We start from the raw sequence: 72,089 nt of genomic DNA, 5'->3' as shown, positions 1-72,089 counted from the left end.
ATAACCACCCATATGTTAAATTATACAAACCCCGTTTCCATATGAGTTGGGAAATTGTATTAAATGTAAATATAAACGGAATACAATGATTTGCAAATCATTTTCAACTCATATTCAGTTGAATATGCTACAAAGACAACATATTTGATGTTCAAACTGATAAAAAATGTTTGTATGCAAATAATCATTAACTTTAGAATGTGATGCCAGCAACACGTGACGAAGAAGTTGGGAAAAGTGGCCATAAATACTGATAAAGTTGAGGAATGCTCATCAAACACTTATTTGGATCATCCCACAGGTGTGCAGGCTAATTGGGAACAAGTGGGTGCCATGATTGTGTATAAAAGCAGCTTCCATGAAATGCTAAGTAATTCACAAACAATGATGGGGCGAGGGTCACCAATTTGTAAGCAAATTGTCGAACAGTTTTAGAACAACATTTCTCAACGAGCAATTGCAAGGAATTTAGGGATTTTACCATCAACGGTGCATAAAATCGTCAAAAAGTTCAAAGAATCTGGAGAAATCACTGCACGTAAGCGATGATATTACGGACCGTTGATCCCTCAGGCGGTACTGCATCAAAAACCGACATCAGTGTGTAAAGGACATCACCACATGGGCTCAGGAACACTTCATAAAACCACTGTCAGTAACTAGAGTTGGTCGCTACATCTGTAAGTGCAAGTTAAAACTCTGCTTTGCAAAACGAAAGTCATTTATCAACAACACCTAGGAAGCCGCCGGCTTCGCTGGGCCCGAGCTCATCTGAGATGGACTGATGCAAAGTGGAAAAGTGTTCTGTGGTCTGACGAGTCCACATTTCAAATTATATTTGGAAACTGTGGATGTGGTGTCCTCCGGAACAAAGAGGAAAATAACCATCCGGATTGTTATAGGCGCAAAGTTCAAAAGCCAGCATCAGTGATAGTATGGGGGTGTATTAGTGCCCAAGACATGGGTAACTTACACATCTGTGAAGGCGCCATTTATGCTGAATGGTCCCTTCAAGTTTTGGAACAACATATGTTGTCATCCAAGCAACGTTATCATGGACGCCCCTGCTTATTTCAGCAAAACAATACTACTTTGGCACGTGTTGCAGCCATGAAATTCTAAGTTAATTTTAATTTCCAAAAAAAATAAAGTTTATGAGTTTGAACATCAAATATCTTGTCTTTGTGGTGCATTCGATTGAATATGGGTTGAAAAGGATTTGCAAATCATTGTGTTCCGTTCATATTTACATCTAACACAATTTCCCTACTCATATGGAAACGGGGTTTGTATAGGGATTGTTTTTTTTCTATATGTAAAACACTTCCTTGTACTCTACATAACATGTAATGGGGGTTATTTGGTCAAAACATTGCATGGAACATTTTAAAGACCATCTCAAAGTTTTTTTCTGACCGTCTCTTCAGGATGCGCCTATTTGTGGGCGGTCTTATTTGCGTTCCTCCACTTCGACAGTGCTGTAGTTTTTAACGTTTCCACAGCGAGGATACTGACGGATACAAGTTTCAACTATTCGCTAATTTTGTATAACAAATGGCAACAGCAGAGGATGAATGACATGTACAAGCCAGCCTGCCCCACAACAAGACGATAGAAAAAAAAAAGGCGCTTTCAGAGCGGACTCGCGCACAAAACTACAAATTTTCACCATATACGGATTATCTGCTGGCGTCACACATGGGGAAAAACATCACACCAAAACAATCTGTTTGGAGGAAGTATGAAGGAAGGCAAGGATGTTTTATAAAAATCTCTGCCATTCCTCCATGGTTTGATTTCACATTTTTTTTGGACTTATGGAGATCCTTTCATGACCTATCACTACATAACCTTTTAAGGGTTCTGTTTAGTACACATTTTCTTTCAGGGACGAGCGGTAGAAAATGGATGGATGGATGGAAGATGGGCAGCACGGTGGCGTAGGGCTTCCTGCACTTGCCTCACAATACGAAGGTCCTGAGTTCAATCCCAGGCACGGGATCTTTCCGTGTGGAGTTTGTATGTTCTACCTGTGACTGCGGGGGTTCCTTCCGGCTTCCTCCCACTTCCAAAGACATGCACCTGGGGATAGGTTGATTGGCAACACTAAATGGTTCCTAGTGTGTGAATGTGAGTGTGAATGTTGTCTGTCTATCTGTGTTGGCCCTGTGATGAGGTGGCGACTTGTCCAGGGTGTACCCCGCCTTCCGCCCGAATGCAGCTGAGATAGGCTCCAGCACCCCCCACAACTCCGAAAGGGACAAGCGGTAGAAAATGGATGGATGGATGGAAGATGGGCGTAGACAGCTGTTTTGTGGACTAAAAGTCAAATGTCAAAGAAATCAATATAATGACTTGGTAAAGGCTATGTTATTTGTAGACCGTATTTTCCGGCCTATAAGGCGCACTTAAAAATCTTTTTTTTTTCTCAAAACTCGACAGTGCACCTTACAGCTCAGTGCGCTTAATGTACGCAATAATTCTGATTTTTCTTACCGACCTCAAAGCAATTTTATTAGGTACATGGTGTAATGATAAGTGTGACCAGTAGATGGCAGTCAAACATAAGAGCTGCGCGTAGACTTCACTATGATAGCAATATGACTCAAGTAAAAAACACCAACATGTTATATGTTCCATTGAAAATATAGAACTTTACACACGGGGCTCAAAAATCTATCAAAATGTTTTTATACGACTTTGGTACGCTATGAAGCCGCACCGCTTGATGTCCTTCAACATACAAGTATTATTATGGTGTGTGCATAAGGTAAGACATATTATCTGGCATGTTGTTTCACAATACTATGCAAAAGCATTTTTTCTTACCTTCTGGTACATGCTGATCTGTAATTGGGATCTGCATATGTCCTGAAAAATTGCGCAGTTCCGTAGTCAATAAGCTTCTTCTTTTTCTCTATCTACTTGTTATGGGACATTCATCCTCCACTGTTGCTATTTCTAATATAAAGTAGTGTGAAGTTCTTACTTTTATCTGTCAGTAAAATCGCCATGAAAGCGCTAAAATATACCGATGTAGTGAGTTTATATCATTCACCCAAGGAACTGTCACGGCGCGGATTCGAACCCAGGCTTCTTCCACAGCAGATTCCCACACTCCTTCTGGCAGCATACCGGTACACGCCCCCGCATGCGTCGATCACACCACACCCACGCTTCGTCGCAGCTGCAGGCTGCCTGTCATCAGAGCACCTGGCAGCACTCAAAGGAACAGCATAAAATCCAGTCACTCCTTGGATCCTGCGCTGGAACGTTGTTAACTCTCGTATTAAGCATTTACGTCTCTGACTTCCCTCTCGTTGTCCTTGCCTCTTTTGTCTTGTGCCCTTTTTGGCTCGTTGACTTGTCCCTGGTCCTCCTTGCAGTTGCCTCCCTCGATCCTCGATCACTCGCCTGGACTCGGACCTTGTTTTTTTTCCGCCTGCCCTCCACCTCCTTCCTGTCCCCGGATCTCCCTTGTGCCTACCCCTCCTTGACCAGACGAAGGTTTCATTTATGACGCATGTACAACATCCTCCTATTTTATTCACATGGTTAACTTTACACTTAATCCTGCAACCAACACTTAGAGTAGCATACACACCCCACACAATCATCAAAGGTTACAATAAACCTGGTAACTTCAAGTCTTTCGTGGTGTCGTCTCCTTTCAGTCCTCATGAACATAACAGGAACTTTAGTTATTAGAGAGTTCCGGTCGAACAATTTTTCATGGGACATATTTCCGGTGTTGTTTCCGGATGAGGAGATGCTGCTACGTTATTGATTGAAGTAAAGTCTGAATGTCATTAAAACAGTTAGCTCCATCTTTTGACACTTCTTCCACTATACCGTCCTTGCACGCTACACCGCTAGAAAAAAGATGACGGTGAGAAGACGCTGCCAAAGGTGAGCCACGTAAATAAGACCGCCCACAAAACGGCGCATCCGGAAGCGACTGTCAGAAAGCAGCTTGAAGATGATGTGTAAAACATCATCCATGCAACACTTTGACCAAAGAATCCGCATTACATGTTATGTAGACCAGTGGTCCCCAACCTTTTTGTAGCTGCGGACCGGTCCACGCTTGATATGTTGTCCCGCGGCCCGGTGTGTGTGTGTATTACTAATTTTTTTCAGAAAAAAAATAATAATAATATGACTCCTTTAATGTGCCCTATAATCCAGTGCACCTTATATATGAAAAAAGATTTAAAAAATAGACCATCTGCACTGCGCCTTATAGTCCGGTGAGCCCTATGGTCTGGAAAATACAGATTTTAGAAGCATTGAATGACGAATACCTACAATCCCTCAGTTTTGGTAGTTAATACAGAGTGGCATTTTGGTCCTATTATCACCATCCCAATGGATGTTTCCAGGTGTCTCAATTAAAAATATAAGAATAGATTTGACAGTTTTCTGGAAATGTATTTTATAATTTTATTACATGAGATGTACACTGCATCCAATCTTCAAGTGTAATATAATGTTTCACCTTCCAGGGGTGTTGGATTGATTCCAGCCTCAGAGGTGCTTGAGAACAGAAGTACTCGAGTTGACGGGAGAAGAGTTAGCAAAATAGCTCAAAAGATTTATCGGCGTGGCTCGGTGGTAGAGCGGCCATGCCAGCTTCTTGATGGTTCCTGATTAGATCCCCAGCTTCTGCCATCTTAGTCACGTACGTTGTGTCCTTGAGCAAGACACATCCCCCTTGCTCCTGATGGGTCGTGGTTAGGGTCTTGCATCACAGCTCCCGTCATCAGTGTGTGAATGTGTGTGTGAATGGGTGAATGTGGAAATAGTTTCAAAGCGCTTTAAGGTCCTTGATGATAGAAAAGCGCTATACTAGTATAACCCATTCACCATTCATGAAACTCTCAGAAAATGTCCAAAATATCATAAGGATTTTTTTGCGCCTGATCTGGATCATTTCTACGACATTTACGCTTCTGTGTATGTGTATCGCACAGAAACAAAGAGAGTGGAGACAGAAAAGAGTGTTCACTCCTTTTACTTTCATTCCGCTATATATATCTTAAAAGATTGCAGGTGGATTTTTATCTACCTCTCAATAAATGTCCAAAACAGGATAATTTTACATTTTGGCAATAATAAAATTTTACATTTTGCCAATGGTCCTACTTCAACAAAGCGGTTGAGTGACAAGAGGTCTCACTCGGGAACTTAAAAAATTATGGGTGATTTCCATCTGCCTCTCCGGATATGTCAGGAATAGGATAAGGAACAAGTTATTACATTTTGGAGATGATCAGGATCCTCATGTAGATTCAGAACTTTACTATTGGCAGAGTTATGTGCTTTTCTAATTGTAATTAGGTTGTTAAATTACTCTCTATGAAATCATGTCATGAATTGCACGGCTCAAATTGCACTGGAACTGAAACCAAATGGTTCCTTATGCATCAGTGTGTTCGATTTCCTTTTCTACGGTTATCATTACGCTTTCATCACAAGTACCCTCGGTTGTGGAAATGGTTATATTTCTCTCAGACATAAGTTACATGGAGAAATATCACGTTTGCACAATGCAAAATGTCCGAAGCACAGCTTACTTGAGCTTGCCTCTTTTGGAAGTTTGTCCATCTCCTGTGTTTAATGCTACCCTTTTATAGTGGGGAGAAAAAAAATAGATGATGTGCAACAATTATTATATCAGGGGTCACCAGGTATCCCATAAGGACCAGATGAGTAGCCCGTTGGCCTGTTCTAAAAATATCTGAAATAGCAGCACTTACATTTTGAATTTTATTTATTTACTAGCAAGCTGGTCTCGCTTTGCTCGACATTTTTATTTCTAAGAGAGACAAAACTCAAATAGAATTTGAAAATCCAAGAAAATATTTTAGAGACTTAGTCTTCACTTGTTTAAATAAATGCATTACTTTTTTTACTTTGCTTCTTATAACTTTCAGAAAGAACATTTTAGAGAATAAATACAACCTTAAAAATTATTTTAGGATTTTTAAAGACATATACCTTTTTACCTTTTAAATTCATTCCTCTTCTTTCCTGAAAATTTAAATCAATGTTCAAGTATTTTTTTTTATTGTAAAGAATAATAATTACATTTTAATTTAATTCTTCATTTTAGCTTCTGTTTTTTTCGACGAAGAATATTTGTGAAATATTTCTTTAAACTTATTATGATTAAAATTAAAAAAAAATTATTCTGGCGAATCTAGAAAATCTGTAGAATCAAATTTAAATCTTATTTCAAAGTGAATTTTAACCTATTTAAAACATGTCATCAAAATTCTAAAATTAATCTTAATCAGGAAAAATTACAAATGATGTTCCATAAATTATTTTTTAAATTTTTTCAAAAAGATTTGAATTAGTTACTTTTTCTCTTAATTTTTTTCGGTTGAATTTTGAATTTTAAAGTGTCAAAATTGAAAATAAACTATGTTTAAAATTGCTTCCATCCATTTTCTACCGCTTATTGTCTTTTGGGGTCGCGGGGGGCGCTGGCGCCTATCTCAGCTACAATCGGGCGGGAGGCGGGGTACACCCTGGACAAGTCGCCACCTCATCGCAGGGCCAACACAGATAGACAGACAACATTTACACTCACATTCAAACACTAGGGCCAATTTAGTGTTGCCAATCAACCTATCCCCAGGTGCATGTTTTTGGAAGTGGGAGGAAGCCGGAGTACCAGGAGGGAACCCACGCATTCACGGGGAGAACATGCAAACTCCACACAGAAAGATCCCGAGCCTGCATGCAAACTCCACACAGAAAGATCCCGAGCCTGGATTTGAACCCAGGACTGCAGGAATTTCGTATTGTGAGGCAGACGCACTAACCCCTCTGCCACCGTGAAGCCCAAAATTTAATTTTCTTTTTTTTTTTTGTCTTTTCTCCTCTTTTAAACCGTTCAATTAAGTGTTTTTTTTCATCATTTGTTCTCTGCAAAAAACCTGTAAAAGGAAAAAAAATGTACGACGGAATGACGGACAGAAATACCCTTTCTTTTTTTATAAATATAGATTTATTTATTAAAGGTAAATTGAGCAAATTTGGTTATTTCTGGCAATTTATTTGAGTGTGTATCAAACTGGTAGCCCTTCGCATTAATCAGTACCCAAGAAGTAGCTTTTGGTTTCAAAAAGGTTGGTGACCCCTGACTTATATAGTCTATGTGGCGGTGTCACAAAATAACCCAAAGAAAAAGCAAAACTAACTTGTGGATCTTGACTTCCATGGCAGCACTGTATCACTTTTTTTCTGTAAGCAGTTCATTTTATAATTCTACATGCATCCAAAAAGCTCCAACTATCCACCAAATACTGTTACTTGAACCTGCTGCATGTTTGAATAGCGAGAATTTACATTTTTAGATGAGAACAAAATCAAACAATCAGTCGTTACTCGAGCCCGAAGACCTCTTTGCTACTGCATTATCACATTATGGACTATTGATGCGCCTGCCAATGAGGAAATTGCAGTCTTTGTCGGTCGTGTGATGGATTTCTGTCTGATTGCCGGACATGAAAAATGTACAATCCAGAGTGAAATGCCCTTGCTCTTTGATTGCCAGCCTCTTACAATAGGCAGCTAATACTTTACAAAGGCTGTTTTGGATACACCAGAGGAATTTTTTTCCCCCCCTTGAGCTCTAAGTGGGACCCATGTTTGTGGATCACTGTCTCGTGTATTTGTTGTGGGGGACATGACACTGACAGCTTCCACTCACTTCAAATGACAACGAAAAAAGAAGTTAAAATAAACCATTAGGGAAAGGGCTTGTGAAATCAATCAAAAATGGTTTGTTGAGAAGAAACAACACATCTACTGTATTTATGCTCTTGTTTTGGTGACAAAATGTCCTGATAAAAATGCTTATATAGTTGCTTCCGTATGACAGGAGCATTGGGCTGTTTTTAAGGACCTATTGCAAAATTGCCGGTCCCATCACAGAGAGGATCTTTGACTATCAATTTACGAGAAGAGCGAGACAGACATATTGTACGTGACAAGACCGTGCTGCTGTTTTTAAGGACCTTCAAAAAAAAAAAAAAAGCTTCTCTATATGAAAGTAGCACTGGACTGGTTTTAAGACATACTGCAGTATGATTGTAAATACAGCAGAGCTTTTCAGTCGGAGGATAGTTACAGTGTTTTTGCAGCAGGTCCTGAAAAAAAGCAGAATACTCTTGTCACAGATGATTTTTGACTATTTTTTTATTTTTTATTTTAACTTGTCAAAGATTTCATGTGCTGCGGGACTGCTCTGCTTTTTTCAATGACCTACTGCGAAAACACTAAACAAAGAACATGTATATGACAGGAGCACTTTGCTGTTTTTAATAACAACTTCATTATTATTTGTTAAAGATCCTCTATTTGACAGGAGCACTGTGTTGTCTGTTCCTAAGGACCTACTGTGGTACAACTTTGAATACATTTAAAAGGAGCTTTTTTTTGGTCAGAAAATAGTTGACTGTTATTGCTGTAGGTTCTGGAAAAAAGCAGAACACTCCTGTCATAGAGAGGATCTTTGAGATATATGGACAAAACCCAGAAACAGTGAAGTTTGCATGTTGTGTAATTCATAAAAAAAAACAGAATACAATGGTTTGCAAATCCTTTTCAACTTATATTTAATTCAATGGACTGCAAATACAAGATATTTAATGTTTGAACTGAGAAACTTTTTTTTTTCAAATAATCATTAACTTAAAATTTAATGGCAGAAGTACTGTTAGGTTCAACAGTGGTGGAAGGAGACAACACCACGAAGAAGATCAGGTTTACAGGTTAATTGCAACCTTTGAAGAGTGTGTGGGATGTGCATGCTACTCTGTGTTTGGTGCAGGACGATGTGTAAATTTAACCGTGTGAATGTTTCCAAGGGTCAATGTGAGTTTGTGTTGGATGGATCCTTCGTCAGTCCAGAGGGGCGAGGCAAAGAGGGTGTCCGTGGGCAAGCGAGCGGTCGGGGGCAGGAGAGAAGCAACGAGGTCCGTGTCCAAGCAAGGGTCGAGAATCGGGGAAAGCAGTCCAAAGTCCGAAGGGAGGTAGAGATACACAACTCGAGCACACAGAACAGGGAGGGTACTGTTGGAAGCACAAAGGAAATGAGACGCGGGAAACAAGGAGGACAGGAAGAGCAAGTACACGAGAGGGAAGCCAGAGACGGAATGCTTGCTACGAAGAGGTAAAGACATTCCGGCAGAGGCTCCAAGGGTCAACTGGTCTTTATGCTGTTGTCTTGATTAGTCCCAGTGCCGATTACAGATTGCCTGCAGCTTCGTTGTTGCGTGGGCGTGAAGCGCCCAGCGCGAGCAGGACCGTGTCCTGACATGCTGCCAGCCTTAAAATTGGAAGAACTGGCTGCAGATGAAAAGCAGGTTCGAGACCGCGCTGTGACAAATACATTGCAAAAAAGTTGGCACAGGGGCATTGCTACCACTCTGTTAAATGGCCTTTCCTTTTAACAACACTCAGTAAACATTTGGGAACTGAGGAGACACATTTTTAAAGCTTTTACAGGTGGAATTATTTTCCATTCTTGCTTAATGTACAGCTTAAGTTATTCAACAGTCCGGGGTCTCCGTTGTCGTATTTGATACTTCATAATGTGCCACACATTTTCAATAGGAGACAGGTCTGGACAGGTCTGGACTACAGGCAGGCCTGCACTCTTTTACCACGAAGACACAATGGTGTAACACATGCAGAATGTGGCTTAGCATTTTCTTGCTGAAATAAGCAGGGGCGTCCATGAAAAAGACGTTGCTCAGATGACAACATATGTTGCTCCAATACCTGTATGGACCTTTCAGTATTAATGGTGCCTTCACAGATATGTAAGTTAACCATGCCTTGGGCACTAATGCACCCCCATACCATCACAGATGCTGGCTTTTGAACTTTGCGCCTATAACAATCAGGATGGCTCTTTTTCTGTTCGGTACAGAGGACACAACGTCCACAGTTTCCCCAAAAAAATTGAAATGTGGACTCGTCAGACCACTGAACCCTTTTCCACTTTGCATCAGTCCATCTTAGATGAGCTAGGGCCTCGCGAAGTCGGCGGCGTTTCTGGGTGTTGTTGACAAATGGCTTTGGCTTTGCATAGTAGAATTTTAACTTGTACTTACAGATGTAGCGACGAACTGGCAGTGGTTTTCTGAAGTGTACCTGAACCCATGTGGTGATATCCTTTACACACTGATGTCACTTTTTGATGAAGTACCGCCTGAGAAATCGACGGTCACGGGCATTCACCGTTTGCATTTTGGCCTTGCCGCTTACGTGCAGTGATTTCTTCAGATTCTCTGAACCTTTTGATGATATTACGTATACGTAGATGGTGAAATCCTTAAATTCCTTGCAAAAGCTTGTTGATTAATGCTGTTCTTAAACTGTTTGACAATTTGCTCAAACATTTGTTCACAAAGTGGTGACCCTCGCCCCATCCTTGTTTGTGAATGGCTGAGCATTTCATGGAAGCTGCTTTTATACCAAACCATGGCACCCACCTGTTCCCAATTAGCCTGATCACCTGTGGGATGTTCCAAGTAAGTGTTTGATGAGCATTCCTCCACTTTATCTGTCTTTTTTGGCCACTTGTGCCAGCTTTTTTGAAAAAGGCTGTAGGCATCAAATTCCAAATGAGCTAATATTTGCAAAAACTAACAAAGTTTACCAGGTCGAATGTCTTTGCAGTAGATTTAATTGAATATAGGTTGAAAAGGATTTGCAAATCATTGTATTCTGTTTTTATTTACGATTTACACAATGTGCCAATTTTACTGGTTTTGAGTTGATATATGTATATATATATATATATATATATATATATATATATATATATATATATATATATATATATATATATATACATTTATATTGACTAGTCAAAGATCTTGTATGTCGCAGTAGTGCTTTGCTGTTTTAAGTAGCCTACTGCAGGGATTCTCAAACTTTGGTATGTGCACCACTAGTGGCGTGTGGGCATCATCTAGTGGTACAGCAAAGAATCAATAAAACTAAATAATCAAAGACAGTGTACCTATTCAAACTGTGTGCACTGTTACAGTGGCCCAAAAAAATATACACTTCTTAAATAAAACATCTGCTTTGTTGTTAATTAATACTCAGGTTTATTGTATTTTAATGTTGATTATAATGGTGGTGCTTGGTAAAAAGAAGTTTGAGAACCACTGACCTACTACAAAAACAGTAATCAAAGACCTATACTTCTGAAATACCAGCTAAAGGTAATTTATGTGACAGAAGTCCCATGCTGTTTTTAAGGTGTTTGTGCAAACATACTAATTAAAGATCCTATATGTGACAGAAACACTATGCTTTTCTTAAGGACCTACTGCATTGATACTTTAAAAGCTGTAAAGCTCTTCCTTTGGAGGATCTTTGACTAGTAACTTCTTAGTAGGAAAACTGGAAAGAAGTAGAACACTTTGTCACGCTTCGCGGCGCACTTGCTGCGCGGAGTTGCCACTTCGTGGATGCACACAGGACCAGTCAGCAGGATTGCAGGTAGGAACAAGTTTTAATATAATAAAACAAAAGAACACTGGTGCAAAAAGGGGAAAAACAAAGCGCGTGCCAATGCACGGAAAGCTAATGCCAAAACGTAGCAGGAAACAGAAAACATTAAACGACGTCACACAGCACGTGAAGCTAAGGCGGAACTTAGCACAAAATAATCTATGATACCAAATACAAACCGTGACGTGTTGCGAAAAGCAAACAATGGACCGAGGACGAACTAAGGAATCAGGTGGGCTTAAATACACAAATAATTATTAGAAACAGGTGTGTGACAGGAGCCCGTGAGGAGGAACATAATACGTTGCCATGGTGACTAACACAAACAAGGAATTGCTCAAACAAGGATCGGCAGAGTCCAGAAACAAAACATGAACAAAGACATAAAAAGGGCAAAACCATGAACGATCTGAGTCACGGATCGTGACACACTTCTGTCATATAGAGGATCTTTGACGGTCATTTTTTGCAAAATCTGATCAAAGATTGTATATGTGATGAAAGCACTTTTGCTGTTTTTAAGGACCTTTTTTCAAAAACACTTATTAAAGATCCCGTATCTAACAGGAGTACTAAGCTGTAAATACTGTAAGGACCTATTGCAGTACAAATTTAAAAACAGCAAAGCTCTTCCATTAGAGCAGGGGTAGGGAACCTATGGCTTTAGAGCCGGATGTGGCTCTTTTGATGACTGCATCTGGCTCTCAGATAAATCTTAGCTGACATTACTTAACATAATAAGTAATGAATACTTCAGCTTGTAATCACAGTGTTAAAAATAACATTCAAAATACAAAAAATGTTAATGCATTTTAATCCATCCATCCGTTTTCTACCGCACTTGTTCAACAAGTATTTTATTAATTATTGGTTAGCTTAAAAATAACAATGTTATTAAAAGATGGGGGATTTAATATACTCTAAAAATGTTGGTCTTACTCATAAATGTACGTATTTAGTTGTATTCAGTGTTAAAAATAAATAAATTATATGGCTCTCATAGAAATACATTTTAAAATATTTGGCTTTCATGGTTCTCTCAGCCAAAAAGGTTCCCGACCCCTGCGTTAGAGGATCTTTGACTAATGTTTGCACTAAGTCCTGGAAAGAAGCAGAACAAGCCTGTCTTGGAGGGGAAAATTTTATTCAGATCATCTAAATGTGCCAGGAGGGTTCTGCTGATTTTTTAGACGTAATACAAAAAAGTCAAAGATCTTCTAAAAAACAGGAGTGCTCTGATGTGTTTGTTGCCAAACTATTATTTGTGCCTACATTTCAATTTTCCTGAGGTAACCAATAAAAGACTATCCATCTATCTATCTATCTATCTATCTATCTATCTATCTATCTATCTATCTATCTATCTATCTATCTATCTATCTATCTATCTATCTATCTATCTATCTATCTATCTATCTATCTATCTATCTATCTATCTATTTTAAACCAAACCGGCTAAATTTGGCCCATCTGAATAAGGTTTTGCATATTTTGACTTTACATGTGGGGGCGCTGGCGCCTATCTCAGCTACAATCGGGCGTAAGGCGGGGTACACCCTGGACAAGTCGACACCTCATCGCGCCAGCGCCCCCCGCGACCCCAAAAGGGAATAAGCGGTAGAAAATGGATGGATGGATGGACTTTACATGCACATGTATAGGTGGTCATTGTGTATAGTTAGAATAATACCTTTCTCATATTTTCCAAGCTTGTATTTTGTGTCTTACTGTATGTGACAGTGCAGGTGTAGTTAATGAAGTGCCCTATACCAGTGGTTCTAAAATGGGGGTACGCGTACCCCTGGGGGTACTTGAAGGTATGCCAAGGGGTACGTGAGATTTTTCAAAAATATAAAAAAAATAGCAACAATTCAGAAATCCTTTATAAATATATTTATTGAATAATACGTCAACAAAATATGAATGTAAGTTCATAAACTGTGAAAACAAATGCAACAATGAAATTATAAGTGTTGACGCTACATTTGTGTGGACATGTTCCATAAATATTGAGGTTAAAGATTTTTTTTTTTGTGAATAAATGTTTAAATGGTCCCTAGTGTGTGAATGTGAGTGTGAATGGTGTCTGTCTATTTGTGTTGGCCCTGCGATGATGTGGCGACTTGTCCAGGGTGTACCTCCCTTCCGCCCGATCGTAGCTGAGATAGGAACCAGCGCCCCCCGCTACCCCCAAAGGGGAATAAGCGGTAGGAAATGGATGGATGGATGTATAGAATTAAGTTCATGAATCCAGATGGATCTCTATTACAATCCCCAAAGAGGGCACTTTAAGTTGATGATTACTTCTATGTGTAGAAATTTTTATTTATAATTGAATCACTTGTTTATTTTTCAACACATTTTTTGTTATTTTTATACCTTTTTTTCCAAATAGTTCAAGAAAGACCACTACAAATGAGCAATATTTAGCACTGTTATACAATTTAATAAATCAGAAACTGATGACATAGTGCTGTATTTTACATCTTTATCTCTTTTTTTCAACCAAAAATGCTTTGCTCTGATTAGGAGGTACTTGAATTAAAAAAATGTTCACAGGGGGTACATCACTGAAAAAAGGTTGAGAACCACTGCCCTATACCGATGGAGCATATGGAAGACCCCTCATGTGTCATGACTAGCAACCAGCATGAAGGTAAACACAGGTCCGTCATATGTTTCCTCATGCAGCTTAATGCCTATCAAGGTGAGTATTCATGGCCCGTCATGACTGCATCATCTCTTATTGTACAAACCACAGCCATCTGCCATACATTTAGTGTTATTGACCAAGGTCCATAGGCTGTCATTTAAAATAGCAGAGACACTGCAGGGTCCCTAATATTCTTCAGATTGAAGGTGCTATGAAAACATTGGACAAGTAAAAAGGTAAGCGTTTCTCTGATGCAGATGGAGCGCTCTCAAATCATTCAGCACCTCCCTCCGAACCCCACCTTCCCCATCTCAATTGTGTCTCTCGCCTCTGGCAAATGGGAATCATTTGTTTGTGTGAACTTCCCATAACCTGCAGCGCGCCAGACACTTATCATTCAGAGTGGTGGGGCTCCTTCGTTATAATACCTCATCTCTTCTTCCCCCCTTTCCTTTACCACCCTTTAATATGTATTGTTTTCTCTTTTTCTTTTCTTATAACTGATGCCTACTTTCATTGAAAACGAAACCCAGAAAATGTTTGATAGAGCCCATAAGGTCCTTTATCTCTCCTCTTGGCGCTCCAGTGGAAGATACTGTAGTTGCTGTTAAAAATAACCCATAGAGCCCATAGAGGGCGCCTATCCCATACACATATCCCGACCTGATGATTTTTCTTTTTGCCCCTCGTCCTTGAGGCGCCCCCGTATAGAATGCCACCCTGGCTCACCCGTGTGGGCCATAACTGAAAAACTGCCACTGCCACTAACTGTAGCATCCCGGAGTGAAAAGATGATCTCTCAAACTGATGGTTTACAATCTTTATTAACCTTTGTTTATGTGAACACACTGAAAAAGCAACAGGATTAAAAAAAATACACAATCAGTAACTCTTAAAGGGTAACATTATCACCAGACCTATGTAAGCATCAATATATACCTTGATGGTGCAGAAAAAAGACCATATATTTTTTTAACTCTAAATGGGTGAATTTTAGCGAATTATACGCCTTTCTGTTTATGGCTCTTTTGGCGATGACGTCAGAACGTGACGCCACCGAGGTAATACAGCCGCCATTTTCATTTTCAACACAGCTCTGTTATTTTCCGTTTTTTCGACTATTTTTTGGAACCTTGGAGACATCATGCCTCGTCGGTGTGTTGTCGGAGAGTGTAACAACACTAACAGGGAGGGATTCAAGTTGCACCGAAGATGCGAAAGAGGCAAGAAATCTGCCGCCGGACCCCCATTGAATGTGCCGGAGTGTCTGCACAAATTTACCGGCGATGACAGATATGGCACAGAGATGTCTGGATAACCTGCAGATGCATTTGCAACGATAAAGTCAACGAAATCACAAACGTGAGTTTTTTTTTATGTTGTTGACTTAAGTGCTAATCAGGCATATTTGGTCGCGGCGTGACTGCCAGCTAATTGATGCTAACATGCTACGCTAATCGATGCTAACATGCTATTTACCGGCGGTGCTAAAGCAGACATGGCACAAAGATGTATGGATAACCTGCAGATGCATTTGCAACTATATTACGTTTCCTTCCACTCACATTTAATGCAAAAAAAAAAACACTTACCAATCGAAGGATTTAAGTTGCTCCAGTGTCACAAGATGCGAAAGTCCTGATCGTTTGGTCGGCACATTTTACCGGCGATGCTAACGCAGCTATTCGGCCATGCTATGGCTATGAATAGCGTCATTAGCTATTCGCTCAATAGCTTCAGTTTCTTCTTCAATACTTTCAGACTCCAACCATTCGTTTCAAAACATGCGTAATCTGTTGAATCGCTTAAACCGCTGAAATCTGAATCCGAGCTAATGTCGTTGTATCTTGCTGTGCTATTTGCCATTGTTTGTTTACATTGGCAGCACTGTATGACGTCACAGGAAAATGAACAGTGGCTTTGAGAGAGCGAAAATAAGGCACTTCAAAGCTTTTTTTAGGGATATTCTGGGACCGGTAAAATTTTGAAAAAAACTTCAAAAAATACAATAAGCCACTTGGAACCAATTTTTATTGTTTTAACCCTTTTAAAATGATGATAATGTTCCCCTTTAAAGGGGAACTGCACATTGTTCATGTGTTTTTTACAGAATTGTAAAATGCAGCTAATGGCACTGTTGTAGCCTTGAAAGATTTCTGAAACAATTTCAAACCCTCCATCGTTTTATATACACAATGCAAGTGTATATATATATATATATATATATATATATATATATATATATATATATATATATATATATATGCAGTATATACAGTGTTTCCCCCAGAATATTTGTTAGTCAAGGTGGTGTCTCCTCAAAACGGGGAAGGGGCTGGGTGGGTGTAAGGAACAATGTAATGTGGCCTGTGGCCACCATCACGTCTCCATCTCATCGCTGCCTGGGGGGGCAATAGACTACAGAGTGTGGTGAAGTAGGCCGGCTTTGTAGCATGGGGAAACCTACAATATACGATATATATGTCGATATTTTGTCCGTAAAGTAAAAACAAAACACACAACAGTCCTAGTTACCTGAGATACAAAGTATGACATTATTTTGACTTAGTAAATATTGACTTACTAAGACAAAATAATGACTAAGTCAAATTACTGACTTACTGTAAATAAGCGTTTGCAATAAGCATTTGAAAAAAAGAGTTAAAAGTGGGGCCACATGCTGACATATGCTCAATTCAACATGCTTAATTTATTACAGCATTTGGGAAGCCTGTAGTTGATTTTTATTATTATGTAAATGTTACATTTTTATCAACATGTGATAGCAGGGACCCTGCCATTCAGAACTAGGCTGCTATATTACTAATGATTAATGTAACTATTGCTCAAAAAATAGTACAAAAGCAATAGGAGAGACTATTTATCCCTGAACAACATGGAGTTCATGTTTGGTTACATGCTCTGCGTGTAACTGTCATGTCTGTGTGATTATGTTTTGTTTTAGTCATGTTCGGTTTTGTTTTTGGACTCTTTGTGCACTTTTGTTTGTTTTGTCACCATAGCAACCCATTAGTTTTCACCTTGTCCCCATGTCACGCACCTGTTTTCACTAATCACCACAATATTATTTAAGCCACAGTTGCAAGGTAGTCAGCCTGGCAAAATCACCATCTATCACCATCGATAACCCTTCTACAAACCCATGATTCCATGCCTCTTGTCTCGGTCACAGTAAGTGTTTTAGTTATTCATGCCATAGTGCAAGTAGTTGTTTGTTTTTATAGCCAAGTTTTGTACCTCCATTGTGAGCGCTTTTTGTTTATCCCTTTTTTTGAATTATAATTAGAATATGTCTTTACCTTCACGCCATCTCCGCTCCAATCACTTTGCACCTCGGGAAAACAATCCATGCCCAAGTCCAAGTCGTGACAGTAACCCAGGGGTCTCAAACATGCAGCCCGCGGGCCAATTGCGGCCCGTGAGACGTTATTATGCGGCCCGCACTTCGATATGACAAGTTGTTAAGCCACAAAGCGCTGCGGGAAACACACATATATATATATATACATATATATATGTATATATATATATATATATATATATATATATATATATATATATATATATATATATATATATATATATATATATATATATATATATATATATATATATATATATATATATATATATATATATATATGTATATGTATATGTATGGGCAGCACGGTGGAGAAGGGGTTAGTGCGTCTGCCTCGCAATACTAAGGTCCTGGGTTCAAGCCTGGGATCAGGATCTTTCTGTGTGGAGTTTGCATGTCCTCCCCGTGACTGCATGGGTTCCCTCCGGATACTCCAGCTTCCTCCCACCTCCAAAGACATGCACCTGAGGATAGGTTGATTGGCAACACTAAATGGTCCCTAGTGTGTGTATCTATATGCGTTGGCCCTGCGATGAGGTGGCAACTTTTCCAGGGTGTATAACGCCTTCCGTCCGATTGTAGCGGAGATAGGCACCAGCGCCCCCCGCGACCCCAAAGGGAATAAGCGGTAGAACATGGATGAATATATATTTATATATATATCCATCCATCCATTTTCTACCGCTTATTCCCTTTCGGGGTCGCGGGGGCGCTGGCGCCTATCTCAGCTACAATCGGGCGGAAGGCGGGGTACACCCTGGACAAGTCGCCACCTCATCGCAGGGCCATTTATATATATATGCATATATATATATATTTAACTTCACCAGTTTTAGATTACTTTTATTCAAAATCGCTGAATTTTCACATTTGTCTCTTAAATACTGAGAAGAGACTTGCGGTGAGTCAGCAGCCAGTTGAGCCTCACCATGGATTGCGCAATGACTCTGCTAAATGCTGGCTGCTGTGCAGTGAGACCGTATTGCTATATGAATTATATTATACATTTCCATAGTTTAGTTAGCTTAGGTATATAATGTACAGTGTGTTTTGTAAACAACTGTATGTGTGTAACGTTTTTCTTGTGCTGGGCAATCATAAAACGGCTGCGAAGACGCACTGTGTGAGGCACCTGTTTTCCCGCCTCCTGGTGGTAGAGGGCGCTAGTGATCCCAGAGATCATTCTTGTGAATACTAGGATGCAGAAGAAGTGACAACAAGCTACAGTTAGCAAGTCAAGTGCAGCGGCAGCGATCGTTTATTGTTTCCTCTTTTAACATGGATGATTACATATCTAAAATAAAACAGTTTTTTAAACTGGACTTCGAATCGAAGCAGGAGGTAATAAGTAAAGGAGAACCAACGCCAAAGCTAACAGGTTTGCTTCAGACTGTGATCTCCATTAAGATAGAGAGACTTTTAAAACCAAGTTATTGATGCTTTTGTTCAGAAGGAGCGGCGCATGGACTTCATCTATAAGTGAAGGTAAGACCATAATAACGTTTTTTTTATTAAATGTGCTTTTTTGTGTCCTACAGTTTGTATGTGTAAAGAAGGCCGGGATGGGCTTTTAAACATAACCTGTTAACTGCTGCCAATCAAATGGTGAATAAGATACCATTTGATTGGTATCTTATTCACCAGAATTAGACTGTCTTTGTATTAATTCCAATGTTAACTTTACAGTACAGATAAGATCAACATTTTGTTGCATTAGCTTATTGTAGTGCATAATAAAAGAGCAAAAAGATGCAGATATAAATACATAGATTTACCGTACGGATAAATATATTGCACCTTTGCATATGCATCCATGTTTACGGATGTATATTATATTGTCTTTATATTCTAGCGAGTTAATCCTTTTTTTGGGGGTGAATTGAGGGGATTACTATGATGCGTTCAAGACTCTTATGGCCTGAGGGAAAAAGCTGTTTTCAGAACCTGGAGGTTTTGCTACGGAGGCTGCTGAACCTCTTTCCGGAGTCCAGCAGTGAACACAGTCCTTGATGGGGGTGGGAGTAGTCGCTTCAGATTTTCTGAGCCCTGGTCAGGCAGCGGCTTTTTGTGATTTCCCGGATAGAAGGAAGAGGAGTCCTGATGATCTTAGATCTTAGTTGCAGCAACTATTAACCTTCCGTAAGGATTGTGATTCATACTTCACCTAAACAGGATTTTGTGAGCGCCCTGTCGGTCGGCATCTCAACCAGACTGGAAATATTACAGTGTTTGTTTTATTAATGTTTGTTATGGTTAGTTTGTATGTTTAGCACCTTGTAATGCTGTGGATGCTAGTGTCACAATAAAGCTGCATCCATCACCCCGCTTCTAAAACTTATTGCTATTTCTCTGTGTTTGGGCTCAAAAATAAAGGGTCCTGGATCATAATTTTTCCCAAAGTAATCATTGTTAGCTCTCACAAAGTCTGCTTGATTAGCATCGTTGTAGATGGGGAAGAGATCTGCGGTTACTCGTTACGCCTCGCGATCACGTGACTGGCTTCTTCATTAACTCTCAAAATTACTTGGGAATCTATTTTGATGATATCTATTTATTCACAAACTTTGGAAGTCTTTCGGTGTCATAAATCAGCTAAGATAATAGCTTTAAAATAGAGCCAACTTGTTTTTGCACTATTTTGGTACTTTAAAATCCCGTTTTAACCACGTGAATACGTAAACTACCTCTATAGCAGCTACTGTATAGTGACCTTAAGCCATAGTAGGCCTTAAGTCATAATGAATATACCATATTTTCCAGACTATAAGGCGCACTTAAAATCATTTTTTTTCTCAAAACTCGACCGTGCGCCTTATAACCCGGTGCGCCTAATGTAAGGAAAAAATTTGGTTGAGCTTACCCACATTGAAGCTGTTTTATTTGGTACATGGTGTAATGATAAGTGTGACCAGTAGATGGCACTCACACATAAGAAATAAGTGTAGGCTGCACTATAATGGCAATATGTTTCAAGTAAACAACACAAACATTTTGAATGTTCCATTGAAAATATAGAACATTACACAGGGTGCTCAAAAATGTATCAAAATGTTTAAGAACGACTTCGGTAAGCTATGAAGATGCACCGCTTGAAGGATTGTCAGCTCATTAAACATACAAGTATTATTAAGGTGTGTGTATAAGGTAAGACATATTATCTGGCGCTTTTTTTCGGAATATTATGCAAAAGCAACTTTTCTTACCTCCTGGTACCGGCTGATCTGTATTTGGGATCTGTAGAAGTCCTGAAAAATTCCTGCTCTGTTATTGATTAAAGTAAAGTCTGAATGTCATTAAAACAGTTAGCTCCATCTTTTGACACTTTTTCCACTCCCATCCGTGCACGATTCACCGCTACAACAAAGATGATGGGGAAAAGACGCTGCCGAAGGTGAGCCACGTAAATAAGACCGCCCACAAAACGACGCATCCGGAAGCGACTGTCAGAAAGCGGCTTGAAGATGATCTGTAAAACATCATCTATGCAACATTTTGACCAAAGAACCAACATTACATGTTATGTAGACTACAAGGAAGTGTTTCCCATTTAAAAACAAATTATAATAATATGACTCCTTTAATGCGCTATATAATCTAATATTAATATTAATATAATATTAGACCCGCTCGACATCCATTGCTTTCGGTCCCCTAGAGGGGGGGGGTTGCCCACATCTGAGGTCCTCTCCAAGGTTTCTCATAGTCAGCATTGTCACTGGCGTCCCACTGAATGTGAATTCTCCCTGCCCCCTGGGTGTGAGTTTTCCTTGCCCTTTTGTGGGTTCTTCCGAGGATGTTGTAGTCGTAATGATTTGTGCAGTCCTTTGAGACATTTGTGATTTGGGGCTATATAAATAAACATTGATTGATTGATTGATTGAATCTGGTGCGGGCTTCACGGTGGGAGAGGGGTTAGTGCGTCTGCCTCACAATACGAAGGTCCTGCAGTCCTGGGTTCAATCCCAGGCTCGGGATCTTTCTGTGTGGAGTTTGCATGTTCTTCCCATGAATGCGTGGGTTCCCTCCGGGTACTCCCGCTTCCTCCCACTTCCAAAGACATGCACCTGGGGATAGGTTGATTGGCAACACTAAATGGTCCCTAGTGTGTGAATGTGAGTGTGAATGTTGTCTGTCTATCTGTGTTGGCCCTGCGATGAGGTGGCGACTTGTCCATGGTGTAGCCCGCCTACCGCCAGATTGTAGCTGAGACAGGCGCCAGCGCCCCCCATGACCCCAAAAAGGGAATAAGCGGTAGAAAATGGATGGATGGATGGATGGATAATCTGGTGCACCTAAAATGTGAAAAAAGATTAAAAAAAGACCATTCATCGGCAGTGCGCCTTATTATCCGGTGCACTCTATGGACCGGAAAATACGGTAACTATTTTGTATTTTGACACTGTTGATTTCCCCTGGAGATGGTCAGAGACATTCTGCCTGCTTAGAGGAAGTTGCTCTTTGTCTTGCCCAATGTGTTCTTTCTGTAGTGAGATTCATGTTTGCCATAAAGTAGAGAGCCACAAAATTTGAGCCTGTTGGCCACAAATATTGTCATTGAGAGGGTAAAAGTACAGCAACCGAGGTGTCTATTGGTATCGTTCGAGCAGCCAGGCCACACGTTTGGGTAGTGTCGATACCAAGGTGGGTATCAGGGGGCGGCATGGCGTAGTGGGTAGAGCGGTCGTGCCAGAAACCTGAGGGTTGCAGGTTCGCTTCCTGCCTATTGACATCCAAATCGCTGCCATTGTGTCCTTGGGCAGGAAACTTCACCCTTACCCCCGGTGCTGCTCACACTGGTGAATGAATGAATGATTGGTGGTGCTCTGAGGGGCCGTAAGCGCAAACTGGCAGCCACGCTTCTGTCAGTCTACCCCAGGGCAGCTGTGGCTACAGATGTAGCTTACCACCACCAGGTGTGAATGAATGATGGGTTCCAACTTCTCTGTGAGCGCTTTGAATATCTAACAATAGAAAAGCGCAATATAAATCTAATCCATCATTATTATTATTATTATTATTATCAGTACAGTACGTAAATGATTATGATGGATCGATATATTCCTTCTTGCAAAGGTCATTTTTGTGAATGTTTACAAACTCAGGGAACAATTCCCTGGGCAAATGACAACTTCAAGAGCAAAAACCAAAGGATTTTGAGATTGTTTTTGCTTGTGTTCGGTTATTGTGTACTACTGACTCTGTTCGGATCAAACGTTTGTATGTCATGAAAGAGAATGAGGAACCACTTTGAATTTTTGTTGTGGACATTGTTCATTTAGATCTTCTCCTCCTCCTTTGCCGAAAGGTAAAAGGCCAAATCTAGGTCCAATACCTGCAGTAAAAGTGTCCTAGCTCACTCTTGCATTGGTTTCTGTAAGAATGAAGGCTCATTCTTCTCAATTCTCCCTCGCATAATCCCATGCAGTGTTCTTTATGCCCCCTGTCTCCAATCTCCTTCCACATGTAATCTCGGGGTGCACAGGACTGTTTTCATTACCACACATCCTATCGTCCACCCTGTCATGTCCTCTGTCTCCTATTATATATATATATAGATATATATATATATCTATATATATATATAGAGAGATATATATATATATACACACACACATATATATACACACACACACGTGCCTTTTATTCTAACAAGTCTGCAGAAAGCCAGCAGCAGTCCACCCCCTTTTTCATTTCCCTAATGTTCCCCTGCCATACGCACCTTTCCTGACCCCTAATTTCATTTCCCTAACCTGCTCGCCATCATCATCATGATGTACAGCACACTCCCCCCCACGCTCCCTTTTTTTTTGTCCAATATGAATGTGAATATTTGTAGGAATAATATGAAAAGAAAGTGAAAAAAATAAAAAAAATAGCCATTGAGGTGAACCTTGCTTGCTTTAATCCCTCATTTATGTGACGCCGGCTTTGGAAATGAAGCTGTCACTGTATTTTACTTCCTTTCAGCCAGGAGCTGGTATATATAATCAAAAACCACACACACATCCAGGAGAGGTGGAAATTCATTCCGGAGTTAGAAGCAGGAGGCTCACCTTGTCTCCTACAGAGGGAAATCACGGGATATGTTGGAGACAGAGAGGAATTATGGGTAAATGCACCAGTGGAGGAATGATGGGCTATACAATCTCTGACTCTAATCTGAGATCGCTGACACGTGCCATTCATTTCACACCAATATTCCCCTGCAGGAGCGTGGGGCACGTTTTTTTTTTGTACTCATATTGAAACTGTTATTGCTAATTCATGGAAGACAAAACGTTGACGCCTCAGTCTACCAATATGATCACAAATACAGTTTATATGACGACATTTGAATATGATGCAGAATTTAAGTGTTATAGGTTTATCTCTACCTTTTCTTCAAACATGTTTAGGTTATTCATATTTTAGTTTAGTAGCCATGAAGACAGATAACTAGAGCATTGCATTGATGACATCTATGTAAAGAGAGGCTTTACATCACGTGGTGCATAGACTTGTACTGCCATCTAGTGGTCAGACAGGGAACACTCAATGTCAAAGGCAGGAATACACATTCAATACACATTTGCAAACTACAACTATTAGGCTACTTCTAATACAACAGTAACAATAACTCTAAACACAACATACTGCATACTATTCAAAACGAAAAGTAAATAAGATTAACTGAAGGAAAATAAAGTATGTTCCCCCAATTGTTCACTTAATGTCAAGGGCAGGAATACACATTCAATAGACAAGTGGTTTTCAACCTTGTTTCAGTGATGTACCACCTGTGAACATTTTTTTAATTCAAGTACCCCCTAATCAGAGGAAAACATTTTTGGTTGGAAAAAAAGAGATAAAGAAGTAAAATACAGCACTATGTCATCAGTTTCTGATTTATTAAATTGTATAACAGTGTAAAATATTGCTCATTTGTAGTGGTCTTTCTTGAACTATTCTAAAAAAAGATATAAAAAAGAGTAAAAACTTGTTAAAAGAATAAACAAGTGATTAAATTATAAATAAAGATTTCTACACATAGAAGTAATCTTCAACTTAAAGTGCCCTCTTTGGGGATTGTAGTAGAGATCCATCTGCATTCATGAACTTAATTCTAAACTTTTCTTCACAAAAAAAATACATCTTTAACATCAATATTTATGGAACATGTCCACAAAAAATTTAGCTGTCAACACTGAATATTGCATTGTTGCATTTCTTTTCACAGTTTATGAACTTACATTCATATTTTGTTGAAGTATTATTCAATAAATATATTTATAAAGGATTTTTGAATTGTTGCTATTTTTCAATTGATTGATTGATTGATTGAAACTTTTATTAGTAGATTGCATAGTACAGTACATATTCCGTACAATTGACCACTAAATGGTAACACCCTAATAAGTTCTTCAACTTGTTTAAGTCGGAGTCCACGTTAATCAATTCATGGTACAAATATATACTATCAGCATAATACAGTCATCACACAAGTTAATCATCATAGTATATACATTGAATTATTTACATTATTTACAATCCAGGAGGTGGGATGAGGAGCTTTGGTTGATATCAGTACTTCAGTCATCAACAAATAAATACATTTATAAAGAATTTTTGAATTGTTGCTATATTTAGAATATTTTTTGAAAAATCTCACGTACCCCTTGGCATACCCTCAAGTACCCCCAGGGGTACGCGTACCCCCATTTGAGAACCACTGCAATAGACAATTGAAAACTACAACTATTAGGCTACTTCTAATACAACTGTAACAATAACTCTAAACAGGACATACTGCATACTATTAAAACGAAAAATAAACAAGATTAACTGAAGGAAAAGAAAGTATTTTCCCCCAATTTTTTTATTTATTTAAATTCTCAACAATATGCCTACACATTGTTCTAAAATAGGGGTACCCACACTTTTTATGCATGCGAGCTACTTTTTAAATGGGATCTACCTCATTCATATATATAAGTTATATTTATTTATTTATGAAAGAGATGTTTTTGTTAACAAGTTAAAGGTGTTTAATGATAATACAAGCATGTTGAACACATAGTTTCCTTTCTTTCATGAAGACGAGAATATAAATTGGTGTATTACCTGATTCTGATGACTTGAATGTAGGGCTGGGCGATGCATTGATATACTCGATATATTGTGGGTTTGTCTCTGTGCGATATAGAAAATGACAATATCGTGATTTTCGAGTTTACGTTCTCACACATTTGCTTTGAGCTGCGGGCATTACACTACAGGCTCTTCTCGCTTTTTCTTGTGTCTCATTCTCACAGACAGCAAGTGCACGTTCTTACACACGTCACATACTGTCACGTCATACGTCACATACGTATACGCTTTCACGGAGCAGAGAGGTAGCAGCATGGTAACATTAGCTGTGATGCTAACAGAGCCGTGCGAGTGATTATACGAGAGAAAGAAGGTGCAAAAGAAGGAAGAATTAATTCCCAAGAAAAACAGCAGTTTGGCGGTGGTTTGGCAAAAGCGTTGCTATAAAAAGTAGTATTACTGCTAATATGTAGCATCATTTAAAAAGTGAAGAGTGGTTACTCCGCATGTCAACATCTCTGTTCGGTGCCACACGGCCACACCTTCAAAATGCCAATCAACACCGTATGAAAAAAAATAGTCAACAACAGAATTTAATAACATCCGTAGTAACCTACCACACAGTGAAGGATGAATACTATTTGATTTCCTATTATGCAGCTAATCTTTATTTGACACTTAAAATGTCTCTGACATTTCTGTTTGGAAATGACACAAATGTTTGTGCCACTGCTTAATAACTGTTTAATAAATAAAGTTTTGGTCAATTGACTTAGTTATTTCTTTGTCTGCATGAAAGTTTAAAATGAGCATATATTAATGCAGTATGAAGAAGAATGTTTTAATGCAGACACATAGAATCATCATACTGCTGTGATTATATGCATCAAGTGTTAATTCAAGGCTAAGGCAAAATATCGAGATATATATCGTGTAATCCGACGTGTCCTAAAAATATCGAGATAATAAAAAAAGGCCATATTGCCCAGCCCTACTTGCTTGGATTGGAATCAGACGGTAGTGATGATAACATCCGCATTTTCAAATGCAGGAGAAAAAAAAAGTCCTCCTTCCTGTCCAATACCACATTGAAGTGGTTGTTTTTTGGCATCTTAGTTGTCCAGCTTCCATACTCGTTTGTAAATACTTTACAATAAATACTCTGTGTCTTGCGAGCTTGTGCACGCTAGCTTTTGGAGACTCTTATTTTGTTAGGGCAGGCAGGATGAAGCAGCGCTTTTATTGTGAATACAGGAACTGTGCAGTCAGTCTTTAGGCTTTTGACAGGAGGTACGGCTCAGTTCAGTTCATCCATCCATCAATTTTCTACCATTTATTCCCTTTGGGGTTGCAGGGGGCACTGGTGCCTATCCCAGCTACAATCGGGCGGAAGGCGGTGTACACCCTGGACAAGTCGCCACCTTATCACAGGTAGACAGACAGACAGCATTCACACTCACATTCACACACTAGGGCCAGTTTATTTGGAACATACATACTTACAATGTAATGCATCACATGTTTGCAGTTGTTTCATTAGTTGAAATAAAAAGTGTTTCTCGCCTCCCTTACAATCTTTTTTTCCCTTCACACTGAGCTGGCAGCATGTTCCCCGGGTGCCGTGAATGTCAATCAAGTGACGAAAGTGACGTCAAAAGTGAAGATTTGTGATCGCTAATTTTTAGGTCTATTTTTTTATTGCCTGGCTGGCGGTGGACTGACACAACCTCCGCGATCGACCAGTAGCTCGCGATCGACGTAATGGTCACCCCTGTTCTAAATAGGGACATCCGCTCCAGATGCAACATGATGCCATGATAAAAAATCTGAATCATTATGCAACATACTGCACGGCTTTTGGACCATTAACTTGTAACAACAAATAAATAAACAGCAAAAGTTAAAAAAGATAGATCCTCATATTATCAAAGCTCCCACCAGCCCGTTGTTATATTTATTTGAATTATTATTAAAGTGCCCACACAATGTTCTTAATTGTGTCACTCACAAGACAACCGGATGCAACAAAATGTTATGATCAAAGTCATTATTATATTATACCGTCATTTTAAATTCATATTGTGATAAAATATCTTGACTGGAAAAGTCAATAGACTGGTTTGGTCAGATAGTTAATGTATTAATTATTGTTATTATTATTATCTTTTTTCTTTCTTCTTTTTTTGTTAAGGGGCAAGCGGTGGGAAATGGATGGATGGATTGAGGGAGAAGCGGTAGAAAATAGATGGATGGATTATTTTAATTCATTTTCATTTTAGATTTCTAGTTCATGTAAGCTTCTCGCAATGGATGTGTGCAGGAGTGTGTGTGTGTGGGGGCGGGGGGGGTATTGTTTTGTTTGGTTGTATTTGCTTTGTCTTTTGTGTTTTGTTTTTCCTCTATTTGTTATTTTTTGGCTGGTGTTATTTTTGGAAAATAATTAATAAAAAAATAAATAAATAAATACAAATAATAACATCACAATACAAAAGTCTGAGTAGTCCTGGGTTCAATCCTGGGCCCAGGATCTTTCTGTGGGGAGTTTGCATGTTCTCCCCGTGACTGCGTGGGTTCCTTCCAGGTACTCCTGCTTCCTCCCACTTCCAAAGACATGCACCTGGGGATAGGTTGATTGGCAACACTAAATGGTCCTTAGTGTGTGAATGTGAGTGTGAATGTTGTCTGTCTATCTGTGTTGGCCCTGTGATGAGGTGGCGACTTGCAGCTGGGATAGGCTCCAGCAACCCCCGCAACCCGAAGACGGACAAGCGGTAGAAAATGGATGGATGGATATAATAATAAATTTGGATTATTATATATCTATATTATTTATTCCATCCATCCATCCATCATTTTCTACCGCATTTTATAAAAATAATGAACAAATAATTTTAAAAAGTGCCATTTGGCAAATCCTAACCATCCGTGATGCAGTGCACATCTACATATGGTGAACAACCTCAATAATCTTCATAAATACATAATTTTATACTTAAGTTTTACCTAATGAGGTGGCCAGTGTGTCTTTTCTGTTGGCAAAGAGTAAAAAATTTGACATTTAAAGGCCTACTGAAACCCACTACTACCCACCAAGAAGTCTGATAGTTTATATATCAATGATGAAATATTAACATTGCAACACGTGCCAATACGGCCTTTTTAGTTTACTAAATTGCAATTTTAAATTTCCCGCGAGTTTCTTGTTGAAAACGTCGCGGAATGATGCGGGTGACGTCACGGACTGTCAGGAAATATTAGCGCTGCACCACTAGCGGCTAAAAGTCGTCTGCTTTAATCGCAAAATTACACAGTATTTTGGACATCTGTGTTGCTGAATCTTTTGCAATTTGTTCATTTAATAATGGAGACTATAAAGAACAATGTTGTTGGTGGAAAGCGGTGGATTGCAGCTGTCTTTAGCACCGAGACACAGCCGGTGTTTCTTTGTTTGTTGTGAAGCAGAGCGGTCAAGCGAACATGTTTTCTCTACGTCAACCAGCATGTTTATGGATGAGGAAATTGTGATGTATACATATCTTACCGGAGACATCAGTGGATTATTCGTCGTCCTGCAGCAGCTGTCAAAAAAGGCAGCTGTGAGCTTGGCTCTTCGGCTTCTCTCTGAGACACTGCGTGTTCACCGCAGCCATCTGACCTCGAGGTATGTCTTTACAATCTTTACAATCTCACTAAAACACTATTAAAACAATAAGCAGATAAGGGATCTTCCAAAATTATCCTAGTAAATGTGTGTAATTACATCTGAAACGCTCACACTGCCGCCGCCCAGAGCCGTCATTTTTTTTTTTCTAGTCCTTCACTATCAATATCCTAATTCACAAATCTTTCATCCTCGCTCAAATTAATAGGGAAATTTTTGCTTCCTCTGTCCGAATTGCTCTTACTGGTGGTGGCTCACATTATAAACAATTTGAATATGTGTGGAGCCCTGCAACTCGTGACGTCACGCGCACATACTTCCGGTAAAGGTAGGGCTTTTCTATTAGCGACCAAAAGTTGCAAACTTTATCGTCCATGTTCTCTACTAAATCCTTTCAGCAAAAATATGGCAATATCGCGAAATGATCAAGTATGACACATAGAATGGACCTGCTATTCCTGTTTGAATAAGAAAATCTCATTTCAGTAGGCCTTTAAATGCAAATATAATTTCAGGCCCTCTTGGGCAACACTTTTACCGGTAAGTTGAGTACTACTGTATTGCATACAGGTTGCAAAAATGTTTATTTCAGCACATTTTATGCATTAATTAGGTCAAAAATGCTATACTCCTATCCATCCTAAACAGTATCCTTCACACCCCTACCTTTGCTCAGGTGGAGCTGCCATATCACGGTGGTGTGTAACGGTGCGGCGTCAGGTGTGTGTGTGTGTTGTTGTGTGTGGAAGAGGCTCTCAGATGAGATATGTGACTGGCATGCTAACACCCAGTTTTATCTGAGGCAAAAGAGAGCGACGAGGCCCCCATGCCTCCACACTATGTGCCTTTGATTAAAGTTCCTCTGGGTACACACTCTTCCAAAATCACACCGTGTGCACTTATAAATAAATTGCAGGCGGCAGCATGCACACATACAGTATATACACATGCACACCTCCTCCCATTGTGGTTTGCTGTTGTTTTGACCCAAGCCATGCGGCGTGTCCATTATGGACTTGATAGGAGGATTTGGCCAATGTTGATTCTCGACAGCCATAAATAACCTGAGTGCTTTTGTCTGAGTCACACAACAATATACAGACAATGAAATCTCTCGGTGTTATCCCACAGCGCCTTGAACACACTCCAACAATGTGATTCTGTGTAGCTGGCGCTACGAACGCGTATTTAAAAGTACTTCTCGTCCAGTGCGACTCATTTTCGGTTTCACATTATGGTTCTCACAAATAAATGATTAAAGAAATTGGTAGATGTTTTTTTTTTTTAGTTTCTTTATGAACAACATGATCCAGGAGTGAGGTTTCAATAACCTGAGAATAAACTGTACACCCCTGGTTGATGGAAGTGTGTTAGGGAATGATGACTTTCTTGTACAAACATACCAAAAATATATTTTTATCAATGTCGTATTTTTTCCCAATGAAAAATTATACAATTGGAAAAAAATATAGCATAAAAACATTGTGTCATTGAACTACCTAACATATTGAAAAAGGTGACATTTTCCTGGAAAATAAGATACATTTTCCAGTGGGGAAAAAAGTTAAGATTTTCTTTGAATAAAAGTGAACATTTTGGGGGTGGGGAGAAGGACATTTTACTGGGAAAAAAGCGGACATTTTCCTGGGGAAGAAAGGAAACATTTCCCCACGAAAGAAAAGATTTTCCCCAGAAAGAAAGTGGGCAATTTTCCTGGAAAAGGTAGACATTTTCCCTGGGAGAGAAAAGGAACATTGAGATATATATGTATGTATATATATATATATATATATATATATATATATATATATATATATATATATATATTTATATATATATATAAATATATATATATATATATATATATATATATATATATATATATATATATATATATATATATATATATATATATATATATATATATATATATATATATATATATATATATATATATATATATATATATATATATATATATATATTAGGGCTGGGCAACGATTAAAAATTGTAATCGAAGTTAATCGCACTATTTCTCCGATTAATCGCGATTAACTGCATTGTATACACAAAGCCCAATAATGAATTCAAAAGTAGTGTGTAGTGCACCTTTATTGGAATATTCTCCCACATGAACAAAAGCGCCAAAACATTTGTTGTGCAAACACAATTTAAATCAGTCCTTGTTAAACGGTAGCAGTTAAATAGCATATTTTATGAAAATCAACTTAAAAAATGTAAATACAAACATTTAAGCTTATTGCCACTGCCAGGGTATTTAAGTTATCCTGTTTGTTATGGAAAATAAATATAATCTACATACAAATCTCTGAGCCACACTCATAACATCTGAACAGGCAATTTCTGAGGTAACAGCAGAATTTTTTTTTTTATCAGGGATCTTATGTTTAAAAAACTTATATTATAGGTAGTGGGCTGTTTTAGGGAATTTTTGATCAACTTATCTGTAGTAGCAATATTAATAATGTTGTTTTTATTCTGCATAGTGCACTTAAAATAATTATGACCATATCTAGGAATTGATATGATGGGAATTTTCCAATTGTTTGCTTGGTGCTTTGATAAATTGAACGCATATGCATGGTACTATATTGTGATGTTATGAGCCAGGGAAAAAAAGAACTACCCTACCCAGCATGCAACAGGAGTGACGAGCATGTGCGGTAGCCCGGTATAGGTTGTGTCGCCATGACGGCATCTTGTATGTTGTGATATGCACGCTCTGAAAGCAAACGTTAAGAACTCAGCCAACACTCCTCGTCTGCATTATTCATAAATAGACAGACAACACATATACTCCGCTGCTTCACAGGCCGCTGGATGTAGCCGGCAAAGTATTCCCATGCTAGCTAGCCGGTCTAGCAAGCACGCGTCATTCAGTCCAAAACGGCCCGATCTATCCACACCCAGAATTGTCTGGCGGTCGTAAGTGATACCGGAGTGACCACGCTGTAAGCCAGCCATGAAATTTGCAGAATTGTCCGGTATTTTTGCCAAATGTTCCATCTTTACCAAGAGCCCCTCGACGCCGAAACCCATACGGGCGACGCCATCTTGTTAATAAAAGGCGTTAACAAAATAAAAGATTGTAAACAACATACGCAAATGTGCGATAAAATAATTGTCGGCGTTAATAGATTGATGAGTTAACTCGTAATTAACGCATTAATTTGCCCACCCCTAATATATATATATATATATATCGATATATATCGATATATAGATATATATATATATATATTTATATATATATATTTATATCTATATATCGATATATATCGATATATATATATATATATATATATATATATATATATATATATATATATATATATATATATATATATATATATATATATATATATATATATATATATTTATGAATTAGTACTTTAAAAAAAAAAAAAAAGTTTTTACCAGGAAAAAATGTCCCCTTTCTCTCCCAGGAAAAATGTCTACTTTTTCTAGGAAAATTGCCCACTTTCATTCTGGGGAAAACTTTTTCTACTGTGGGGAAATGTTCCCTTTCTTTCCCAGGAAAATGTCCGCTTTTTTCCCAGGAAAATGTTCATCAAATACCTAATGAAGCATAGGGTCAAATACAATAACTGTATCAAAACTGAAACTTTACAAAATACATACATTTTTCTTTGTATTGAGACTGTCAGGAAAGTATTATTGAACATGTTTATGATATTTAATTAATAGGAATGGGAATTTTACAAGAAGTCGGTCGCGATAAGATTCATATTCTTGTGGTGGTTCGAATCGATTTAATACAATTCTCGATTCAAACCGATTCTTGCAGTAAATCATTCGGTATAGAAATTGATTAAACCCTTTTCACATCAGGTTATGGCCTAAAATGTATTTTTTTAATTGTAATCCAAAAATTTTAATAATTATTCGCATTTGTTTTTTTTAAATAAGGGACATTTTCCAGGAAAATAGAGGGAAGTTTGTTCCAACAAATTTTTTTATTGACCAAAAAATCAATGGGTACTAATTAGTGCATACAGTATACTATATATATACAATTCATCAAACACTTTATCAAGCACAGGATCAAATACAATAGCTGTATCAAAACTTAAACTTAACAAGTTATGTAAATGTTATGCCAGATTGACACTGTCAGGGAGGTATTTGTTAAACATATTCGTGATATTTAAATAACTCTTACAACAAGCTTCGATTCAAACCGATTCTTGCACTATATTATTTGGTATAAAAAATTATAAAAACTTTTAAGAACAAGTTACAGGTCACAATAACTCTATGCACGCAGAGATGGCCTAAAAAAAATATTTAAAAAATGTACTCTTCAAGATAGGCTCCCTGAAAGGGACAATCAGTAGAAAATGGATAGGTGGATGGAAAAGATAAAAAAATGTATTGTTTTGTTTTAAATTATGAATCGATTCAAAATTGGAATTAATAGGATTTTTTTACACTGAATTTATGTAACTTAGTTCATTGCGTTTTCATTATTTTTGCATCAAATCATGCTGACAATTTTATTGAATAAATGTTTGTCCAGAAATTGTGTTTAAAAGTGTGATTTTGTAAAATACAGTGTTTTAAATTTCAGTGCAAAAAGATTAAGTGAAAAAAAATACGTTTCTTAAAACTCAGGATATATTTCCTGTAATCAGTGTCTCGGAGCCCGCCAATGAGGTGTCAAGCTTGTGATCACGTGACATGGGTCTTCCTCAGGCATACAGTCATCTTGTACATTTAATTTCTATAAAATCAAATTGTTCAACTATTTTTTCTTCTATGAAATGTCAGAATAATTTGATGTAAAAAAAAAATGTACAAAAATACAGTTCAGAAAAAAATGTATTTTTAAACTCAGAGGACTCATAATTGATATAAATGACATAAATTCCATCCATCCATCCATCCATCTTCTTCCGCTTATCCGAGGTCGGGTCGCGGGGGCAGCAGCCTAAGCAGGGAAGCCCAGACTTCCCTCTCCCCAGCCACTTCGTGTAGCTCTTCCCGGGGGATCCCGAGGCGTTCCCAGGCCAGCCGGGAGACATAGTCTTCCCAACGTGTCCTGGGTCTTCCCCGTGGCCTCCTACCGGTTGGACGTGCCCTAAACACCTCCCTCGGGAGGCGTTCGGGTGGCATCCTGACCAGATGCCCGAACCACCTCATCTGGCTCCTCCCGATGTGGAGGAGCAGCGGATTTACTTTGAGTTCCTCCCGGATGACAGAGCTTCTCACCCTATCTCTAAGGGAGTGCCCCGCCACACGGCGGAGGAAACTCATTTTGGCCGCTTGTACCCGTGATCTTATCCTTTCGGTCATGACCCAAAGCTCATGACCATAGGTGAGGATGGGAACGTAGATCGACCGGTAAATTGAAAGCTTTGCCTTCCGGCTCAGCTCCTTCTTCACCACAACAGATCGGTACAACGTCCGCATTACTGAAGACGCCGCACCGATCCGCCTGTCGATCTTACGATCCACTCTTCCCCCACTCGTGAACAAGACTCCTAGGTACTTGAACTCCTCCACTTGGGGCAGGGTCTCCTCCCCAACCCGGAGATGGCACTCCACCCTTTTCCGGGAGAGAACCATGGACTCGGATTTGGAGGTGCTGATTCTCATTCCGGCCGCTTCACACTCGGCTGCGAACCGATCCAGTGAGAGCTGAAGTTCCCGGCCAGATGAAGCCAACAGGACCACATCGTCTGCAAAAAGCAGAGACCCAATCCCGCGGCCACCAAACCGGAACCCCTCAATGCCTTGACTGCGCCTAGAAATTCTGTCCATGAAAGTTATGAACAGAATCGGTGACAAAGGGCAACCTTGGCGGAGTCCAACCCTCACTGGAAACGTGTCCGACTTACTGCCAGCAATGCGGACCAAGCTCTGACACTGATCGTACAGGGATCGGACTGCCATAATAAGACAGTCCGATACCCCATACTCTCTGAGCACTCCCCACAGGACTTCCCGAGGGACACGGTCGAATGCCTTCTCCAAGTCTACAAAACACATGTAGACTGGTTGGGCAAACTCCCATGCACCCTCAAGAACCCTGCCGAGAGTATAGAGCTGGTCCACAGTTCCACGACCAGGACGAAAACCACACTGTTCCTCCTGAATCCGAGGTTCGACTATCCGGCGTAGTCTCCTCTCCAGTACACCTGAATAAACCTTACCGGGAAGGCTGAGGAGTGTGATCCCACGATAGTTGGAACACACCCTCCGGTCACCCTTCTTAAAGAGAGGGACCACCACCCCGGTCTGCCAATCCAGAGGTACCGCCCACGATGTCCACGCGATGCTGCAGAGTCTTGCCAACCAAGACAGCCCCACAGCATCCAGAGCCTTAAGGAACTCCGGGCGGATCTCATCCACCCCCGGGGCTTTGCCACCGAGGAGCTTTTTAACTACCTCAGCAACCTCAGCCCCAGAAATAGGAGAGTCCACCACAGATTCCCCAGGCACTGCTTCCTCATAGGAAGACGTGTTGGTGGGATTGAGGAGGTCTTCAAAGTATTCCTTCCACCTATCCACAACATCCGCAGTTGAGGTCAGCAGAACACCATCCGCACCATACACGGTGTTGACAGTGCACTGCTTCCCCTTCCTGAGGCGGCAGATGGTGGTCCAGAATCGCTTCGAAGCCATCCGGAAGTCATTTTCCATGGCTTCCCCAAACTCTTCCCATGTCCAAGTTTTTGCCTCTGTGACCGCCGAAGCTGCACACCGCTTGGCCTGTCGGTACCTGTCCACTGCCTCTGGAGTCCTATGAGCCAAAAGAACCCGGTAGGACTCCTTCTTCAGCTTGACGGCATCCCTCACCGCTGGTGTCCACCAGCGGGTTCTAGGATTACCGCCACGACAAGCACCAACTACCTTGCGGCCACAGCTCCGATCTGCCGCCTCGACAATAGAGGTGCGGAACATGGTCCACTCGGACTCAATGTCCAGCACCTCCCCCGTGACATGTTCAAAGTTCCTCCGGAGGTGGGAATCGAAACTTTCTCTGACAGGAGACTCTGCCAGACGTTCCCAGCAAACCCTCACAATGCGTTTGGGCCTGCCAGGTCTGTCCGGCATCCTCCCCCACCATCGCAGCCAACTCACCACCAGGTGGTGATCGGTAGAAAGCTCCGCCCCTCTCTTTACCCGAGTGTCCAAAACATGAGGCCGCAAATCCGATGACACAACTACAAAGTCGATCATGGAACTGCGGCCTAGGGTGTCCTGGTGCCAAGTGCACATATGGACACCCTTATGTTTGAACATGGTGTTTGTTATGGACAAACTGTGACGAGCACAGAAGTCCAATAACAAAACACCACTCGGGTTCAGATCCGGGCGACCATTCTTCCCAATCACGCCTCTCCATAATGACATAAATTCATTGTTTAAAAAAAAAAAAGAAATATGTTTTGGAAATAAAGACACAAATTAACTTTCATACAAAGGCTGTTGCTTCTGGGGAAATATAAAATATCACGAACATGCAAGGTTAATTTAAAAACAAATTTCCCTATTTAAAATTCGAAGAAATTGGACTTACGTCTATTTACTTCACGCCCTGTAACCCTCATACTATGTACAAATACCTTTTAAAATATTAACATTTATTATCAGCATTTAACATCAGACTATTTTACACTGTGGCTATTTACATACTGTATTAAATTATAACTTTCATATACAAAAAAAACACCCCGTAATACATTTCCTAATAAGCAGTAACCTTTGAGTCTGAATTCAACTGCAGGCTGTACTAAATTGCAGTCTAACTTTATGTCAAGTTGTCTTACATTTATGATTGAGATGATGTACTAAAGTATAGGACACAGATCCTGGATCAGTGGTCTGCCTGTGCTGAGGGTGAAGGACTGGTTGGAGGACAACTAGGCTGAGGAAAGTGTTTGTACATCTCTGGTGCTTGACCCTGAGGAGGTGAAGGGATGGGAGTGTCTGGAGAGGCTGCAGAGGGAGAAGAACACTGCTGTGTTTCTTTCAAAACAACTTTTACATCTTTAACATTGTGTGTGCGTGTGTGTGTGTGTGTGTGTGTGTGTGTGTGTGTGTGTGTGTGTGTGTGTGTGAGAGAGAGTTTTGATCCGATGTTGCAACTCTCTTCTCCCATCTTGTGCTGGATCTATTTTTTTCATCCTTCTAGCTATAGTGGACAGGGGGGCCCTCACAACCTACTGACCAAAAGTAGACCCACACAAAGTCTCCAGTCCAAAGGCAAAACCTAGTAACTCACTTCTAGCTGATTTTGAGAAAACAAAAGAAAACCAATCTATCTTGATGCTGTCTTACAAAGATCTACAAAGTCATCAAACGTATAGATGTTTTCTTGAGCTTTCATTTTCTTGCCGATTGAGCCATGGATTGAATCTGCTCTCATGAACGTGTGCCCTTTCTCCAGATATTTTATCACAATCTCGGGTGGGCCCCATTCTGCGTTTGCACATTGGGCAAGAGCCGTGCACAGCGTCCAGTTTTTATTTTGACCCCCACAGTTATTTGCCCAAAGGAGTATGCAAGGGGAAAAATCAAGAACAATACATTTAATGAAGGTGCTTGCAACATCCTGGGCCAATCTTCCAAATATCCCCTCGTGCCATAATATCACATAATCAGGTTGACCGTCGGCACCCATTCGTGCAAATGTCTCATTAAAGACAATAAGGCGACTGACAAAGAAGCTCCAATTGGTCCCTTGAGATGCAAGGTTTTTCTGTTGTATCTACGCGGTTATGTGGTAGTTGCTAGGGCCTGCCATGCGCGTAACAGCTTACTTACGGAATAAAATACAATATCGCATACACTAATGTAAAACATATCACCTAGGAACTCCAAAATTATTATCAGCTCAGTTTTGACCAAAATTGAGTTACTGCGTTTTGCCTTTGGATGGGAGAAGTAGGCAAGACATGTGTGTGTGTGTGTGTGTGTGTGTGTGTGTGCGCGTGTGTGTGTGTGTTTTCTTACATATCTGTGGCATGTGTGTTATAGGCATGGTGCTGATGAGTAGTGTGTGTCCAGTGGCCGGGTCCTGGGTCAGCTGGCTGTGTGCTGGATGGTGCAAATGCGTGGGTTCGGATGTCAAGCCTGCACACAAAAGTCAGTTTGCATGAATATAAGCATGAGACATGTGAGTCCTGATTTTCTCATTTCTTAATATTGGCTGTACAATGGGGGTAATTGGAACTGTCAAATTATATTTATTATTGTAGCTTGCAATGTTGCAGAGCTGTTTATAATGCCTTGAATACTTCATTTAGCAAAGTAAAAGGATCACAATACTTGAAACACCAGTTGTAAAATTGATTTGGATATATTCAATATGTTTACGAACAAAACAACACATATTTTATCATTTTTTTAAAAGGCGACTTGTTTTTTTATTGTCTTTTTAATTATGTTTTTAATTATTTGAAAATATTTTTAGAATTCAAATTGAAATCTAAATATTTTATATTTCATTTTAGTTATTTTCTTTAACTCTCAAGTGATATATTTTAGCATAGCCTTTAAAAAATAAAAAATAAACCTATTTCATTAAATTATTCAATCCACAAATTGTATATGCATTTACATTTTCTTTGAGTGAGCTATTGATATTGGACTGTGCAGGTGTAATTAGTAATGTGGCCACTAGACTATTGGACACATTGTATTGTATTATTATGTATTTTTTTATTTTTTGGTTTTTTAACGTAGCGACTTGTCCAGGGTGTACACCGCCTTCCGCCCGATTGTAGCTGAGATAGGCAACAGCGCCCCCCGCGACTCCAATAGGGAATTAGTGGTAGAAAATGGATGGATGGATTAAACACATTTTAGACTGTTTTTTAAGGTAAATTTGTATTGTCGTTTTGTATTATATTTGTAATTATCTATAACATATTTTAGTACTGGAATCTAAATATATTCTTTTTTATTCTAGCTTGTTTCCATAATTCTCAAGGGAAATATTTTAGCATATACTTAAAGATGTTTTTTATCTATTAAATATTTAATTAAATATTTCGATTTATTTAAATATATTGACCTTTTCTTGTGTGAGCAGGCATACTTAATAACGTGTCCAAATAACTATGGGACACAGTCAACAGTTGTGTAGTAAATTTGATCAGGGTGTATTCAATTTATTTTCTAAGATTGAAATATTACATAAATCCATTTTCCATTTGATGTAGGGCATTTCTAGTTTAATCATCAAGTGATACATTTTATTTGCTGAATCAATTTAAAATATGTTTACTTTTGTTGAGTGAGCTATTGACATTAGATTGTGCAGGTGTTGCCTAATAAAGTGTCCACTGCACGATGCTAGACAATAAACATGATCTCATTGTGAAGCAAAGTTTATTTGGATGTATTCAATACTTTTGCTGAAAAAAACAACAACACATACTGTACTTTCTTTTTAATTTTAAAGGCAACTCATTTGTTTTCATTTTATTCTCTTTTTGTATTGTTGTTGATATATTTAACAATATTTTTAATATTTACATTTGTTTTATATTTAATTGTAACTTTAATCATAGTTTCGCTCCTTATTTCTGAAGTGATACATTTCAGCATACTTGACTATTTTTTTTTAAAGAAATAATTTCATGAAATAATTGTATTTATTTATTTTCTTTTTGCCTGATGGAGCTATTGACATGAGATTGTGCAAGTGTTCCTAATAAAGTAAGGCTAACCCGTTAATTGTATTCTATAGTGTTTTTGTTTTTCATTTTGGTAAAATATTGTTAGTATTCAAATGGAAATATAAATATTTTATATTTCATTCCAGTTTTGTTCATAATTCACAAGTGAGCTATTGATTATAGATTGTGCAGGTGTAACCCCCAAAAAACACTTTAAAATAATATGTAGTATTTAGTTAGTACGGGGCTTCACGGTGGCAGAGGGGTTAGTGCGTCTGCCTCACAATACAAAGGTCCTGCAGTCCTGGGTTCAAATCCAGGCTCGGGATCTTTCTGTGTGGAGTTTGCATGTTCTCCCCGTGAATGCGTGGGTTCCCTCCGGGTACTCCGGCTTCCTCCCACTTCCAAAGACATGCACCTGGGGATAGGTTGATTGGCAACACTAAATGGGCCCTAGTGTGTGAATGTGAGTGTGAATGTTGTCTGTCTATTTGTGTTGGCTCTGTGATGAGGTGGCGACTTGTCCAGGGTGTACCCCGCCTTCCGCCCGATTATAGCTGAGATAGGCGCCAGCGCCCCCCGCGACCCCGAAAGGGAATATGCGGTAGAAAATGGATGGATTTAGTTAGTACTTGAACTGAAATTCTAATCTATATTCAAACCTAAAATTTAACCATGAAATACCTTTTTTTTCTTATAAAAAAAAAATACTATTGTCACATTTTCTTTACTCTAATCACCTTTATTGACACTAGCTATGTGTACATGGACAACATTTATTTAATCTAATCTTTGAAATTAAGATGTTACTGTGCACATGGACCCTGAAAATTTCCCCTGATTATCATGTGCATTTTCATGCATCACACCTTAAATCGGAGTACTTTACTTAGACATGCGCAGAACCTAACAAACGGAAAACTGCGTTATTATGTGTGCCATGGCACCATCTTTTGGACGAGTTTGATCACTGCAAGTGCTGAAAGACTTCCGCTGTTACCAGACATGGCTTTATGCATTTTTGCCTGTCCAACGATTTTACAGTATTTATTTAAATTGTTTTCCTTCTGCTCACTAGTTTTGTTTTACCTCCCTTTCTGAAATGGAGCTGTTCTGTACGGGGGTGTCACTAGGTTTGAAGAACCCTCAGGAGGTTCTGGTGAACATTTTTGCACTAGCAAGGTATTTTCGCTCAGAACTTTTTGACACTGTTAAAGAATTTCAGAACAGTGAAAACGTCGAAATGATTCAAAGTAGAAGTGTAAGAAAGATTTAGTTATCTTTAGCAAACTTGAGATGGCCCAAACACATAAGGACAGTGTTGTTGCATAGAAAAGCTAGCAGGCAACTTGCAAACAGGGAAATGTTGCACAGATGAAAGCAGTGTAAACTAACTACAACAGTACTGCAGAGTTGACCTAAAACAGAAGAGGCTCTGGTTGAATGGAACTTTCTTGCCTGGAAAACAGGGGCTCTATGTCCACCCAAAGATATGTTGTCCATGCACAACCTATTTTGATTCAGAATTGTTTCACTTACAAGATTTTTTGTTGTTATTGTACTAGAATTACACAGCAAATCTTACAGAAATTGAAATGATTGAAAAGCAATATTGTTAGTTTCCTGTTATTACTGTAATGATAATTTAAGACATTTAGACCACAGATCTCAAATTCGAGGTCCACAGGCCACACCTGGCCAGTATGGATGGGTGGTATGGACTATCACCATAGAACTCCACCGTTTTGATTATGAGTCTGTCAGTGTATTCAGTCTTCAGAGTCCCCAAGACATTACTCTAAAACAGGCCTGGGCAATTATTTTGACTTGGGGGCCAAAATTTGAGAAAAAAATTTGTCTGGGGGCCAGTATATCTGATTTTTAGGAAGACTAATACAAAACCTCTCGATAATGTCTGATTGAATGCTAAAAATGTTTTGACGGACCCCCTTAAAAAACGGAGCGGAATTTATTTATTTTTTTACTGAATGAGACACCCAGAATGTACAGAATGTGGCATTTACAATGTTATCTATGAACGATAACGCCCTGAATATTGACAACATAGGGTCTTCTATCCATCCATTTTCTACCGCTTATTCCCATTTGGGATCGTGGGGGGCGCTGGCGCCTATCTCGGCTACAATCGGGCAGAAGGCGGGGTACAACCTGGACAAGTCGCCACCTCATCGCAGGGCCAACACAGATAGACAGACAACATTCACTTTCACATTCACACACTAGGGCCAATTTAGTGTTGCCAATCAACCTATCCCCAGAGGGAACCCAGGCATTCACGGGGAGAACATGCAAACTCCACACAGAAAGATCCCGAGCCTGGGATTGGACCCAGGACTACTCAGGACCTTCGTATTGTGAGGCAGACGCACTAACCCCCCTGCCACCGTGAAGCCCTAGGGTCTTCTAAAGATCCCAAAAACTCGTTTTAAAACCTGTGTAGATCTGGCATTCCAGGCTAAAGGTCCCAGACTCTGAAACAATTTGCACCAGTCCCTCTGTGTTGAAACTTTCATTTGAAAATTTCATTTTTTAGTACAGCTTTTAGTTAATGCACTTTTTAACCATCATTTTTAATCCACTTTGTATCCTTTTTATGATGTTGCCTCTGTTGTTTTAAAAGTAATTGTTGTTTTACTTTATCTATGTTTTGTACAGCGTTTTGTGATTGTGTCTGTGAAAAGAGCTTCACGAATAATATTTACCTACTTACTACTTACTTACTTACTAAAAAAAAATCCTTGCTGTGACGTGGATTAACATACTAACTAATTAGATTACCATAGTAACTAATTAGATTACCAAAGTAACTAATTAGATCACCATAGTAACTAGTATATCAGTATATCAAGCGCAGATTCTAACCATTGAAATAATTTGTATACTGTAGTTAAAGACTTACGGTCATTTGAAAATATCACCACACATCATAATGGCAGCTACACTTTTGATCTCAAAGAACTAAAAAAAATATTTGGGAATGTCCGGCGGGCCAGATTGAAAAGCTTTATGGGCCGGATATGGCCCCCGGACCTTAATTTGCACAGGTCTGCTCTAAAATAACACTAAGGCTATTAAACTACATCAATTAAGTTTAAGGAGCACACCTGTACTGCAAAGCTGAAGTAGTGTGCTTTGCTTATCTTACAGTACGGAAGTTATTTTTCGGTCAGCAATATTATAGACTTATTGTATATCACAAATTAATCGTATAGTGTTATGATGCAACTTCAGTGTGAACTCTCCCGCGTTCTGGTCGCATGATGGAAAATAATATAACGCTTATCATAAGCGTCATCATTATTCACCAAAATAGACAGATACAAAATAAATAGTTGACAAATTAGCAGTAACAGGCGAGAATACTGTTTTCGGAACTCAATGTTTAATGTTTCACCACTAATTGCCAACACGCTACCAAAACATCTTCAGTCATAATCGTCTCTTTTCAGAAAATGTTGACTTTAATTGCACAGAATCCTTGAAAATCGCCACAAATGTTCCAATACTGAGGCAACTGGAATTGAAGCATGTCTACCTCCCAGTTGATTTCTGTAAACACTGCAGGACATGCGACGTCATGATGCCATTTTTGTATTCATGTCACTTTGTTTTCACATTGATGTCTGGACATATTTTTTTTACATAAAAGATCAGATTTGACAAAAAATAATTTTGAATTTGACAACCTAACCTGCAGTGTAGTGAAAACACTGAATGTAGCCTTAATGCTGCTGCAGTCTGGCTCGACGTTGCTAAGGTAACAGTGAAAAGGTAGACTGGATTTTCAGTATAGTAATGCAGGTGATACTGATGAAACTGATTGGATTAGATCAGACCTGGGCAAATTAAAGCCCGGGGGCCACATGCGGCCCGTTAAGTTTTTCAATCGGGCTCGGCGGACATTCCCAACAATTTTTTTTTTTTTAGATCTTTAAGATGAAAAGTGTAGCTGCTATTATGATATGCACTCATGTTTTCTAACGACCGTAACTCTTCAACTATACAAAGTATTTCTTTGGTTGGAATATGCGCTTTTGGATGATATACCAGTTACTATGGTAATCTAATTAGTTACTATGGTCATCTAATTAGTTATTATGGTCATCTAATTACTATGGTAATCTACGTCACAGCAGCTCAGACGAGCCTCCGAGCAGTGTGGTTGGGAAGCGTTTCCACAGACGCAGCAGGAGATTTTCACAACAAAGTTCTAAAGCTTAGTGATATATCAAATATACCAGATTGTATGTGGGTTTATTCTGTACCATTTGCATTCATATTTCACTGTTTGTTGCATTTTTTTTGTGTTTCACTTTATTGTAAAATATGTCCATCGAAAGGGGGTGTGACATTCATATTTTGTCAATATTCAGTATTTTACCGTTCATAGAAAAATGTAACATTCCATTACGTTTTTTAAGGTGGTCTGTCATAACGTTTTTAGCATTCAATCAGACATTATTGCGAGGTTCTGTATTAGTGTTCCTAAAAATAGATATACCGGCCCCCAGACACATTTTCTTTCTCTAATTGTGGCCCTCGAGTCAAAATAATTGCCCTGACCTGCATTAGATAATAAGGGGCGCCGGAAGTTGTCAGACTCGTCAGCGATCCTATTTCTGTCTTCCGGTAATGTTTGTCTGATCTTGAATGGGATTGTGTTGAACATCTCAATTTCCCCTCGGGGATTAATAAAGTATTTCTGATTCTGATTCTGGTAAGCGCTGACAAAGTCATGTTACGACTTTCTGTGTATGTGTTTGAGACTAGCAGGTAGCACTTGGAGTTGCAGTAATGTTGGGAATAAAACTGCTTTTAAGACGACAACTGGATCACTTTTTTTATTGTTACATCGACACATGACATTCCATACCATACTCTTACTTTTGCTGGCTTAGTTTTAAAGCAACAAACTCAACAGTGGATAACGCTACTTACTGTATGTACAGTACCTGTTGAATGGGGGTAGACCTTAGCAAGGCCATCGCTTCACTCCGAGACTAATACATTTACTCACCGCCCAAAACCAAAGTATAGTGGACATCAAAGACGTATGCAGTAAAGATAATTCCAACCTGAATTTCAGAAGAAATGTTTTCATGCGCTACAATCCGAGTGACTTTCGGCATAAACCACCCGTATCAATCGGATTTAAATTTTGTTCCAAATGGCGTGTTTACATGAAGCATTTTTATTCTGGTTCGGCTTTTAATCCGATTAAATGAGTCCATGCACACATAGCTACTGTTCTGCTAAGAACTCTCCTCCCATCATTAAAAGGACCGATGTTACATTTGCAGTATAGTGTAAAGAATAAAAGGATTCAACAAGTCTAACCTCCCAGCAGCATCTCGTGCAGCAAGTTGTCTATCTTGGCCAAACCACACAGCTTGATGAACTGGAGTTGCTCAATCATCTGCCAGGTGATGCTCTGCAAGGTGGGCAGAAGGAGTAACAGCTCCCCAAAACGACCCCGCGAGTCATACTGGCGGTCATTGATATAGTCTTCCAGACTCATCTGGACCTGCGCACATACAGCAAAACAAGTTGGCATGGAAAACTGCATTGTGAACATACAGAAAATGAGAACTTTTTGACAAGTTATGTAAAATGGTAGTCATTAATTTTGGAACGTGATCAAATCTTGGTTGCACTTACCCGCAGACGCGTTGCTTTGATCTTTGAAGGGTCCCGCAAAGATTTTGCATCTGCAGACATTAAGAAATATCTCCTATTATACATAACGAAATAAACACAACTGAAGTTAAAATGGTGTACTAACCGGTATGGATTTAAGTCATTTAAAAGAGGTCCTATTTTGCTAAATCCACTTTTTTTTAATGAAATTGGTATTACAATAAGAGCCAAAAATGTGAATAGAAACCATGGAGGCGTTGAGATTTTTATAAATAACTATTTTGTTTTGTTCAACACAAGTTTTAATGGGTTGTATTAACCAGCAAAGGTCACGACACAAACTTTCAGCCTGAGCTGAAGGAGTAGCTGGTTAGTTTTTGTATTTCGTGCTAAATACTCATGCATAGGACCCAGCTGCAGAGTTTGGCTGACGACCCACTGACAGCCCTACTTAACGTATGTCAAATGTATGTCTGGTGCTTTAGAGGCATTGCTGGAATTAGGTATTTTATGTCTTACTGTCCAGCTGGGATAGGTTCCAGCACACCCAGAGCCCCAAAAAAGTCTGCGGGCGTTTTTTATTCAGGCTCCAGTACTCTGGAATGCCCTTCAGGTAACAGTAAGAGATGCTACTTAAGTAGAAGCATTTAAGTCTCATCTTAAAACTAATCTGTATACTCTAGCCCAGGGGTCGGCAACCTTTATCACTCAAAGAGCCATTTTGACCCGTTTCACAAAATAAAGAAAATGATGGGAGCAGAAGACTCTTGAAATTTATAATGAAATAACACTGTATACAGAGTTTTTTTTTGGTTTGTGCTATGTATAAACCAGGGGTCTCAGACATGAGGCCCGCAATTAAACATGAAGATTTGATGTTGGTGCGGCAAGTGAGTTTTATATGAATGCCCTTTATTAGCATCACGCATGCAATCCTCCAAAATTTGTCCGGTAGACTCTCGGGTTGCAGATTGATTATTCCCTTCAGACGTCGGCTGAGTAATACTTTATCAACAAAAATAAGGGCGTGCTACGATGGCATTGTCTTTAGCGCCCTCCGCAAATTTTACAAAGGGCTTACCAGTCAGGTCACGTGTTGTATGTGACTTCTGCAGTCAAACGCAAACAATTGCAAGGCATTCTTGTTCAACAGCCATAAAGGTCATACTGAGGGTGCCAGTTTAAACAACTTCAACACTGTTACAAATATGCGCCACACTGTGAACCCACACCAAACAAGAATGACAAAGACATTTCGGAAAAACATCCTCATTGTAACACAACATAAACACAACATAAAATATAGCAACAACCCCCCCACGCCCCCTCCCCGTCCCCTCCTGCATAGGTTGAGGTGGGCGAGGTTGGGGGGGCGGGGTGTGTAATGTAGCCTGGAAGAGTCAGGGTTGCATGGGATTCTGAGTATTTATTACGTTGTGTTTATGTTGTGTAACAGTGAGGATGTTTTCCTGAAGTGTGTTTGTCATTCTTGTTTGGTGTGGGTTCACAGTGTGGCGCATATTGGTAAGAGTGTTAAACTTGTTTATATCACAACCCTCAGTGTAACCTGTATGGCTGTTGAACAAGTATGTCTTGCAATTGCTTGAAGATTGTAATAAAGGTAACACACAATACGTGATCGGCTGGCACGCAGTTAGTGTTGTGTAACAGCGGTTACAACTACACGTATTAGAAGATGTTATGGGGATTGCCATCAAGGCCCGCCCTCAATGTTGCTGTCCGAGTAAATATCGCAGTATGCATACTTCAGACAATTTTAGGTAAAGGCTTAGGGGTCAGAAACCTCCCGGTAATTTCGGGAAGGTCGGCAAGTTAACAGCTGAGCCACACCAGAGCGATCAAAGAGCCGCATGCGGCACCGGAGCCGCGGGTTGCCGACCCCTGCTCTAGCCTTTAAATAGACCTCCTTTTTAGACCAGTTGATCTGCCGTTTCTTTTTTTTCTCCTCTGCCCCCTTCTCCATATGCGGTCCTTTCCAAGGTTTCTCATAGTCATTGTCACCGACGTCCCACTGGGGTGAGTTTTTCCTTGCCCTTATGTGGGCTCTGTACCGCGGATGTCGTTGTGGCTTGTGCAGCCCTTTGAGACACCTGTTATTTAGGGCTATATATATAAACATTGATTGATTGATTGACGTTGATTGACCCCGTAAAGGACAAGCGGTAGAAAAATGGATGGATTGATGTCTTATTATCTCAAAAAATAACAAGTAAATGCAAAAAAAGCATGTTTGGTAGTAGCCTTTGCTGATAACGTCACATACACAAAAAGGCCAAAAATGGTAGTACGGGATTCCTGAAGTTTTACAGTATTTGCTGTGTTTATGAGACCCGTCCTCCAAATTGTCCAACTTTTGAGGTGTTTGACTTTGAAGTTTCTGCCGTAACATCTTAAAATGTTTTTAAAACAGCTGTTGTGTTGGCTGCCATGAGATTGTGTAGCTAATGAGGTGTCCTGTAAGTGTACTATGCAGTGTTTCCAGGAAGTGCTGTTTGTACAAATGCAAAATTACAGTAAAAGTCCCAGTTACCAGGGTCAAAGAAGACAATGGCCTTGAGTGCTGCGTACTCTGTGTCATCCATTTGAATATCCTGGAAAGGCAGTACCAGCTCATCCAGAACTCGGTTTGCTACCCTGCACATCTCCGGCTCTGGACTGTTCCTGTGTATCACACAGCCATTACCTGCACACAAACACACACTTAATTATTCTTGGACATGTTGAGGAAATGGTGACTTACAGACCCTGTCAGGCCTCTTTAAATACTTCAGACAAGGAAAGAAGTGGGTTTTGTGTGCTTAAAATGTGATTATTGACCGACCTTCTTACATTATGATGCTGCCACATGCCCAGTATTGAGTAATAGCGTTTACACTTTTAAAGTCACAAAGAGAAATAACCCTTTAGTTAATCATTCCTCGGATGACACATTTAATCATTCATTCACGTGATTGCACCACATATGGAGGAGATTCTGGAAGGCCGCTTACCTAGAAGCAGGAAGTCCTTGAATGGCATTGACCTTTTGGCCACTCCTAGTAGGAGGTGCTCGCCTGCATGAGCCCTGAGCAAGCTTACCTGGAAGCAAACATAAAAACACTTCAACACAAACAATACGACAATGCATGCCATTAATAACACCAGGGAAATATTTAGGGTGTAGTCAAGCATACAGTTTCTGTATGCTAATAATAACTCTCTGGTTAATTATTATATTTAATATTGGCTGATGGCACATTCAGCACCGAGAGCCTTTTTTTTATGGCAATGTGTACATAAAATGAAGATTTTGTTTTGTCATAATATCAACATGTTTACGTAGTATAAAAAATACATATTTTATTACCACATATTTTTATTCGGGCTGTCTAAAATAAGTAACTTAATGTAATTAATCACAAAAAATCTCACAAAATACACTCAGATGGAACTTTAGATAAAAGGGTTACAATGCTTTGAGTAATTACATGGCATACAATCAAGTAAAAATGTTTCTGTATAACATTCTCACAATAAAATTGCATTTGTGTATGAATATCGGGCTCTCGTTTTAAGTTAATTTAAATTATGCAAGCGAGTAATAACCTATGATTAATCATGCTTGATCCAAATTCAAAAGTGTGATTGATCTGATTTAAAAAAAATATCTTTTAACAGTACACATTTTTTATATTAGTATATAACTATATACATCCTAAATACAATACAAAATAATATCATGTATTATTGCCAAAATATAACACAATGTTACATACAATATTATTATACAGCGTAAATGAAATGGAGTTCAACCAAAATAAAATGATTTTGGTTGAACACCAAATTGTGCAACTTTATTATTAGAGTATTGTTGCCTATCAGGTGATTATGGGTTGTAGAGTGTTAAGTCATAAATGAGTATTTTATATATAAAGAATCATGAAAAGTCAGTGATGCCACCCTACACCATTAACTGTTGCTTCTTCCAGCTCTTATTTTAAAACATGCCTTGTATTTCCTTTCTGCTATTAATATTTGTATTTATTTTTATTTTATCCCGGATAACTATTATTTTAGTAGTGCTATTTAGTTGGATATCTCAATGAAGATTGTTTTTTATATTGATGCTCTTGCAATAAATCAAATCGAAAATATTCAACACTTTATTTTGTTTGTTTACATTGAAAACTAAAACTGGCACTTCTTTCTGTTCATACACATTACTGCCTACTGTGGGACTGGCGTGGAACAATATATAAAATAATGACTTTTAATTTTGTATGTAATAATATGCTAAATGTGCTTCTTAATGATATCATAGTAGTAATACTGTATGGATGCTGAATTTTGTACTTTATAAGTACAGATTGAATCCTGTCGGCGCTCCCAGGTATCGATTCAAGCAAAATCAAACGGTGCCGTATTTCAATACATTTGCTGATTGTGACAGTTTCAGACTAAACACAGGCTTATACACTTGGCAAGGAAACAAGCAATCAAGGAACATTCAGAGCACACTCAGCCAAACTGCCTCGAGATAATGTTGCAATTTTCCGTGCTAACAAAGAAAGTATGCCTGATAGAAAATGCTCGACAGTAAAATAAAGCTCCACTTTTCAAAAATGCACTAGCTTGATTTTAGTTTACATTGCTGTACATGCTGCTGACTAGCAATGGCGATTCATCATTACGATTTACACACCTCCAAATTTGGTATTGAAAACTACAACTAAGGTACAAGTAACAATCTATCAGGATGTTTGTAATAAGCATAATACTTAAAGTATAACAATACACTATTTTGGCACATTAAGGTTGCCTCTACACTATGATGGCTAAGGTTATACAGGTATAACCCACCTAACCTTATCCCTGTTCACACACAAACACAATGCCATCGTTTAAATTTTGCTTCACACACACACACAATGCCATCGTTTAAATTTTGGTTTAAGACCCCCTGTCTCTTCCAGCGCAACGTGACCTAGTAGGCATGCGCAGAAAAAAAAATTTGAAGAGATGCAAGCAAGATGTTCATTTCGATTTCTTATCCGCGACGTATTGGGCAAAAATACTGAAAAAGACTGCAAGTGTAACTAAGAAGAGGGATTTCTTTGTCTGGACCGACTAATGGCGGAGTTAGGAAAGATGCGGGCATCATGCATGCTGCCTGGCCATTTCACAGTCACATCCATAAAGCAACACTTGTAGTCACACACCGCCTGTACGTTGTAAGAGTACCTGCCCTTTCTGTTGATGAAATTACACGGCATCTTCTTGACCTCAATATGCGTGCATTCAATTGCACCCAAACGCGGTGGCATGCAATGGGCCTGATGGAAATTTTCCACAAGTTCTTGAACTTCTGCCTCCGTTTTTGGTGACTTTATATACTCTAGACCTAGACGTTGCGTAAAGGCTCGACATTCATTGCGGACAATAACTTGTACAGTCTGCTTTGCCAGTCCAAATGTATTCGCTGTTTTCCAAAGTTTTTCTTCGTCGGCCAAGTAATACAAAGTACGCGCTACCTTTTTTTTTATCACATCCTGCATTCTCGTTGTCTCCCCTTTTGACAAATGTACAAAGTTTTCCGCTAAGTTGAATCACAGCTGACATGGACACTCGAAAGTTTCCAAACCTTAAATGATGGGTTAGTGTGGCTGACACGGGGTTTACACTAAATAGTTTTTCATTTAAGGAGTTATCCGGATTAATATAGACAGGGCTTAAACTCAATGGCAAAGACTACTTCCTAGCTAGGTAAGTATGGCTCCACTTTTTAAACATGTCCTGGCTTGATGATAATTCACATTGGCTTTGCCATATACATGCTACTGATTATTTGGTAATACAAACTACAACTAAGATACAAGAAACAATCCATCAGGAAGCTAATACATACAGTATAAAAACTTTGTAGGATGCAAAATCCAACTACATTTGCACATTAAGCTTAATGGCAAAGACTACTTCCCTAGCTAGACAACACACCGTAATCTATACACTACCGCCATCAGACATTGCAAATGAAACTCAGAAACGAAAAAACAAGATGTAACAACGAGACAGCATAGTTATTATAATCAGCTCATTTTAAAATGTTGCATAAAAAAGGGATTTTATTATCAAACAATTGACACATAAGTATCAAAAATTGGCATAGATTCCCTGTTGCAGGGAATTGGAACCGTATCCGTTCGAATGTGGAAGGTATCCATCCCTAATTTTCCATAGAGCCAGTTTACGAGCACCGAATGTGAAGTACGTATTTACTAATTATCTCCCTCACTCGTTTGCTACCCTTAAACAGTTGTTTTTAAAGTTCCGTGCTTTTATGACTTCATAAAGCAAAAAACCTCCTTCCTCATGGACATGACGCTGCCTCTGACCCACTCCTAGCTATTTGAGTATGCCCCTTGTTTACGCCCACCACTTTCCTGAGGACAGCTTTGCAAAAAGATTTAATAAATAAATTAAAACCAGGCTTCTTCAACAAAGAGCAATGCCAACAGCCCTTCAGTCAGCCGCAGGCTTTGGAAGCTGTAAGTTTAATGATTGTGTTTTCTAAGCGAATACGCTAAGCTAGCTTTTTAGCAATTAGCGCTGTTGCTAACACAGCTTTACTTGTTTTGCCAACCTTTTGTTTCCTCCTATCCTACTCCCTAATGCTGCATTATATGTGATATTGAGTTAGAGAAGCACAGAGTCACACTGTATATGTAAAAATTTGAGTAAACTGCACAATAGTGCTTCTTAGAGCCACACATTGTGTCATAGACAGAGCTCACATTGGCAATAAATACGGTGGCCGACATGGGCAAACACGCAGCAACGCCCAAAATACATGCAATTTCACAAAACACAACACACAAGTGCTGGGCAAACACACAATTATTTACAAGCTTACTCATGAATATGAATACGTACGTATATGCCGCCTTAAGGCTATGTCTACCCTAAGCCGGATAAACCCTTAAACGAATAATTATTTAGCCTAAGCCCCGTTTCAGCCACACTAAACTCATCGTTTAAGTTCCCCTTCCTTGGATATTTTTTTACACAGGTAAGTGCGCCATGTATTTCTTAAATCTCCAGCTCTTAGCTTTGTATGGACTCATTGATCGTGTACAAACTGAGTTCGGAGAGGAAGTGAAGTCAGAAAAACTGCGCCCCACACAAGAAGTGACGTCAGAACAGTCAGACAGCCAGCTTCATAACAATCGCAGCTAACCGCTGAAAAGATGGAGGTGAGTCATCCAGACAAGCCCGTATTTCTCTTTCTTCTACATGTACAGACGCTTGTGGAAATCACACATGAATATCTTAAGAGAAAGCGATTGCAGCTATTTGGGATACAACACTTCACAGACGGCAAGGGAACTTTCGAATGTCGAGGTCAGCTGTGATTCTATACTTACCGAAAAACTTTGTCCATTTTATGAAGGAGAGACAACGAGAATACGTGCTCTCGTGAATGTGATAAAAAAAAAAGGTAGTGTAGACTTTGTACGTTTGTATTACCTGGCGTCAAGGGAAGACTACGAAAAACGGCGAATGCTTTTGGACTGGCAAAGCAGACAGTATTAGTTATTGTCCGCCATGTATGTTGTTGACTCAACGTCTACGTCCAGAGTATATAAAGTCATCAAAAACAAATGGACAATGAAGGCGTAGGCAAATGTGTGAAGAGTGTTCTGACCAGATTTCTAGATCCCGAGATTGATTGTTGTAAAATGCTCTTTGTCATATTGTGTACTTTCACGTGTTTATTAAAGATTTGATTATTTATGTCGACTCAGGTGTGATTCACTACAATAGGGCTTAACAGCAGGAAGGGGAAAGGGTCTTAAACGGTGGCATTGTTGTGTATGGACACGGATAAGGTTAGGTGGGATTTACCCTGGATAACCTTATCCGGCTTTGTGTAAACGGGGCCTAAGGCTTGTCAGGCGTATCAACACATCTTGAGCAGGGGTTGATCGGACTGGCACCAAAATTGCAATCATTGCTAGACCTCTGTCTCTGTTGACTAATTATAATAAATAAATGGGTTGTACTTGTATAGCGCTTTTCTGCCTTCAAGGTACTCAAAGAGCTTTGACACTACTTCCACATTCACACACACATTCACACACTGATGGCGGGAGCTGTCATGCAAGGCGCCAACCAGCACCCATCAGGAGCAAGGGTGAAGTGTCTTGCTCAGGACACAACGGACGTGACGAGGTTGGTACTAGGTGGGATTTGAACCAGGGACCCTCGGGTTGCACACAGCCACTCTTCCACTGCGCCACGCCGTCCCTACATATACATACATACATATATACATATACATACATACATATATACATATACATACATACATACATATATACATACACATATATATACATATACACACACATACATACACACACATACATATATACATATATATATATATATATATATATATATATATATATATATATATATATATATATATATATATATATATATATATATATATATATATATATATATTTGTATATGTGTATATATATATATGTGTATATATATATATATATATATATATATATATATATATATATTTGTATATGTGTATATATGTTGCCCACAGTTTGGCTTACTAACATGTGTATATATATATATATATATATATATATATATATATATATATATATATATATATATATCTATATATGACCCTCTTAATGCGCTCCATAATCCGGTGTCCATTTTGTCTGAAAATAGACTTGACTAGACCTCCTCATCGGCAGTTCGCCTTATAATCTGGTGCGCCCCATGGTCCGTAAAAAAACAAATAAAAATATGATTTGAAGAATCGATTTTACAACTTATTGTAGTGCTGCAAAAGAGGGTCAATTGATAGGAAGACAGACTTTCAGTTTGTTGGATGTTTGGCTTGTTTATTGACATAGCATGTCTTAAACATGTGTAAAACCAAACTAAAAAAATCAAAGTAGCGACTTAAACAATTAAAAGTACAAAGCCTAGAAACTTACTCACTCCAATCGAGGAAGGAAAGCTTGTGTATGGCCGTCAGCACACCTGAATTGTTCTCAACAAAATGGCCGCCACACATAATTGAGGAAAGAGACACAGCATCCCGTGTATTTTACCCGAAATTGCATGTTTTTTGGGGTGTTTATGTATGTGTGTTTGGACATTTTGTGTGCTGTGTTTTGGGAAGTTGCATTTGTTTTGGAGGTTTACATGTGTTTTGGCTCATGCCGCATGTTTGCCTCTGTCAGCCACTGTAATTAAAGCTACCGACAGACAAAACAAAGTGGACTCCATGATGGTGTCTTACCTGGTCATCCAGTAGTAGCTCTCCAAAAGAAGGGATGTATTTTGCCCATTCCACCAACACCAGCAATTGCTGTCTCATTGATTCACACACATCTCCAACTGTGGCTGTTTTCTGCTTTGTTATGTCTGCTATTCCAACCGGAACACTTATCTGAATGGAGACGGAAACTGATGAGGAGCTGGATCACAATCTCTTGACTTTTGAGAATCTCAGATTTAATTAATTCTTATTCGAAAAAGGAAGTTTGACTTGGGGACTATCGAGGGTCAAATGGCACACAACTAAAAAAATGTGTCAGTAGTTAATTATGATTGAAAGTAAATACAAAAATGTTGTAATAAAGGTGTTATTAATTAATTTTATGTAAAATTACATTTATTCATTGAATAGTTAATTATTGATTTTATTATTTTATGATTTAATTATTTAACAAATTTATGAACAATTTCACGATTTAATAATTAACTTAATTATTACTTGATTTCATTACAGGAAATTGTTTTAGGATTACATTATTTAATGTAATTATTTCATGATGTAATTCAATATTTTACAATGCAATTAAATATTTTATTATTTCCTGATTCAATTAATTATTTTACAAATTAATGGAGATCTTCTTGATTTAAATATTTCATGCATGTCAGTGCTTCATTAAATAATTGTATCCGTCAAAATTAGACAGCAAAGTAATAAAAATCTGTAAATTATTAAATCATGTAATTAAATAATGAAATAAGTAAATCAACCTTTTAAAATTCAATTGTGAAATATTTAATTAAATTATGAAATAATAATTCATACAAATAATGAAATAATGACATTGTGAAATAAATAATTAAATAATGAAATAATTAATTACATCATTTAATTATGAAATAATAAATCATATAAATAATGAAATAATTACATAGTGAAATAAATAATTAAAACATTAAATGCATCATTAAATTCTAAAATAATCAAATACATAATTAAATAATCAAATATAATTTTGCACAAAATAGATTGACATATTCATCTCTTTCTAATTTATTAATGACAAATTTAAGTAATTATTTAGGATTTGTTTATTTAATTTTGTCCCAGTTGAGTTTCGATAAGGCATAATAATAATAATAATAATAATAATAATAATAATAATAATAATAATAATAATAAACACCTGTTGGGATAGGGATTCAGCTTGGGCCAAAACGGTGATGGGCGGTATGTCTTGAGAGTCAGACATACTTCTTCTGGAGCTGATTCGATCTCTTTCGTTTTGCACGGCTAAAACAGATGAGGCGGAGAAAAAATGTAATAAAATAAATAAAAATAACTGTGGTTTTGCAAGTTGGTGGCACATAGATGACAGCAGACGTGCAGCTAAGGCGAATAATATTTTGGAAAAATAGCCTGAGAGGCTGGCATCAGCAAGAGGAGTCAAACGTTAACCAGTTGCAATCCAGAACAACAGCTTTGAATAACATGATTAGGGGTCATAAAACCTCATTCCAAGGTTATTCCCCTCATAAACACACACGTACTAAGTAATCAGCTATTTTACGGCGGTGACTATATCAACCATTTCGAAGCAGCTAGATTGAGGCCCACGTGAGTAGTTTCATTATGGCCAGTTGTCGATATGTAAATATAAAATAGGATGACATATACCTTCTTTTTTCATGCCAGCTCTGAAGCATTTGTTGAGTCTGCAGAAGCGACACTGGTTCCTCTTATCTTTGTCAACGATGCACTGTCTGCTGAACCTGGGGAAGAACAGCGTAGCGGTCTAATCAAACATACTGGGCTATTCACCTGAAGTTGAGTTCAAAACGTAGGAAAGACTTTGACATTTTTGAAACAAATGACATACAATAAAAAAATGTGTGCTTTTGTTGTTTAGAAGAACAGTGAACACAGTGGCAGATCCTTACATTGACATTTGAACCTCCCACAGGCCAGCACCAGGGTCCAGCCATCGGTGGGGAAAGAAGCGCATGTAAAATGTTAATTATTGAGTGCCAGAGCACATATGAATTTTTACTACTAACATATTCCTAGCCTCCTGCTTCATCACTGTAATTATGCAATAGCAAATTTCACTTGACAAAGTCACCATCCAACCGTGCCATGGTGCATTATTGTATTTGTTTTGTAACACAGATGTACTCGTACAAAAATGTGGCAGAAATATTTGCTGATTTCTGTTTAATTTATACTGTTAATAACTCTTAAAGCCCCACTTAAGAACTTTTTAATTGTGGCAGATTTTTAGTGCCAGTGGACCAAAGCGGTAGTGTTTTGCCTAAAGGAATGAGGTGGCGACTTGTCCAGGGTGTACGCCGCCTTCCGCCCGAGACAGCTGAGATAGGCTCCAGCACACCCCGTGACCCCGAACGGGACAAGTGGTAAAAAATGGATGGAAGGAAGACCACATTGCTGATGAGGACCAACGCATAGGGTTAGTCAGTCAGTATTACTGAGCTTTCTGTAGCAGGAACCTAGATATTTTACTCAAACTTTATATTTGCGATTTGCAGTCATTGCATTGTTTTTTTATACAGTCCTTTTGAGTTTGTTGCGTGGTTGATCATGTCATTGTGGAACTGTGAACTATCAAGCTGGTGGATAATTATTACTACTATGAAAATTCTCGATAGCTAACATCAACATTATCATTTTGATTTGAGCATTGAAAATGACTTACTGGGACAGCAGGAACAGAGCCAAGGCAGCATCGGTCCCAAATCCCTACTCGCCTTTGAGCTCACGCCGGCGATGGAAGGCCGGGCCAATGTTGATCCTTGACTGTCCTTTTATCCAGGTATTGTCCGTATAAAAGTTATGTTAAGTTATGAAAATATTTTATGAAGGTTAAAAAGTTGCTAAGTGGTGCTTTAATTAGGTCCAAAAAAGGAATTTAAATAAATTCAAGAGTGAGTCAAATAGTATAAAATTCTGTTTAGGGCCCCAGTTTAGCACTGCAATGAATGGAGAAGTGCTGCCCCCGGTCCTTCGTTTTCTGGGAATGTGGCTGTGGGGAGAGGCGTGGTCTGCGGACCAGCAGCGAATTGGGGTGTGCCAGGACCGGCTTCGAGATCAGCGACAGGTGCGTAGATGGCCCACTTTGGCCTGCTTATCTAATTACCTGTTGCTCTGTTAAAAGGCAGCAGCCGGGGAAGAGAGCAGAGTTTGAGGTGGAGCACGAGTGAGAGCGAGACAGACAAACCAGAAAGACATTTGCTGAAAAGCAACAGAAAGACTAAAAATAAAACAGTGTTCAATCCTGAAAAGGCGCTGTCATGTCAGTACATGGTGGTCCAAAGAACCCGGAGAGGAGATACCTTCACAGTGGCCCTTAGAACAATTTGGTTGACTAGCCCTGCTATACATGATATAAACCAAAAATAAACTACATGCTCAGACTATGAACTGAAATAGTGCATTGGCTCTCTCTAAATAAACTTTGTGTATTAATGTGGTTGTAGGTTCCAGTGGTGCGTCGTACAAACATGTGTTGGATCACCTATTTATGTGAGGTTGGAATGTCTATATCAGCGCTATTAAACTGGCTGCCGAGGGCCAAATCCGGCCTAGGAATGATACCCTTACGCCCCCAGAGTTCAGTTCAGAACTTAAACATTTTTGCAGGAAATTACGAAAAACAATACTGCTCCTATTTCATTGAGGAACTTGAAGCATTGCAAACAGACTGGCATATCTGTGCATCATCATTGTAACCTTGCTAGCAAACATAGAACACTCACAATAAGAAGGTCTTGGGTTCGATCCCCGGGCTCGAAGTCTTTCTGTGTGGAGTTTGCAGGATCTCCCCGTGACTGTGTGAGTTCCCTTCGAGTACTGGAGATAGGCCGTTGGGCAACACTAAATTGGCTCTAGTGTGTGAATGTTAATGTTGTTTATCTGTGTTGGTCCTGCGATGAGGTGGCGACTTTTCCAGGGTGTAATCCGCCTTACGCCTGAATGCAGTTAGGATAGGCGCCAGCCAACCTCGGGACCCGATAGGGACAAGCGGTAGAAAATGGATAGGTGGATGGATTTATGTAACTAAGGTGTTTCTGTAGCCTGTTTATTTCCAATACAGTCAGTAGTGTTTGTTCAACTTATTTTGTTATGCTAGTGGGGTTCCTCAAGGTTCATTTTTAGGTCCTCTCTTTTTCATCATTTGGGCTATTCAGCAAGTGTCAAGATGGGGGGGTCACAGCTTGCTGTGGGGTCGTTCTCCCAGGAAGGCAGACGGACTACTCGGGACATGGCGTGAAGGTGAACACATGATTTAATTTTAACACTAACAAAGTACAAACGAAAGGCGCGCACAAGGCGAAGACACAAACTTAGCATAGGGAAACAAAAAAAAAACTTAGACACACTATGCACATGAAACCAAAAAAACACTTACTGTGTTGTGAAACGAGCCGCATGAACTCTGAGGTGAAAAAAACTAGCATGAAAAGAACAATGACGCCAGGCTGACTGCCTGGCAACTACAAGCTTAAATAATAGTGACATCATTAACACAGGTGCGTGAGTCCTAAACAAATCAGGTGCGCGAGTCCAAATGAGTACAGGTGAAACTAATGTGTTGTCATGGAAACTAAAACAAACCAGGGTGCGCAAACACAGGAACTAATGGAGTCAAAAACAAACAAATAACTAAACAAACCATGACAACAAGTACCCAGCAACCTCAGTTCAGATTCACATTTTTGCAGCAAATTCTTAAAAACACTCGAGTGCTGTCCTCGATACGATCGTTGACAAGCTTTTTTGCAGGAGGTCTTTAAAAACAGCAGAGCGCTCCTGTAACGCTGACAAATTAAATAGACCAAAATCAAATGTCTACTGCTGGTTCTTTGGAATATACAAAAAAAGACTAATAGTGAAAGGAAAAGATCGGGCCAGCACCGGTCCTTAGCTTTCTGAAAATGCGGCCCCCAAAACAATTCAGTTGAATATCCCTAATCTAAATGTACAGCATCATTAAAAACAAAGTGAAAATATTCAACCATTAATGCATCATACCAGACTCTTTTGTTGGAGCACCTAACAAAGAGCACGGTGAGTGTTTACAGTAATTGCTGTGGTAATAATGGTAATGGATCCATGCATGCAAGACGTCTTCAGTGTTTATGGGATGTTGTAGGCCACAAATATGAGCTGCCATGTTTGCCATCCTCACCTGCAGGTGTAGATGTGGCTCTTGCGTATGGAGCGCCTGAAGAAGCCTTTACAGCCATCGCAGCTGGAGGCGCCATAATGTTTCCCCGTGGCTTTGTCTCCACAGATGGCACAGTTGGTGTTGGCCCCGTCCGGACCGGGTAGGCTCGCTTCGGTTGGCATGCTCTCTAGAAGGCATAAACGTTAATAGCTATAAAAAAAAATCCATTAGCAATGCCTGTAGAGAGTTGCAGCAGTTATGTATTTATCCTGCATATTAGTGCAATGCTGAATGTACCCTTTTATGCAACAGACCTGCAACAGAAAGTAAATGTATACAAACTATCAAAAGTGTGAAAGGATTGCGTACCAAAGTACTACTAAGACTCATCCAGGAAATGGCAAACAATTCAGTCAGTGCTCCTAATAAACATTAACGTTAATATCTTTATTTCCGGAGTCCACGTCGTGGTTATCATTACAATGATCTGACTTTTGTAGTCATAAACAAAACCATAATCATCATCATTATCTGGATAGTTACTAGCCTGCCAAATAGAAATGAAAATGAAGATCACATGTGCATTTAAAAATGTCAGTTTTGCGATCATTGTCGCAGCGTGCACACAGGGGTGACATCAGGAAGCCAGGCCAATAAAACAAAACACATGACTCCTATCTGCAGTTTCTACCTAACTATTCCCGGCTTTATTAAAATTCTGATTGCACATTTGTGTTATGTCTTCCTTGCCTTTTCTCAGGCAATATCATCTTGTCTCCAATCAAAGTAATAAACACGAGCAACAACAGCAATCAATGGAAAACAGGATATGTGCGACACAATAAAATGTAATCAGTTTCCTATTCTTCATCATTTAAAAAAACATATATTTGCCGTATGTACTTTTTTACCTGCAGACGCCAAAACGTACGTTGCTTTAAATTGTAAGATTTTATATATTAAAGTCAGTGTTCAATCTTACAGAGAATATTATATTGAAGGGTTATTATATTTTTGGACGGGGAGCACAGCAAACTGTTCTATGTACTGTTGCAGTATGAGCCTTATTTTGTGCAATTTGACTACGTTTTTAACAAATAACAGTTACAGTTTTACTAAGATCTTTTTGGAAGTGTTCAAGCATTTTTGCCTGTACAGACAGTTACAATTTGTTGTCAAATAACTTTTGCAATTTTACCAAGATATTTTTGGAAAATGTTAAGCATGTTTGCCTATATAGTCTATTATATTAAGGTGTTTTTGTTTTTTTATTGTTCTACTGTACTTACTACAGATATTATTCATATTAGATTTAAAAAAATACATACAGTATCTATGTCTTTGTAGTATTTCCTTTTGGGGGAACATACACAACAAACTGTTCTGTGCACTGTTGAGTCTTATTCGGCACAACTTTATAAAACATAATACAATTTTATTTTATTAAATGTATTTTATCATCAAAATATTTTAAACATTTATAAAATATTTAAAGAGTATTTTTATATCAGATTTTTATTTTATTTCAGGCATTTTTTCCTTTGCATAGCTTTAAGATGTATGTTTTTTATTAATATTTTACTTTGCTTACAAAACATATTTATATTAAAATAAGGAAAACAAAATGCATTATTTTCCTTTTTATATACTTTTATTTTGGGGGACAAACATAACAGAACCTTTCTATGCTCTTTTGCAGCATAATTCTTATTTTGTGCAGTATTAATAAAAATGATTATAAAAAATGTTATTAATCTATTAATTATTTATAATAATTATAATTATTAATATTATTATTTATATTTATTTTAATGTTTTTAACAAATCATTTTTATTAGCAAGATCCTTTGAACAATGTCAAGCGTTTTTCTCTTATATTAACTTGTATTTATCTATTTCAAAGTATTTTAATATGCTTACTATGCATTATTTATATCAATATAAGTAAAACAAAATAAAATAACATGTCTATCTTTATTAGTATATGTAGTTTATTTTATTTTGTGGGACAAAAACAACAAACTGTTCCATGCACTGTTGTAGCACGATTTTTTTGTGTGCAATTTTATAAAATTATTTGATGTTATTGAATTATTTATACATTTTTAACAAGTTAAAGTTAAGTTAAAGTTTAAGTACCAATGATTGTCACACACACTAGGTGTGGTGAAATTTGTCCTCTGCATTTGACCCATCCCCTTGATCACCCACTGGGAAGTGAGGGGAGCAGTGGGCAGCAGCGGTGCCGCGCCCCGGAATCATTTATGGTGATTCAACCCCCAATTCCAACCCTTAATGCTGAGTGCCAAGCAGGGAGGTAATGGGTCCCATTTTTTTTATAGTCTATGGTATGACTCGGTTGAACTCCCAACCTACTGATATCAGGGTGGACACTCCAACCACTAGGCCACTGAGTAGGTAAACAAGTACTTTATATCAACAAGATATTTTTCAAAAATGTTATTCGTTTTTTCCTGCATAGTCTGTTATAGAAAGTTGTATTTTCATTTATATGTTATAATGCTTACAACACAACGTAAGTTAAAGTTAAGAAAACAAATTAAATATTTTTGTCTTTATAAACGAAATAGGTTATTTTATTTTGCGAGGCTAAAACATAACAAACTGTTTATGCCCTGTTGTAGTATTCGACTTTTGGGGGGAATACACGTAATTACTATTGCCTGGATCTTTTTTGAAAGGTTTAGGCATTCTTACTTTTATGCTCTTTCCTATTATGACACATTGTATTTATTTTTGGTTTCTTTATATTTTAAAATAATTCTATGTTTACTCTATATGGTTTTCACCCATGTAGGCCTATTACATGCTAAAAAGAAAGCTATGTTGTGTCAGTTTGCACACTGATAAACCACCCGTGTCTACAGTACATTCAACTCTGGATGTGTTTTAAGAAGTTTTGTACAAGCAAAAAAACACAAATGACACTGCCACACACACACACGTGTACATTTTTGACTACAGAAAAGCCACAAACTCTTCCCTTACGGTGACACAAATGGACTCTGCCCCATCGTCTTAAGCAGGGCAGCTTACTTTCAAAGTGTGTTCTATGTGTCTGCACACACTTACCTCCATAAAGTACCTCAGCATTGTCAAAGCCCAGTGTGCTGTATGAGGGATCCAGACAGTCACAGTAGTTGGCGACTTCCATATCTAATAGGGATTTATTCTGAGGAGTGGCGAGGTACTTCATTCCTGTGTTGTCCTCCTTTTCTACATCCAGTCGTCTTCCCTTTACTACACTATCTCACATCTTACAGACATAACTACATGAGGTCTCTTAAATAAAAGATCTACAATCTCATGTGATTGGTCCTTGGACAAGGTGAGGAGGAGGAGCTGTGACAAAGATTTCTCACCTCATCGTACATTACTTATCTCCTTTACACTTATCACAGGGATGGTCAGATAGCAGCGTAAGAAATCACACAATTTTGCCATTTTCTTTAAACGTATAACATGCATTTCATCAGATTTTGGAGGACGTAGCGTGGCCTTTTTTCTGTGTGCAAAGTCAGCCATGTGGGTGCACACTGATTTATGGAAGTGTGCGTGCATGTCGTCCCCAGGCCTCCTAATCTAATCAATAGCGGAGTAATAGCTGCACCACCTCAGCAGATATTATCTATAAAAGCGCTCAGTGAAGAGTCAAACACTGATAAGTCCATTAAAGCCTTCCACAAACACGCCTCTCGGCTTGTCAATTCATAAAATTCACGGATTAAACTCTCTGACCGCACGCTATTTCAATCTTTACAGTATTTCAGCTGATATGTTTGGTAAATGATACCTCACTCCCTGTTTGTAAATGTCAATATGCCTTAATTATTAGAAGTTTACATACCTTATTAACTTCAAAACAGTCACCGTAATTGACTGGAGCTGATCGTTTCTCCTCTGACAGCCTAATATACCACTCTAAAAGTTGCACGTTTTGGAGTTTGAGTGAAATTTACGGGACTATTACGCCTTAAAAGTCGAATAAAATGTGAGATAGGCAAATCTCAAGAGACATTTAAAAAGTGTGATGATAAGCATGGAACTGTATCTTTAAAGGCCTACTGAAACCCACTACTACCCACCACGCAGTCTGATAGTTTATATATCAATGATGAAAAATTAACATTGCAACACATGCCAATACGGCCTTTTTAGTTTACTAAATTGTAATTTTATATTTCCCGGGACTTTTTTCTTGAAAACGTCGCGTAATGATGACGTGTACGCGTGACGTCACGGTCTGTTATGAATATGAGCACTGCAAACACACACAGCTATAAGTCGTCTGCTTTAAAGGCATGATTACACAGTATTTTGGAGATCTGTGTTGCTGAATCTTTTGCAATTTGTTCAATTAATATTGGAGAAGTCAAAGTAGAAAGACGGAGTTGCGAAGCTTTAGCCTTTAGCCACACAAACACACGGTGATTCCTTGTTTAAAATTCCCGGAGGTGAAGCTTTACTATGGATCAGAGCGGTCAAGCGAACATGGATCCCGACCAAATGTCAACCAGCAGATTTCGGTGAGAAAATTGTGGTAAAAAGTCGCTTCTTACCGGAGATCAGGTGAGCTTGTGCCGCCCATAAAGCTGCCGTCGACTTCCCCGAGACACTGCGCGTCAACACACCCGTGGACACACACCTCCGACTATCAGGTACTATTAAACTCACTAAAACACTAGCAACATAATACAAAGTTAAGGGATTTCCCAGAATTATCTTAGTAAATGTGTCTAAAAACATCTGAATCTGTCCCAATGCACACGTTTTTTTTTTTTAACTTTATTTTTTCTTTTTTTCTAGTCCGTCGCTATAATATCCTCAAACACAAATCTTTCATCCTCGCTCAAATTAATGGGGAAATTGTTGTTTTCTCGGTCCGAATAGCTCTTTTTGTTGGAGGCTCCCATTAAAAACAATGTGAGGATGTGAGGAGCAATCAACGGGTGACGTCATCGTCTACGACCTCCGGTAGAGGCAGGGCTTTTCTGTTAGCGACCAAAAGTTAAAAACTTTATTGTGGATGTTCTCTACTAAATCCTTTCAGCAAAAATATGGCAATATCGCAAAATTATCAAGTATGACACATAGAATGGACCTGCTATCCCCGTTTGAATAAGAAAATCTCATTTCAGTAGGCCTTTAAAAAAAGTCATGCTGCTCACTACAAAAGAGCAAAGCAGTAGAACCTCAAAATACAAGCTCATTAATTGGTTGTGACAGAGCGCTTAATTCACAGTACCTGTATCTCAAATCAAAGTCTTCTATTGAAATTAATTCAGATCAATTTAGTTGGTCCTTGCCCCCGGCCCCAAACCTCCCCACTTCCTAAGTTCGAAAGCCAGCATCTGTGATGGTATGGGGGTGTATTAGTGTCCAAGGCATGTGTAACCTATACATCTGTGAAGGCACCATTAATGCTGAGAGGTACATACAGGTTTTGAAGCAACATATGTTGCCATCCAAGCAACATTATCATGGACGCCCCTGCTTATTTCAGCAAGACAATGCCTAGCCACGTGTTACAACAGTGTGGCTTCATCGTAAAAGAGTGCGGGTACTAGACTGGCCTGCCTGTAGTCCAAACTTGTCTCCCGTTGAAAATGTGTGGCGCAACATGAAGCCTAAAATACCACAACAGAAACCTCTGACTGTTGAACAACTTAAGTTGTACATCAAGCAAGAAAGGGAAAGAATTCCACCTGAAAAGCTTCAAAAATTGGTCATCCATCCATCCATCATCTTCCGCTTATCCGAGGTCGGGTCGCGGGGGCAGCAGCCTAAGCAGGGAAGCCCAGACTTCCCTATCTCCAGCCACTTCGTCTAGCTCTTCCCGGGGGATCCCGAGGCGTTCCCAGGCCAGCCGGGAGACATAGTCTTCCCAACGTGTCCTGGGTCTTCCCCGTGGCCTCCTACCAGCTGGACGTGCCCTAGACACATCCCTTGGGAGGCGTTCGGGTGGCATCCTGACCAGATGCCCGAACCACTTCATCTGGCTCCTCTCGATGTGGAGGAGCAGCGGCTTTACGTTGAGCTCCTCCCGGATGGCAGAGCTTCTCACCCTATCTCTAAGGGAGAACCCCGCCACCCGGCGGAGGAAACTCATTTCGGCCGCTTGTACCCGTGATCTTATCCTTTCGGTCATGACCCAAAGCTCATGACCATAGGTGAGGATGGGAACGTAGATCGACCGGTAAATTGAGAGCTTTGCCTTCCGGCTCAGCTCCTTCTTCACCACAACGGATCGATACAACGTCCGCATTACTGAAGACGCCGCACCGATCCGCCTGTCGATCTCACGATCCACTCTTCCCCCACTCCTGAACAAGACTCCTAGGTACTTGAACTCCTCCACTTGGGGCAGGGTCTCCTCCCCAACCCGGAGATGGCACTCCACCCTTTTCCGGGCGAGAACCATGGACTCGGACTTGGAGGTGCTGATTCTCATTCCAGTCGCTTCACACTCGGCTGCGAACCGATCCAGTGAGAGCTGAAGATCCCGGCCAGATGAAGCCATCAGGACTACATCATCTGCAAAAAGCAGAGACCTAATCCCGTGGCCACCAAACCGGAACCCCTCAACGCCTTGGCTGCGCCTAGAAATTCTGTCCATAAAAGTTATGAACAGAATCGGTGACAAAGGACAGCCTTGGCGGAGTCCAACCCTCACTGGAAACGTGTCCGACTTACTGCCAGCAATGCGGACCAAGCTCTGACACTGATCATACAGGGAGCGGACTGCCACAATAAGACATTCCGAGACCCCATACTCTCTGAGCACTCCCCACAGGACTTCCCGAGGGACACGGTCGAATGCCTTCTCCAAGTCCACAAAGCACATGTAGACTGGTTGGGCAAACTCCCATGCACCCTCAAGAACCCTGCCGAGAGTATAGAGCTGGTCCACAGTTCCACGACCAGGACGAAAACCACACTGTTCCTCCTGAATCCGAGGTTCGACTATCCGGCGAAGCCTCCTCTCCAGTACACCTGAATAAACCTTACCGGGAAGGCTGAGGAGTGTGATCCCACGATAGTTGGAACACACCCTCCGGTCCCCCTTCTTAAAGAGAGGGACCACCACCCCGGTCTGCCAATCCAGAGGTACCGCCCCCGATGTCCACGCGATGCTGCAGAGTCTTGTCAACCAAGACAGCCCCACAGCATCCAGAGCCTTAAGGAACTCCGGGCAGATCTCATCCACCCCCGGGGCCTTGCCGCCGAGGAGCTTTTTAACTACCTCAGCGACCTCAGCCCCAGAAATAGGAGAGTCGACTACAGATTCCCCAGGCACCGCTTCCTCAAAGAAAGACGTGTTGGTGGGATTGAGGATGTCTTCGAAGTATTCCCTCCACCGATCCACAACATCCGCAGTCGAAGTCAGCAGAACACCATCCGCACCATACACGGTGTTGATAGTGCACTGCTTCCCCTTCCTGAGGCGCCGTACGGTGGTCCAGAATCGCTTCGAAGCCGTCCGGAAGTCGTTTTCCATGGCTTCCCCGAACTCTTCCCATGTCCGAGTTTTTGCCTCCGCGACCGCTAAAGCTGCACACCGCTTGGCCCGTCGGTACCCGTCCACTGCCTCCGGAGTCCTATGAGCCAAAAGAACCCGATAGGACTCCTTCTTCAGCTTGACGGCATCCCTCACTGCTGGTGTCCACAAACGGGTTCTGGGATTACCGCCCCGACAGGCACCAACAACCTTGCGGCCACAGCTCCAATCAGCCGCCTCGACAATAGAGGTTCGGAACATGGTCCACTCGGACTCAATGTCCCGCACCTCCCTCGTGACATGTTCAAAGTTCTCCCGGAGGTGTGAATTGAAACTCTCTCTGACAGGAGACTCTGCCAGACGTTCCCAGCAGACCCTCACAATGCGCTTGGGCCTGCCAGGTCTGTCCGGCATCCTCCCCCACCATCGCAGCCAACTCACCACCAGGTGGTGATCGGTAGAAAGCTCCGCCCCTCTCTTCACCCGAGTGTCCAAAACATGAGGCCGCAAATCCGATGACACAACTACAAAGTCGATCATGGAACTGCGGCCTAGGGTGTCCTGGTGCCAAGTGCACATATGGACACCCTTATGTTTGAACATGGTGTTTGTTATGGACAATCCGTGACGAGCACAAAAGTGACCCACGTCCGGGCGAGGGAAATCTGGGTTCATTTTGTTGTAATTCCATAGAAGTCTTTGAGCTGCTCTTTGTCTGATCACTCACCTAGGACCTGTTTGTCTTGGGAGACCCTACCAGGGGGCATGAAAGCCCCCAGACAACATAGCTCCTAGGATCATTGGGACACGCAAACTCCTCTACCACGGTAAGGTAGCAGCTCAGAGAGGAGAAAAAAAAAAAAAAAAAAAAAAATTGTCTTCTCAGTTCCCAAATGTTTACTGGGTGTTGTTAAAAGGAAAGGCCATGTAACACAGTGGTAAAAATGCCCCTGTGCCCACTTTTTTGCAATGTGTTGCTGCCATTAAATTCTAAGTTAATGATTATTTGCAAAAAAATATAGTTTCTCAGTTTGAAGATTAAATATCTTGCCTTTGCAGTCCATTCAATAAAATATAAGTTGAAAACGATTAGCAAATCATGTATTCTGTTTTTATTTACAAATTACACAATGTGCCAACTTCCCTGGTTTTGGGTTTATTAATGATGTACTGCATTTACCTTCATTTACCTTGCAGCTGCTTTCTTCGTCAAACACACCACCAGCAGCTTTTCCACAGTTTCATGGATAAATGTTCGTTGTTTAAATATCATTTTAACATTATTGACTGGCGTCATCAGCTAATTCTGCTGCTTCGTAATGATGCGGACTAGCACTGATATGCTGAAATTGCTTTGTCTTGTCATGTTTTTGATTATTTATTTTTTTAATTCAATGAATATAATCCACTTCTTCTCAGCACTGTCCATGACACCCACGTTCTTCCTTCCTATGCTTGAAAAACAAAGTCAGATCACTCTCTATCTCAGTGTGACATTTGCTGCGCCAACGTATAACGGGGATGCTTGTAACTCCAATTTGCGCGACGTAAAGCATAAGGCGAGAGGCAGCGCTTATCTCAAAACACTCTTAAGTTGAGCTCCTACTGTACTGTTGATTATATCTCAATTGCATGCACACATTTTTACTAAGAAGATGACAATATTAATAGAATGGGTAACACTCTAGACTTAATTTAGAGTTATTCGAACACTAGGGGAACATATAAGGGTTAGGGTTAGGGTTCCTAATAAGCAATAATTCTGAGGTTATTGAGGGAAGACTCTTAGTTAATGGCTTACTGTTTGTATAATAAGGCCAGGCAGAATAAGACATTAATAAGTACTTAATGATGACTAATTAGGAGCCAACATGTTACGAATTTGCATGTTAATAAGCAACTAATTAATGGTGAATATGTTTCCCATACTAAAGTGTTACCAAAGCATGTTGGCTGCACCATAACAGCATAATCAGTTGCATTGGAAATAGACAGGGAAGCTTGCCAACAAATGGCACATTACCCAGGCTAAAAATGTTTGTTTTTATGGTGTTGAATAGTATATTTATGTTTTGTTGTGTTTCATTTTATTACACAATGGTCCAAGAAATTGTTACGGGAAACTAAATATTACATTACATTTTATACGTGACAAATTGTTTTAAACTTAAAAGTCAACCAGATCAGGTCACAGATAATGTTTGACTTTGGAGGCGCTTCTGTTTTAGTGCCGTTACAACAAAAAAATCAAAATAAACTTACATGTTTTGTGTCTTTAGTTGTCAGTCTGATAATACACAACATGTGACACATTTTGAACTACTACAAATGTGTATTAGTACATTTTAGGCAACATATTTTGTACATGTTTAGTTGCTAGTGTTTTTTTTTTAGTATAGACCTAGCATGTGCATCACATTGACACTTTGCACATTACAGTGATTTAACCCAAAACAATTAATATGATGACATTAAAAAAAATAACTTAGGTCACCTGACTGTTGAGATCGTATCACCGATTGTACAAAAAAGTAAACTTACTTTTGGGGTTTCCATAGAGGATCTGAAAAATGCAACTTTTTGTGCACCATGTGACTTGTCGAAAACCTCACATTTTTAATAGGGAGGAGTGAAGACCCAAAGGTAACAAATAAGTTAATTTTCATTGAATTGTTGTTTTTTTTACTTACATTATAGTTGGGATAAGAAGTAACTTAATATGTAAAAACTAGGGCTGTCAAAAGCAATAAATTCAGTTGTGATTAATCACCAAATATTGCATTATTCATGTATAAACACAGATTAATCGCGCAGTTTATTTTGACCGCATATGCTCCTTTACCTAACCGGAGATGGTTACCTGAAAGGTACCAGGTGGCTATGCGGCCAGAATTGAAAATACACCTGGACTGAACTCTTACCAAGTTTTGACAAAAAAATGTAGTGCGTTCAAAAAAAACTTAAATATTGTTCCTCGCAATAGCTGCAAAGGCCCTATTAGAATTGCTTCGTTTAATTATTATTCTCCCGCTTCGATCGCATTTTAGAGGCACTTAACATACACCAAAAAATCACCAATTTATGCAAGGACGTTCGGTCGGCTTAAAAAAATTCAGAGTCCTAGACACGAAATGTTAAAAGTGACCCTGGAGCGTGCCCTTGTAAAATTAGAAAAATAATTGCCCCTTGGCACCAGTTTCACGAATCCTCACGTCTCTTGTCTATCAGGACAAGGTGTACGTAAACTCTCAAGAAACCAAACTTGAAAACAAACAGGAAGTCGACCATCTTGGTTTAAGTCGGCCATTTTCAGGTCAAAACAGAGGTCGTACTTTAACAAACTCTTCCTGGGGACTTTTACCAGAGGAACCGCTGTCAAAATGACAGATATTAGACAGATGGGTGATGATAGATTGTGAATACATTTTGTCTCCGCCACAAGATGTGAACATGGCATGGCGCCAAACTTTGATCTAAGGGTTCTCCAGAACACGTTTAACATCTGTAACTCGGCTTCGCAAATTCAGTTCTTTAAAAAAAATGATTTAAATGATGATGTGGACATCTTGGAGTTATAGATGGGTCAACACCTATTTGTACTCATTCGTAGTTGGGCAGAGCCTGGCAGAAAAAAATAGCTCTGTGACGCTTAGCTGGCATTGTGGCGGTGTTTGCGTTCTCCCGTGGGTGCAGCGAAGATGGACACAGCGTACAGGTAGGAATAATCATTTATTATACAATAAAACAAACTAAAAACAAAGGCACTTGCACAAAGGCACTAGACAAAACAAACACAAAGCGCTAGTATGTATACTAGGGACATAAACTGAACAGGAATAGCGTGGAAGCTAACAAGTAACAAAAGTAGTCTGTACCACAATGCAGGACGAGCGACGTCAACTGTTGCGTGGGAGCAAACAAGAGTCCGAGAACGAATGTCAAACAAAGGCGGTCTTAAATAGAAGACATAATCAACAAATCAGCTGCGCGACGACAAACAAGAGACAAGTGACACTAACGAGTTACCATGACAACAGAAACCAAACAGGAAGTGTCACCGGGAACCAAAGACGTCAAATACAACACAGGGTGATAACAAAACAGAACAAAACCCAGAATATGACATGGTCCAGGACGTGGACCATGACAAGCTACTCGCCATCAACCACCAAACTGTCAATACTTGACTTTAAATGATCAGCGTTCATTCCAAATTGTTATGAGGTTTTAAGATTGAGAATTGATCACGACGAAACATCAATATTGACACCAATATCACCACCTTATGGTATTGACAGGTCATGAAGATACTCAAATTTGCCACCATAAAGTGATTTAAATATGCAGCCCTTTATACCAGTGCTACATCTCATCGGGGTCATCAATTGGGGGTATTGTTTTGAGGACACTTGTAAAAGATAAGGAGTG

The 72,089-nt window shown here is 39.4% G+C and overlaps 1 protein-coding gene across 1 annotated transcript; it reads right to left on the bottom strand.

Annotated features, from left to right (window-relative positions):
* Positions 1-37,153: 37,153 nt before the first annotated feature.
* Positions 37,154-63,403, bottom strand: hnf4g (hepatocyte nuclear factor 4, gamma). The gene is made up of 11 exons (XM_061921981.1): positions 63,236-63,403; positions 60,164-60,329; positions 56,635-56,729; positions 56,144-56,250; positions 54,979-55,128; positions 48,653-48,740; positions 48,193-48,345; positions 45,663-45,712; positions 45,342-45,528; positions 38,314-38,433; positions 37,154-37,296 (listed from the first exon to the last, which is right to left on the bottom strand). The coding sequence occupies exons 1-11, from the start codon at positions 63,357-63,359 to the stop codon at positions 37,175-37,177; spliced, it is 1,362 nt and encodes a 453-aa protein (XP_061777965.1). The 5' UTR covers positions 63,360-63,403; the 3' UTR covers positions 37,154-37,174.
* Between the last annotated feature and the right edge of the window lie 8,686 nt (positions 63,404-72,089).

This window comes from Nerophis ophidion, linkage group LG15 (assembly GCF_033978795.1).
Source record: "Nerophis ophidion isolate RoL-2023_Sa linkage group LG15, RoL_Noph_v1.0, whole genome shotgun sequence".
NCBI classification, from domain to species: Eukaryota; Metazoa; Chordata; class Actinopteri; order Syngnathiformes; family Syngnathidae; genus Nerophis; species Nerophis ophidion.
This window is presented reverse-complemented; position numbering and strand designations above follow the sequence as displayed.

Coding starts and splice junctions, on each gene's coding strand:
- hnf4g (XM_061921981.1), bottom strand. CDS start 63,359: ATGAAGTACCTCGCCACTCCTCAGAATAAATCCCTATTAGATATGGAA. Junction 60,330..63,235: donor TGCTGAGGTACTTTATGGAG/GTAAGTGTGTGC, acceptor TATGCCTTCTAG/AGAGCATGCCAACCGAAGCG. Junction 38,434..45,341: donor GCACGAGATGCTGCTGGGAG/GTTAGACTTGTT, acceptor TTTTGTGTGCAG/GCTTGACATCCGAACCCACG.